The following is a 72,089-nucleotide window of genomic DNA, read 5'->3' on the forward strand; positions in this document are numbered from 1 at the left end:
GTTTTGGCACAGTTGTTTGAGGGCTTTTCGAGCGAGGCTCTGGCATGTGTCTGGGAAGCGGTGTCCGATGAAGGTAATTTGGAAAGGAGGGTGGTTTGGGTAGTTCCGGCTTTCTCCCAAGTAGACTGCCATAGAGCATTTTTCCATTCCATTTTCACGGTACTCCTTCCAGACATATTCGGGCTTCTTGCGGATCCCCAGGCGCAGTGCGCAGCTTCGAAGAAGGTGAGGAAAGCCTTCCTCCTCTGAGCAATAGGAAGTCCTAATCACCCAGGGGTTTTCCATCTGGTAGACGAACAGAAAGGTCTATTAATATCGGGGAAAAGGGGAAAGAGTGTTTCTTGAAGGTAAGAGGTGTTTTTCTTGTTAAGGCAACTTTTAAGGTCAGGGCTGTGGTCTACGGCCAGTCCTATAGGCTCTGATACCACCTGAAGCGTCCCGATCCTTTGGGACTCAAATGTGATACAATTACTAGTCCCAGGAGGCTAGTAATCATATTCATTACTTCAAATGGTTATAGAGTCTGAATAATGTTATTACAATACCGGGGATACAAGCTCGAAAGTGAGCCGAAAAACATAAAGCGCAGTGGAAGATAAAATAGCCCAGGCCACAGGCAGAACTGGGTGAAGACACGGCCCCATCAATCAAGCATAGCAGAAAAGAAGTCTTCAGCTGCTGAAAAACATAAATAAATCTGGGTGAATACACTAGGTATTCCGCAAGCCCACCCGGCTCCCGTAAAGAGAAAGTGACCTATATTGTACATGCTTATTATGGTGGAGTTGAAGTCACTCATACTTTTTCAGAGAAAGGCAGTACTCAATAGTGAGGGTTTTCCCAAAAACGATAGAAGTAACAACTTGCTTAACTACCACTGAGCTTCCCGCTCCCGTGGTACTACTTTCTTTCCAGAATATACACACACATTTCCCTGTTCCCAGTTGTAGTAGAAACACTAATTGTCATACCATACCAGACTCGTCCATTCCTGTGGACACGGACTATTCGAATAGGTTTAGACTCTGCGCAGAGGGGTACACTTTACCCACTAGTCCGGCTCTGCGATCTCATGGCCAATGAGATCCGAATCCGAAACTCTTTCCTTCCTTGTACGTCCGAACCTTAATGGTTATACCGGAAGGAGTCAGGCCACCACCATGTCCAAACCGGACAAAACATTCCCCTTCCTTATCCTCCCGGTGCTACCCCAGCCTTCATAACCCTGGGGTGGGACCGTACGAGTTCAGATTGAGTGGCTGCCCACACAGCCTCGAGTGGTTGTACTTTTTGAGAGTACAGGTAATGAAAGATGACAAACCGGTCCTTATATGAGAGGACGATCCTTCTGCTCGCGCCTAAACCAGCTGAGCCAACACCTTAGGCCCTCCCCTAAACCAGGGAGTCCCTGATCATCCCACTTCACTAGGTGATGAGGGTGAGTACCCTTCATCGCACTCTTTCTTTTGGAAAACATTTCACTTATACCCCTTTTTATTTGTCCCATATCTTTTAATCGAAGTAATAGTTAATGCGGGCTCTCTCATGCGTACCATGCAATTCGATTCCCCTCCCATAATCCAGGCATAGGCAGTGGTAGAGAGAAATAGGTAAATAATGCATCAAGGGAAGGATGGACTTGCCTTTGTCGAAGCTTTCCTGGCACAACAGGTTAATCTCGGAGGGGTCGGGTTCCTGCCCTTCTTCCGGAGCTAAGAGTTCCGGAGGATCGGATCCCTCTTCCGCTAATCAAACACAGATAAAAAAACAATACATCAAACATAGTGACCTTTGTGGGGTGTGCAAACTTTTATATTTTATTATTTTTGTGCCCTACTAATTTATTTAAACTATTTTTAGTGCATAAAATATCAGCATATAAGTATATATGAGAAAATGGGAAAAGAAATTGGAAAAAGAAAAGGAAAAGGATTTCCTTTCCCTGTGGGCCGGGGGGGGATTTTCGGCCCACTTGGGCGCGGGCGCTCGCGCGGGCGAGGCTGGCGGCCCAGCTGGCCCAGCTGTGCGGGGGAGACGGCGGGGACGGCGCGGAGGCGCGGGCCCACCAGCCAGGGAGAGGGGAGGGGGCTGACGGCGTTGGCGTTAACGGAGGGGGAGAGGGGCTCGACCGGGGTCGACCGGCGGTGGGGATCCGCGGCGGTTCTCCGCCGTCGGTCCGGTTTTGCGACGGGGAGGTGGTGGCGGAGCTTGGGTGGTAGATGAGGATTACAGGGGCGGGGCGAATTTCGCCTGCGGGGGCCTAGGGCGGCCGGTCCGCGGCACGGTGGCGGGTGTCCGCGGCGGCTTCGCCGCCGGTGAGTTTTCCGGCCGAATTAGAGTGGGGGAGGTGGCGTGTCGTGATCGTGGGAGTGTGGCGGAACTCTTGGCACTATTTAATTGAACTGAAGGTCGCCAGGGAGGGAGAGGGGAGCTTACCGGAGCGGTGGAGGGAAGCACGGCGGCGCTGCTAGCTCGATTGAGCTCGGGGAGGAGTGGAGGAGATGGTCGTGGCTGGTGTGGAGGGCTCGGGCTCGGCTGTCCCTTTTATAGGCGCCCGGTAGGGGGAGAGGGATGGAGGGGACGGCGAGCTCCGACGAGCTTCCATGATGGCGGTCATGGAGCAAACGGCGACGAGACGACTCGGGCAGGCTGAGGATGAGGGGACGGCTCGGGCACAGAGGCGGGTCGGTCGCGGAAGTCGGGGCGAGCATTAATGGCGAGGCGACGGGGCGTGCAGCGCTCGGCGGCGAGCGCGCCGGTGAGGCATGGGCGAGAGAGATGGAGCTGACGAGTGGGGTCGGCTGCCAGTGAGAGGTCCGCGTGAGAGAGAGAGGGGCGGGGCACTGACGGGCGGGGTCGGGCTGTCAGCGGCGGGAGTGGCGCGCGGCTTGGGCCGCCTGGGCCGGAAGGAGAGGGGAGGGAGGCGGGCGCGCGCGAGGCGGGCGCGCGCGAGGCGGGCTGAAAGGAGGCCCAGCCGAGGGAGGGAAAGGTTTTTCCTTTTTCTTTTTCTGATTTCCATTTCTCTCCCTTTTTCTTTTCTACTTTTGTGTCATTTTGTTTCTTTTCCTCTTAACAAAAATTCTCTAGATGATCTTGATGATAACTATGGCCTATGTGAGGTGCTCAAATAATTTTAAGTATATGCAAATGATAGGGTGACCTAGGGGGTAGGGTTAGGGAGAAGAATAAAACCAAAGGGGGGGAGTAGGGGGGTTAGAGTTTCAAACCTGGGTTGGGATTTTGGGATGTTACAATGAGCTCTTGGAAATGTGAACTATGTGCCTTGGTATGTCTCTTGGGCTCCCACACCTCCAAATGGCTAGTTGGGTGAAGTATATATAGGCCCCAACTCAAATATAACTGTTGGAAAGCAGTTCTACAGCTTTCTGCGGCGCACCGGACAGGTGCACCGGACTATCCGATGGTGCACCGGACATGCCACGTGTACTAGCCGTTGAAGATAGCCGTTGAAGCTTCCGAAGATGGCGCACCGGACCGCCCATGCTCGCTTGTCGTATTTTGCCCATAACTTTTAGCTCTGAACTCCGATTTCGATGATCTTGTACTTTTTGGAAATCTTATGATATTCTCTATATCCTAGAGTTGAAGTCATGTCAGTTTGAACAAATTTGGCACACCGGACAGTCCAGTGTGCACCAGACATCCCATATGCTGTTGTAGTTTTTTCAACAATTACGACTTCGTATTGTGGGCATAACTTTTAGCTCCGAACTCCGATTTTGATGATCTTGGACTTTTTGGAAAGCTTATAAAATTATCTACATCTCAGAATTGAATCCATGTCAGTTTGAGTAGATTTTATTTGTGAAACACTTCCAATTCAGTCAGCCCTTCCTCTCAACTTTGTCAACTTCACTTTTGTTTTGTAGCTTTGTATCTCACTTCTACTTCTTGATGTGTTGGACTCTTAGCATGTATAAAGTGTCTTCAATATGACTTTGTAATGTCTTCTATGGGTCTTATAATGTCTTCTTTAAGGCGTTGCATCCTCAGAGCCTCAGTCCAATCCACTTTGCATCTAGTGAACTACAACACACAAACACTTGGGAAATACATTAGTCCACAGGTTATGTTGATCATCAAACACCAAAACCTATTGAGCTAAATGGCCTGGGGTCCATTTTCCTTACAATCTCCCCCTTTTGGTGATTGATGACAACACAACCAAAGCAAGCAAATATAACAAACATTTGAATGAAAATATACAATCTACTTGCTAGGAAGCATGATTGTCCCCATAGAGTGAGATTATGGACTTAAGCCTCCCCCTAACTCCATAATTCACTTACTTCCTATTTTAGACCAAACAACCAAAAACACTTCAAGGATGAATTTTTTTAATTTGGTGGTGTTTGGTGTTTGATAACATTTTCATTGCTTTGGTCCCTACAACTTCTCCCCCTTTGGCATCAACCACCGAAAAGGAAGACATTAAAAACATATAGGAAGCAAATAAGACTTGCCCTCATAAAGGATTTGTCAATTAATACCAATTGTAGCACCAAATTGTTACTCCCCCTAAATGAGTGTTCTCCTTTAGAAAGAATTTTATCCCCATTTAGAGACGAAGAAAAACTCCCCCTGACAGAGATCTTCTACTTAGGAAAAAGCATGTGAGAAATGGAGGTGCAAGACATGATTTGAATAGACTAACTTTCCTTATGCATAGGTAACAAAATATGAGTCAACAATATATGCATTTATAGCAGCATGGGAAGTATAAGATATGAAATATAATCTAACCAAATATCGGAGAAGACATGAAAATGAAGCTAAATGTAATCTCAGAGTTACCAATTGAAAATCAATGGAGGACCATTTGAAGACAAATGGTAGGCTTGTGAGACATAAGAATTCTTACAGATGAGACTACTACATGAAATAGACTTGAAAAAGGTATTACTCTCAAAGTCTTAGATTATAGAGTAACCTCCCCTTGAAAGTGTGCATACAAGTTTTGAATACTTGTAGGAGACATGCACTTTGATTTGATATCAAGTGGGGCAAAATTATCTATAATCTAAGCTTTGGCACATATAAGTTAAATGATACCAATTGTAAGATATAAGTTTCTGAAGCATTAGTGTCATTTACTTAGGGATGTTGAATAAGTTATGTGTCGTGCTTAATTAAACATTTTAGACCATGTAGGTTTGCTCAAGATTATGAATTGAACACAAGCAATCCTACCATGTGATTTACCTAGTATGCATACATTGTTAATCTCAAATAAGTACACAATGAAATACTAGGCATGAAAGGTAAAACTAGATACAAGAAAATAGATACGCATATATAAAAACAAGAAATACAACGATTCTAGTTACCTTAGTCATGGGTGGGGAAATTTGGGTCCAACATATTTACTAACCCACTTGGCAATAAACTTGATCCAAAATGATGTATCCCATGATATACATCCCTAATTTGCCAAGTCTCCAAATTTCTCGTGGTCCTTCGGACTACTCATTTCCCTTTCGGGATCCAAACCTTCTTGGTGCTTTTCATGGTTGAAATTATTTCTTTTGGCACCCAGATGTGTTTGGCCCCCTTTCCTTTGTTGGCTTGCTTTTTGGCCTTGATTGCTATCACCTTCCCATTCTTTTTCTTCTTGATCAAATATGGTGTAGCAGCCTTTTTGTCCACCTTTTTGATGTAGGTGTTGGAGATTTTGCTGCTTGTTGGCTTTTGCTTGAGCTTTTGCTTATCCCCGGTCATTGCCTTGCATTTGAAAGACTTATGACCTTCCATGTGGCATAGCCTACAAATCACGGTTTCTCCCTCCATAGGCTTGTTCACTCCCGCAGTGGTGTTATCCTGTGGAGGTCAGATTTGTTTGGCTTTGCCTTTCTTATCATACAAAACCTTGCCGAGGCGAGCCACTTCTTGCCTTAATTGCTCATTTTCCTTTGCAACCTCATTTGAACATGTTTCTACAACAATATTCTCAACAAGACTTGGTTGCAGGAGTTAGAATCATCAATTAAATCAAAGAAAAAAGTAGAAGCATCCTTTTTAATAATTTCAGGAATTTCAACTAAAGATGCTCGTGGGGCGCTAGCAATGTTTTCTAGCTTAGTAGTTAGCTCATTGTTGTGTATGCTAAGAATTTCCATTTTCTCTAGAAAATTTTCAATAGCTTCTTGAGAGCTAGCTAACTTAGCCTTAAGTTTTTCATTGTTTTTAATAAGGCCATCATCGGTAGCTGTGGATGTAGCACTAGACTCTAATTGCTCAATTTTAGTTGATAGCTCACAATTCAAATTTGCAAAAGCTTCAAATTTTTCTAGCAAACCATTATAGTCATTTTGAGAGCTAATCAACTTACTTTTCAAGGTTTTAAGTTGGGCCTTTTTCTTAGTGCAAACATCCTGAAAAAATTTAATGGCTTCCTCAAGCTCATCTACGGAGGGCTTTCCCTCACCTTCATCATCACTACTACTTTCATCACTAGAGGATGCAATGCTCATTTTACCTCTTGCCATAAGGCATTTGTGTGATGACCGTGATGAGCGTGATGAGGATCGGTGGTTGCGCGTCCTTGGAGGTTCATCTTCGCTTGAAGAATCATCCCAAGTTTTGACACTTGTTAGCGCCTTGCCTTTGCTCCTCTTCTTTTTGGGTTCGGCCATAGTTGGACAGTTGTCCCTGAAGTGGCCCTTCTCCCCGCATGCGAAGCATCCTCTCTTTCTTTGCTTTTTCCTGTCAATGCTAAAGATAAGATCCTCTACCTGCAGGGGCACACCCATTAGATTAATCTTGTGGATCATCCCCATAACCTTTCCGACGCGTCAGATTGTTTCTTCGTCCTCATGATGTTGATGGTTGATCATATTCACCATCATCACTTTCTTTTTCTTCCTCTTCTTCACTTGAGGAACTTAGAGTGGGAGCCTTCTTTTTACCCTTCCTTTCATCACATGCAAAAGCATATGGCCTTGAAGAAGTTGGCTCCTCTCCCCGACACATTTTTCGCGACATCTCAAAAGCCGTGATTTTCCCAATCACAGTGGTCGGGGTCATTATACTCAAGTCCTCCATGTTATGAAGGATGGTGATGATGCTCCCATATCTTTGTTGTGGTAGCAGGGAGATAATCTTCCTTACAATGTCCGCATCACCTAGCTTATTAATGCCAATAGAATTGAGCTCATTGATGATTAGATTTAAACGAGAATACATATCTCTAACAACTCATTTTCTTTCATAGCAAAAGAATTATACTCATTTAAGACTAGGCAATGTTTTTGCTCACAGACATTTTATGTGCCGTCATGGAGCTCCTACAATTTTAGCCAAAACCCATTAGCAGTTTTCAATGTAAATACTTGATTAAAAATATCCATGCTAAGATATTCATACAAGCAATTTTTGGCTCTAGCATTTAAATGAATTTTTTTCCTCACTTGTGGTGGGTTTCTTGGGATTCTTGGGGAGTTTCATCCCGTCACGAGTAACTCTCCAAACACCTAGATCAACGGCATCTATGTAACAAGCCATCCTAGCACTATAATATGGGAAGTTAGTGCCATCGAAGTGTGGTGGCCTATGGGTATCCATCCCTTCCTCTAAAAAGTGTCGGCTCTTTTAGCGATGAAGCTAAAGCGTTTCAAATGAGCCAAACCAGGCTCTGATACCAATTGAAGGAAACAGGTGACGCCTAAGAGGGGGTGAATTAGGACTTCTAAAACTTTCACTAAACTAGGCCACAAATAAATCCCTAGAGAAAAACCTATGCAAATAATCAAACTACACTACAACTTTTTATGCCTTCTATGACGAATATACAATGACACTAAGCAAATTTGTCATAAATTAGTTCTGTTTATGACGTTTTCTATGAGATGATCTGATCTAGTGACAAAAAAATTCTTGCGTCATTAAAATCCATTAAAATCGTCATTGTTTGAAATGGATGCAACTTTGTGACGATATGTTATGACAATATACGTTGGTCATATGAGTAAATCATCATAACTCCCTTTTTTACTGAGAGCTCCGGGACCCTGACAATATTAGGCGACTTTGGTATTTTGTCATAGTTTTATAAATTATTTAATATGAAAAATAGTTCTCCCCACATTCTAAAATATAATTCATTTTTAATCATCATAACTCCCTTTTTTACTTTGAGCTCGGGGACCCTGACAATATTAGGCGACATTTGGTATTTTGTCATAGTTTTATAAATTATTTAATATGAAAAATAGTCCTCCCCACATTCTAAAATATAATTCATTTTCGATTAATTTTTTTCAATAATTAACTTTTTGAATGTAGTTTGTATACATGTATACGAATAAATTTGAACAAAAAGGCATTAGAAAGAAGTATATTTATCACTAGCCCCATTGATTACATGGCATGAGTTGGTTTAAAAGGTAATTTTAGACCGGCTAATATTTAGTTTACATGGCATTATTTTTTATGGCTCGCTACTTTCTGGTTAAAATTAGTAGGAAAAAGGAAGAAACACTTGCTAGTTACTGTTGCATTTGATAAAAAAAGAAATACTTGCTTTTTTGCACTTTTAATTTGTAAAAAAATAATGCAAACTTCTGGATCGAACCTGAGATCTAATAGTTCCCTTCATTCATCTCTTCCACTAGACCATTTGAGTGGCTACGAATAAAATAGCATCTCTTTATATACATATACATTTGAACCGCAAAATAAAATAAAAGTGATGGACTCGAACTCAACCTCTGCAGGTCCGATTAGATCCAAAGCCCCGACTGCTTCTGTTGGCTGCGGCGCCGGTGCCGACGTCGGTGGGAGACCTGTACATCTACTACACTGGGAGGTCTCCTACATCTCAGCGCAGCCCCTTGGCGTTAACAGAAGGTGTTGCCCGTCCCTCCCCTCTCATCCCTTGCATTCCTACAACAGCGGCTCGACCTTGACATCGGCGGTTGCAATAGGCGATTGACATCAATGGCTAGTGATAATATTATTTATTTTATGTCTTGGTTTCATTCAATGTCATAGAAAAGTAATCACTTGTCAATTCATTGTTTTTGTCCATGATGCTACATAATAGTAATCGCTGGGACTTAAATTAGATTTCTGATCATGTGCGCCAAGATTAATTCAACAAACTCATGGTAATTCCTGCTTCAAGATGTATTTTGGATACTTTTGTCCTTCCAAATTTGTTATCCTCCATTTAAGTAAAACATATACATGATACCTCATTGCTCTGCTGCGTTGCACTAATGTTGTTTTAGAGTCTGAGGATGCCTTGGTGGCTATGGTATGTCATAGGGTTTGTTGATAATTAGTATTTGTATAGTTAAATATATTCATAATTGTTTATTTTTGCAAACAGTGTTAATGAGTAATAGTTGAGTTATTGAGAGTGAGATAATCTAATAAACGTTGTATCATTTAAATGTATGGCAGATGGACAGGTCTTGGATCAATACTAGGCTTTTCAGCAAGCGATATCTAGCCGGGGTGGATGAGTTCATGAAGTTTGTAGAAGAGCGATTTACTGAAACTGAGTAGATCCTATGTCCATGTAGAAAGTGCTTGAATCAACTTTATAAAAATAAATCACAAGTAGAGGATCACTTATATATTAATGGTATGGCGAGCACATACACAACATGGATACATCATGGGGAGCCACTATTGAATGCCAGATTAAATGAAAATGTTGACCATATAGATGAACAACATAGCTTCAATGAGGATGCTTGTATGAATGAGTTTGAACAAGATAACCTTGATGATAGATTACTGGAAATGGTGCATGAGTTGTTCACATCTGAAGAAGGTGCACAAAAGTCTATGTTTGCAGTTGTTTTAGACGAGATGAAGCAGACGATTCACCCAGGTTCACCATTCACAAAATTTTCTTTTGTGGTTAGGTTACTTCATATCAAGTCATTTTATCGGATAAGCAATGTGGCGTTCACTGGAATTTTGAAGTTGTTATCATTGTCATTCCCACAATGTTGCCTTCCGGCATCTTATAATGAAGCAAAGAAACTTATTCGTGTATTGGGACTTGGATATGAGTCAATCCATGTGTGTCCAAATAATTGTGTTTTGTTTCAGAAGGATTATGCAGAAAAAGATGAATGCCCAGTGTGTGGAGAATCTAGATGGAAAGATGGTGAAGGTAAAAGTAAGAGTCCTCGGAAGGTACTGCGACATTTTCTGTTGATTCCTAGGTTGAAAAGAATGTTTTCCTCAAAAAAAATATCTGAGGATGCACAATGGCACAAGTTGAAGAGGAAAGTTGTGGAAAATGAGCTTAACCATCCAGCGGATGGTAAGGCATGGAAGGACTTTGATAAGCAACACAATTGGTTTGCAGAAGATCCAAGGAATATCAGGCTTGGTCTTGCAACAGATGGTTTCAATCCATTTGGGAAAATGAGCTCTTCTTATAGTATGTGGCCTGTTTTTGTTATCCCTTACAACTTTCCTCCATGGGTATGTGTCGAGCAATCAAACTTCATGATGTGTCTACTCATCCCAGGCAAAGAATGCCCCGGAAAGGATTTTGATGTCTTTTTAGAGCCACTAATTGACGAGTTTCTAGATCTCTGGTTAGGCGTCAATACTATTGATGCAAGAGTTGGTAAAGAGTTCATTCTACATGTTGCAGTGCTATGGTGCATCCATGATTATCCAGCTCTGAGCACGTTGTCAGGTAGAGTCACCAGAGGGTATTATGCATGTTTGCATTGCGACAAAAATCCCTGCTCTAGAAGAATACGGAATAAGATGCTATATAGAGCATCGACGATTCCTTGGAAAGGACCATCCATGGAGAAAGAAGAAAGACTTTGATGGGAAAGTTGAAACTTGTGACAAGCCAGAGGCATTTAGTGAAGCTGAGTTGAAGCAGCAGTTGGACAGGGTCAAGGATGTTAGACCAGGAAAGCATCCTCAAAACAAGAAGAGAAAGCGGTATGCAAATGATGGCCAATGTTGGAAGAAAAGGTCATGTTTGTGGGATTTGCCTTACTGGGTAGGTTTGAAACTGCGGCATAACCTTGATGTGATGCACATCGAAAAAAATATATGTGAGTCAATTCTTGGTACATTATTAGGTATTCCCGGGAAATCAAAGGATAGTGTTAATGCTAGGCTTGATATGGAAGACATGGGTATAAGAAAATCTTTGCACTTGAAGCGTGATGGAGATTCATATAACGCTCCTCCTGCTCCATACACAATGGATAAAAAACTGAAGCTTGCTTTCTATGACTTTATAAGAAGTGTAAAGTTTCCAGATGGATATGCTTCGAACCTAGCAACATGCATTACTACTGATGGATGCAACCTCCAAGGGTTAAAAACTCATGATTGCCATATAATATTGCAACGGATTTTACCTGCCGCTCTACGAGGAATCATGGATAATGACATGTACATAGCAATTGCTGAACTAGGTAACTTCTTTCAGCAATTATGTGCTAGGACATTAAAGTTAAGTGTTTTGCATAGAATGAAATCTGAAATCCCAATTGTTCTATGCAAGCTTGAAAAAATATTTCCTCCTGCATTTTTTGATGTCATGGTCCACTTAACTGTCCATTTAGCTGATGAAGCTATCCTGAGAGGACCAGTGCAATATGGTTGGATGTACCCAGTCGAAAGACGGTTATATACTTTGAAGCATTCTGTGAGGAACATGGCACGACCTGAAGGCTCAATTGTTGAAGCATATGTTGCTGATGAATGCTTGATTGCTTGTTCGCGGTATTTTGATGATCTCGACACACGGCATAATCGGGAGGCAGGAACAGAGAGCGTGTTGATATGAGCAAGGGTGATTTATCTTAGTGCTAGAATGTGCAAACTAGGTTTTGTCTTAGTGTTGCTATCTCTATCGCAATGGCTAAGTTTCAATCTACACTATATAAGTATAAAGACAAGATTGAAACTTAAATTCTTAATATAAATGCGGAAGCTTAAAAAGCAAGGTAGAGATGCAAACTCTCGTGGATGACACCGGTATTTTTACCGAGGTATCCGGAACCACGCATGGTCCCGACTAATCCTCGTTGGTGCCCCTATGCAAAGGGAAGCCCACACGAGGGCCAAGCACCTCGGTCGAGTAACTCCGTAGAGAGCCACGAGCCTTCTCCACGCGCAAGTGGTTCTCCGCTTTCGACTCCTCTCGGACGCTCCCTGCCGTCTCCACTATCGAGCTTCCGACCAAAAACGTCGCGGGCCTCATTCCCTCTGGTACACCATGGTGGCCGTGACATAAACGCGGTTGTCACGGTCTCGCAAGACCCTCGCCCCACTCGGTACAATTACAACGGCTCGCGCAAGAGCCGAGGGGTTGTGTGGTTTATCTAAACTCACTCAACTAACTAGGATTCACCTAGAGCAAGTGCTAGAGCAGTCTAACTAACCTAAGCACTTCGCAAAGCACCTACGCTAATCACCGAGTGATTCTATTAAGCACTTGGGTGTATGAGCTCTTGGAAATGTGAACTATGTGCCTTGGTATGTCTCTTGGGCTCCCACACCTCCAAATGGTCGGTTGGGTGAAGTATATATAGGCCACAACTCAAATATAGCCGTTGGAAAGCAGTTCTACAGCTTTCTGCAGCGCACCAGACAGGTGCACCGGTCTGTCCACTGGTGCACCGGATATGCCACACATACTAGCCGTTGAAGATAGCCGTTGGAGCTTCCGAAGATGGCACACCGGACATGGCGCACCAGACGGTCCGGTGTACATCGGACAACCCATGCTCGCTTGTCGTATTTTGCCCATAACTTTTAGCTCTGAACTCCGATTTCAATGATCTTATAATTTTTGGAAATCTTATGAAATTCTCTACATCCCAGAGTTGAAGCCATATCAGTTTGAGCAAATTTGCCACACCGTACAGTCCAGTGTGCACCAGACATCCCATATGCTGTTGCAGCTTTTTCAGCAATTACGACTTCATATTGTGGGCATAACTTTTAGCTCCGAACTCCGATTTTGATGATCTTGGACTTTTTGGAAAGCTTATAAAATTATGTACATCTCAGAGTTGAAGCCATGTCAGTTTCAGTAGATTTGATTTTGTGAAACACTTCCAATTCAGTCAGCCCTTCCTCTCAACTTTGTCAACTTCACTTTTGTTTTGTAGCTTTGTATCTCACTTCTACTTCTTGATGTGTTGGACTCTTAGCATGTATAAAGTGTCTTCAATATGACTTTTTAATGTCTTCTATGGGTCTTATAATGTCTTCTTTGAGGCGTTGCATCCTTAGAGCCTCAGTCCAATCCACTTCGCATCCTGTGAACTACAACACACAAACACTTGGGAAATACATTAGTCCACAGGTTATGTTGATCATCAAACACCAAAACCTATTAAGCTAAATGGTTCGGGTCCATTTTCCTTACAATAACAACTATCGAGAGTCCGAATAAATGAGTCTGGACAGGAGTTGCGAGACAAGATTGACTTTCGAATTTGCCTTTGCTGTGAGAAATAAAAGTTTTAACAGGCTCCAAATTTAGATGTTCTTGAGATTGAATAATTCCAAATTTGGTGAAACATTCATGAATAACTTTATGAATGGAGATAGATGCGATCGAGAAATAGAAATTCTCACTGAGCATCCGAGATTAGGATAAATCTCCCGACATAATACGAAATAGATACCTGGGGTGTCACAAGAAGTTGAACCTGAAGAACCCGAAAACCAGGAAGAGGTGTTGGTGGAAGGTGACAAAGCTAGTGAAGAAGGCAATGAGCAACAAGATTAGAATATTTTTTAGGAAATAGTATTTGTAAGACCTAAATGAGGCCTTAGATAGTAGCTAGTTCTTAATTATTTTAGGAATAGTAATATGGTCTATTTGACCCTATGTTTTAATAACAAAGTTATGCATCATGCTGAGATTCTTGATTGTGCATATGTTTTGAGACAAGATTGGGATACATCTTTTTTCTTACTAATCTCGAGGATGAGATTATTTTTAAGGAGTAGAATTTGTAACATCCAAAATTCTACTTTAGAATTTATAACATTAATAATTAAAAATGTCCCAAAATGAATATATCGTCTAAATAAAAGACTAAAATAAAATATACTTAGAAATTAAATTAGACATGGATTGGCTTATATATATATATATGTTGGTCACTTGTTCTCAAATGTTGTGAATCAAGAACAAGGCAACACAATTGTTAAAGATTAAAGACCTTCGTCCTTCAAAGCATTATCTCCTTTCGGATATAACGATCTTCGGGCGAAGGTCATGAAGGACACACCTTCATCATTCATGAGAATGGGAGTTCATAGAGACAATATATGTTATTCATTCATTCATCCATATATTTATTTCATGATAAACATATGAACATTAATAGAATTTATATTACATTGATACCTTCGACTTACTTGAAGGTGTTGATGCGAGAGCGATTATAATCCAGCGTGAACAGTACAGGGGTACTGTTCATCAATTTATAGACAACCACAATGGTCCGTACGCTATTACATTTATGCCCTCAATGATTACGTACAGAGTTTATAAAATGTCACAAGGGTAACATCACCATTTTTATTTAATAACTTGAGCAACATTTTCTCCTTGCATTGTCTTATTGCTTTGTCGTGACGAAGCCTACTTGATGAAGCATGCCTCGTTGTACTTCCCTTTCATTATGCCAAAGCCACATTGTCTACCCGCTTCACCGTGATGAAGCTTGTCAGACAAAGTTTGCTTCGCTCCTCTTGTGTTATTCCGAAGCTTTTCTGATTATGAAGCTCCTGTAATATTCAGTAGTACTCTAAAAGCAAATGGTTAGTCGTGTTTTTGAGGACCTTCGGAAGAGGAAGGCCCCCCACCACAATATAGAAGAATTATGAGTTAAACTCTTCTTTTGGATAAAATAATTGGAGATATTTTCTAGATAGGTTGAGATAAAACTATCCTTGAGTATAAAATTATGTAACAACAGTTGTGTCCTTAAAACATATGATTTAGATATATAATAACAAGAAGATTTCTCATGTGTGTTAAAACAAGTGGGATATTCCTTTCATTAACTATGTAGTTTAAAATATTAATGAATAAATAAATACATTACAAATAAATGAAATATTTCTGCAAAAACAAGTTGAAACCCTGGTCTGAGCATTTTCGAAATTTGAGGTAAACTTGAATCAAATTCCAATTTGAAATAGAAAAGAAAAAGAAAAGGAAATCACCTGTATTGGGCCACTAGAACCGAATTCGGCCCACTCCCTATTTACCGTGCGACCCACCTTCACACGGTCAGCTGGCATTAAGCGCCGACGGGCGGGACCCGTCTGTCAGTCTCCCTCCGCGCGCGCCTCCATTTGTGAAGTCGCTGTCGTGTGGGCCCATGCACCTGAGCGGTCCTCCGTGCCACTTTCGGTCTGACCCCTTGTTAGGCTCCATTCTGTTCCCCGTCTTCGACGGCAACAGATGTCGAGCTCCTCACGCGGCGCCCACTGTTGCCGCCAATTTGTTGCACCGCCCGGTTACTGACCTCCTCAGCGGACTCGCCCCTTCCCTATAAAAGCATGGCTGCATGATTCCCTGGCATCGCGCCATTGTGACCTGAGCACCGAGAGAGAGAGAGAAAAGAACTTCGACGGGGATCTTCGGCTACATCGCCGGTCTGGCCGTATTCAGTGGGCAGGGATCATCGCCGGCACACACCACATGTTTACATGGCCTACCGGGGAGGAGGGCGGGACTCGCCGAGAATTCGTCACCGAACTTGGGGCGCCGCCATGGATCCGCTCGACGTCGTGGTCACAAAGTTCGGTGCCATTTCTGCTGGTAAGGAACTCTCCCACTAGTTCGCATGGATCTTCTCTTCGCATAGCATTAATCGAGTGAAGATTCGTGCATTGGGGGCATGGTTTTGCGTCTCGCTGGTGATGGCGCCGCCACAGGGAGGTCCCTGCGTCGCCCATGATGGCCGGTGTATGGGGGTTGCACGTCAGCCATCGGATACACGGTTGGTGGGCGAGATTAGAGTTGGAATAATGATTTGTGTTCATTAGATCTGAACCGTCGGGTGGCGATCCGACCGTCCTGATTGGATACGGGCGCGAGCGTTTCTGGGACCATTGATCCGGGATCCTATGGCTCACCAGTTCACATAGGATAGGATATAATCTGGGCATGATCACGTAGCCCAGATTAGATCATACCCCTTCACCGTGCACTTTTTACATAAGAGCCCCTACCTTTTTGATTTATCAACCCAGTCCACGACAATATAAAGAACATTACATATCAGTCCTGCTTTTCACGAGTTAGACCCTGAGCTCTCTGGTATTTATGCCCGAAGTCCAAATAAAACTCAGGCTTAATAAAATAAACTAGAAAATGAATTTTAAAATGGAAATTAAATCCTAATTTTTTTCTAAATTCATAACTTCTCCATTTTTACTCCTTTTTATCCATTCCAGTTGCATTAATCTCATATTAATATTGTTTACCATCTAGTAACCTTATATTACTATGAAATCTATGGTCAAAGTCATGTACTTAATTTGTTTTATATTAAACACCTAAACCTTCGGAAAATCATAACTTTATAACTGTAACTCTGAATTTAGTGATTCTTGAACCTGCGCTCTCGTAGCATCTAGAATATTCTTATGCTATTTGTGCTCATGTTTGGTGTATTGTTATTTTTATGTACCTCATTCTATTTGTATGTATTGCTACGAGTAGGAGCGAGGTTTCGAGTCCCCCGAAGACCAACTTGGTACCTAGGATCTCAAGTCTAAGGCAAGTTGTGTCCTTGATCACTTTTTTCATTACCTAATAATGTTCATGTTAATCATTGTGACATGCTCAAGTTAATTTGATGGGACCTAATAGGTTTCCCTAGTATTGTTTATCCCACACCTTGCAAACAAATGAATTATGGGTAGATTTGCTATTGCTCTACCTGGTTTTGGGAAATTAATGTTATATTATGATCATGTTCCAATTTTGTTGTTGATTTAATTATTGTTCATGAAAAGACCATTGTGTTAATTGGAACATGAAGCTTAACTTGAAATAACAGTGCTACCACAAGGGTGGAATGGGACGCCCTTGGCCAAGTAATTAAGAAAGCTAGGGAGAAATTACCTTACCCAAAAGGGCAAGAGGGGAGGCATCACTGCAGAGTATAGGGAGGTTCTTGGGTCGAACTGTTGTAATGACATTTCAGACGAGGGATTCCTATGCTTCCTTCTTCTTGAAACCGTAGTGGGTTTTCTCGAATTAGTGGAACTTTAGAAAGGCCTCGTAGTGCTACCCTGCCTCGCTTCCTTGGTAGAGGTGTATGGGGTCCATACAACCCCATGGAAAATGGGTAACACGACTTGTGGGTAAAGATGTGCAACCTCTGCAGAGTGTAAAACTGGTATATCAGCCGTGCTCACAGTCATGAGCGGCTCGAACCCTCACATGATTAAATTATGGAATTAAACTTAATCTGTCATTTGCATTACATTGTGGGTGTTATTATTAATTGTGATCTCTTATTTATTTGAGTTGATATCTACTTATACTTAGTAACTGCTAATAAAATTTTGACCAACATTAAAAGCAATGCTCAGCTTTAACCATCCTCTTTGGTAAGCCTTACACTTCACATGAGCCCCATTATAAGTGAGCTCATGCACATTATTCCCCAGAACTGGTTGAGTGATGAACGTATGTGAGCTCACCCTTGATGTACTCACATCCTCCCCCAAGTCAAGAACAGGTACCACAGGATGAGGCGCATGAAGGATGCTGTGATAAGTTTGTGAGTGGTCTAGGCCGTCGTCTCCCAGTCAACTATGGTTGCTGGATCGTTGTCTTCGTATGATGTAATTATTTAACTATTTTGTACAGAACTCAGTTATATATTAATGATGTGACATTCATTTTTGTACCATGAGTCATCATATGTGTGAGACTTGATCCTAACACACATTTGATTTGTGCCCAGGTTTGCCCCTTAAATCTAAGTGTGACACTAAGTAGTGACTGGCTTCGTCTGAAACCCTTGGAAGCTTGTGATCAGCATATCTTTCAACTTCTGCCAAGATGTTATTGTCCCTGGCCAAAGGGAGGAGTACCAAGTCTGAGCGAGACTCCTTACTGCTATGATGAAGGACTTGGCCATGACAGTTGTGTTGCCTCCATAAGATGATATCATTGCTTCGTAGCTCATAAGGAATTGCTTCGAATCGGAGTGACCATCGTACATGGGAAACTGAGGTGGCTTGTACGAAGGTGTCCATGGTACAACCTGCAGCTCTGTAGCTAAAGGTGAAGCATCACGTAAGCAAAATTGTCATGGTTAAAAGCTTCGTACCACATGTCTTCGTGGTTTGGGCCTTTGTGTCGAAGATCTCTTTGGTGTTGCCGATACTCTTGGTGCTCAGTGTCATGCGTAATATTTCACATTTCTTTAGCTGCTTCGTCGATCTTCTTTTGCAATTCGGACAACCAAAGAATCTTTTCTTTCCTTTTATCCACCTATTGATGGATGGCTTCGAGGTTGCTGATTTTCTGATCCAGCTCTTCATCTTGTGGAGTTGGGCTGGCAGCTTTCCTTTTCTGGCTTCAGGCTTCTCTTAAGAGAATTCCATCTTGATTGGTGTCTGCATGTTGATGGATGGCTTCGGGCACCGTTGTCTTCTTCGGCGGCATGACGAAGGTGGTCATAAATGAGTTCACCAGAGGTGGGCACCAATGTTGGTCACTTGTCCTCAATTGCTATACACAGTTGAAAAAAGGCAACAAATGTTAAGAAGATAATTAACCTTCGTATTCAAATGGTTAGCCCTTCGAGATAACCCCTTCGAAGACAAAAATTAAAGTTTAGTCATGTGAATCACACGAAAGTATAAAGTTGAATGTGTAATAGAAATAAAGAAGTTGAACGTATCAACTCATCTCAGGTGTTTCGACTCTTTGTTTCTTCCTTCATATAAGATATGTTTTACAATCGTACCTTCGGCTCCATGATGCAAGATAGAGCGAAGGTGCTTCAGAGGACGAATTACACATAGTGATTATCTAGCCTCCAAAAAGGTATTTTATGTAGGGCACTTTTCATCTATATATAGGTGAACGTACAACTACTTATGAAATTACAAATATGTCTGTAAGACCAGTACGTATGATTTACAAATGATGTGAGGGAAATATTGTCTTCTGCCTTTAGCATTTTGGATGGCACCTTCTCCTGGCTTCGTTGATCTTCTATCTTTGTCTCCTTGTGTTGTTATGACAAAGCTTAACATCTTTATCTTTCTTTACGTCCTTCTCCAGAGGTGTTTTGTCGCCGAAACTCCTGTGACACTTAACGACATGTTGGCAACCAACAGTTAAATGTGTTTTTTGAGGACCTTTGAAAGACGAAGGCCCCCAACACAATCAAGTGAAGATTTCTCATCTCTCTACTCCTAAACTTGGTTTTATTTACTCTAACCCATATTATAGACCAAGTTTGTGTTGTTTAGAGCAAAATTTGCAGGATCACCTATTCACCCCCCCCCCCTTCTAGGTGATCTTAGTGTGTAAGATTTGTGGGCATGCTTGTAATTTAATGTGAAGTTGTACATCTTCCCTATAAATAAGTGAATAGTGTCATGCATAAGTTTACCTTTCGAGGGCCTTTAAGCTTTGTATCTCTTAGCCTTCAAAGTATCTTCAAGTTACCTCTCATGTAAGGCCAAAGGTACATTAGTATATTTATTTTATAAGCAGAAGAATGGAATGAAAAATGCTAAGGCATAAGAGAAGAGTAACACACTCACTTAGTTCTTTATTACATTCCTACACATTTTAACTTCGTCGACACTCTTTATTTGCATCTCTCCCATAAATTATCTCTTCAGAGGAGAGATAATTGAATGGAGAAGGTTTTAATCCTCTAACTTGTGTAACCTTGTTTTTGATACCATATAGAAATCAAAAGCAAGCGACAAACACCTAGATGACAAGAAGGTTATGGTCAGGGGCATCTACAAAGATGTTGCAAGCATAAGTGTGAGAGCAGATCTAATAGAATAAGTAAGTAGAGAATAGAAAAAATAATGTCTTAGCAGGGTAATATATATAGGAGTATAACATAGAATTAGTCAAGATGACTAATTTTTTTAAGCAGCATCAAGGTTGAGGTAGAATTAGTCAAAACGACCAATGCTACTCTAGGTCAGCGGTCCTACAGTCAGCATGGCTTTGATACCACTTATGTCACACCCGGTTTCAGAAGGCAAACCGAATGCGAACCATGTATGTGCCAGGATCAGGACTCACGTACACAGTAATTACATAAATGAACACCATTACATAGTGCTCAAATAATAACATAGAGTATTAACTTATTACAACCAGATGTCGAAGACATCAACATAGTCATTGACTTAACAAGTATCAAAGTGCTAATACGAAACGTAATAAAGGCTTAGGCCCCCCACAGGTAGCTGACTGGGGGATTGCGCTAATCTAAGTCTATAACTCCTCAAAGTCCTGGAACTCCTAAAAGTCCGCCTCATTACCTTCGTCTTCTCCTGAGCATTGGTTGCAGTGGGGACAACCTGATGTTTTGTGTTAAAGTAAGGTTGAGTACACATAAACGTACTCAGCAAGTGCCCCGTTTGGCTGAAGTGGACTAGCTTTATGTGGAGTTAGACTATCTGCATGTTTCTTTTACATTGTCAAGTTTCAGTCATTAATATAAGCCAAGTTTTATCGTAAATCCCAAGTTATTATTCCAAAGGATTCCTCCACGTGGAGGAAATACCAAAATCTAAAATTGGAATCATCATTATCAGAACCATCATCGTAAGTTGTAACCATTGTATCTCTAATAAAAGGAGCTCCCAAGGCCGCTCTTAACCGTGAGCACAACTGATATATCAGTTTCAAACCATCTATAGAGGTCGCACACTTTACCCATGAGCCGTGATTCCCTTTCTAGCCTGGGCTTGCAAGACCCGATATCCACTTCTAAAGTGAATGGCTAGGGACTCACTGCATAGCCTTTACAAAGGTTCCCCTAAGGAATAGATGTTCATTAGGTTTCAATGATCGTACAAACACAGTAGCTCTCCCTAAGGGGGTGACTAACAAAACCAAAACGAATGAACCCCAGCATCTAGCCTTAGCAGACCAAGCACTATGCCCTGCCCCACATTGATGGCACGACAGTGAAGCAAACTACACATTAAGTTCCTCTAAATAATTAGCTACGGATGTCCCATTCCACCCTAATGGTTGCACTATTTTTCTGGGTGGTTATCCAATGAATTGGTCCTTATGGAGAAGCACTCGGTACAAAGCTCAAGCTTCCTAGGTGAAGTACATGGGAAACCACCCAAGCCTCCACGGAATCGTGATATTATTCAAAGTATAAAGCAACATATCATAAGATGACTCATCATTTTCATTGATTAAAGTAGACCACTAGCATAAAAGCTAACAATAATAGCCCAGCCCAAAAGGTAATCAATGACAAGGTAAATAGAAAGCTAGTCAATCCTTAGATTTGAATCAAGTTATGCGGGAATGTGAATTGTCATATGAATAGGAGACTTGTCTTTACCAAACTGTTGTTGTTCAGGGTCATCAACTGCAGCTCCTTTGGACTCCACAAACGGACCATTATCTATGTGATTGGAAACATGCATTCAACATACTTGAAACAGAAAGGAACAATAAACCATACAAGAGAATATATCGTTAAACCATGCAACACAACATAGAGCTCGCATCTGCGGTCATGCGAGAAAAAGAAACATGGAAATCAGAGCTACGGTTGAAAAGTTATAACTCTTGGAAGATTCATGTGATTAAACACAAAGAACTATATTTCTAAGTTGATTTTAATTAGTGTAAACCGTTTCAGGATGATATTTCAGTTAATTATCCAATTTAAATTTAATCCAAATTATAATTTGACTAGAAATCATATTTTAAATTAGACAAATTATGTGTATAAACTGTTACACATGATTCGTAACATCGGGTTAATTAATTCTAGAAACGACGCGCCATACGAGAATCACTAATAGATGTCGTGTTTATTCTAAGCAAGTTGTTAAATTAAAACATTTGAGTGGACATTAATTATATTAACATGTGGAAAACTGAGGGACATAAGGTTAATAGTATGATGAATTGTGGAAAACTTGTTTGGGTAAGTTAGAATATGCTGCCGCAGCAAGTCCTTTTTTGCTTTTTGTATGGTGATTTGGCAAGTCTTCGTTATGTGGCCTTTGTTTTCTCCACAGAAGACACAATATAGTTTACGGAGCTTTATGTTTTGGTTCAAGCGACCTCTAAAGCTTTGACCCCCTCTTCCTGCTTTTCAAGCTAGTGGGTGGAAACTGCCTAATGAAGGTTGTTGTCCTACTGATGGCTGAGATAAATCTTGAGGTTGAGTGTGTTGTTCTTGAGATTGACCCAACTTATATTTGTGTTGGCTTGAGTTTTGGATATTTCGCACATGTCTAGGGTAAAATATTCATGCAAAGCCCCTGGTCGCCTCCGTATACTTTTGTGCTTCTTGTCGATGCTGTTGAAAGTCATTATCCGTCTTGATGTACTCATTAATCTTTTACAGTAGCTTCTCTAGAGAGTGTGGTGGTTTACTTGCAAAATACTATGCTATGGGGCCTAGGTGAAGCCCTTTGATCATTGCTTCAATGACAATGTCATCTGGTACACTTCACACCTGGGCTCCAAGCCGAAGAAATCTTTAGACATAGGCTTGAAGATACTCATCATGGTCTTGCGCACATTAGAACAAAGCTTTAGTAGTAATTGGCTTTGTTCGAAAACCCTGGAAGCCAATGAGAAGAAGGTCCTTGAGCTTCTACCATGATGAGATAGATCCTGGCCTAAGGGAGGAATACCATGTTTGCACCATGTTTTTGACTGCCATGACAAATGATTTGGCCATTACGAATGAGTTGCCCCCATACAAAGATATGGTGGCTTCATAGCTCATCAGGTATTGTTTGGGTCCGACAAGACATCATACACCGAAAGTTGTGGTGGTCTATACAATGGTTCTCATGGTCTGGCCTGTAAATCTACTACTAAAGGAGAAGTGTTATCATACAAAAAGTGTCATTGTTGTGAGCTTCGGGTTGGGTATTTCTCACGTTATGGTAGTATGGCTCTTATGGTTGCTCATCCTGTTGTCTCATGTGGCACAATTCTTCTGATGCTTCATCAATTTATCATTGCAATTAGGAGACCAAAATCGTCTTATCTTTCCGCTTCTCTACTAGCTTCGAGATTATGGATTTCTTGGTCGAGGTCGTCATGTGGTGGAGGATCTATGACATTTCACTTGCCTTTTGTATGACCATTGCCTGTAAGAGGATATGTGTCTTCAAGTTGATTTTGATCTTTTGGGAAAAGTACAGAGCAGGCGGTTGTGTTTCTCTTTAGAGGCATGATGAAGAGTTATTCCTTGTCGTGAGTTCATCGGAGGTGGATGACAATATTGGTCACCTGTTCAGATTCCTGAAGAGAACCAAAACAGGGCTAATCCACTCTCAAAGAAGGAAGAGATAGAGGAAGAAGGTTCAAATATGCATAAGTAAATAACACGCCATTAGAAAAAGATAGGATAGCACCTAATGCAAGTTCATTTCTTTTATTGCTTTCCACTGATTACAGATGATTACAAGTGCACCTTCAGAATGCTCCAAGGCAATCAAAGGTGTTTTCGCTTCAAAGCTTTGGATACGGAGCAATTCGAACTTACATTAGTGTGTGAATTGTCCAAAAGATATCCCTGTGCATGGGCACTGTACTCCTACTTATAGGGACAACATCACGTACAACTGCGTATGAAATTACATTTATGGCCTTGAGCCCTATACATGTAAACTACAAAGCTTGATAAGGGTATCACCTTCTTTTTTCCATCGGGGTTTGTGTTGCGTACGCTTCCAGAGTCTTCCTTTGTCTGCCTAGTTAAATACTTCGTGCCTTGTTCAAATTACGACGCTGAAGCTCTTAGCTGCATCTTATATTTATGGATGTCACCGAGACAAAGATTATCTTATCATTCTAAAATACACTCAGAGATAATTATTATTGTATTGCTTTGAGAACCTTCAGCAATTGACCCTCATGCTATCTGCAGCAACTTACTCATTTGTATTCTTATATTCAAACTATACTCTGTGAACAATATAGTGTACAATGCAAAATAATGTTTGTGTGACCATATGATTAAACTGTTGGACACACGCTCTCACCATGCCCGATGTCTTAGTCTCTTGTGCAAGTTCCCGTTATTTATCTAAAATGAGTTTTTATGATTTACTAAATATTTATATAAGTTATTTTCATAAAAGTAAAAAGATTAACAGACTGGTGGGTGGTCTGTAGGGTTGAAAACGGACGGAAAAAATCCCGTCCCGATCCGTACCGTTTTCTACATTTGACCCGACCGTTCCCGTATTTACGGAAAAATATGGAAACGGTAGAGGACTTATTCCGTCCGTTTTTGCGAGATCCCGTTTTTTTCCGGATTGAACCTATATTTATTCCGTATTTGATGAATATGGGACGAGCCTAATATGCATTAGTATATAAATTAAATCCTCGTGTATTTAGGTGACAAATTATAGCACAATTGGCCATTGTAACTACCGGCTCTTTTCAAATGACAAGTGATCTAAAGTCTTAAACAACATCAGATGTAGCTAAATGTACACATTTAGCAACCAAACAACAAAAGAATGTTGCCTCTCTATATCTATTTGTTTTATGTTATTGTTCTGCCAATCAATCACTAGTCAAACATCAATAATATTTCTATTTGTATTAAATTATGAGTTTCCGTTAATATTTTCGTTTCTGTTTGTTTTCGCAATTCCGTTTATCCTGCTTCCGTTTTCGTTCTCGACTATTCCGGACCCGATCCCGTTTCCGATGATAAAATACGGATACGGAAACGGGAGAATGGGTTTTCCGTCCGTTTTCATCCCGAGTGGTCTGTCATGGTCGTCAGCATCGCACCGCGGCGCCGGACCTTTTTAACACACGTGTAGTAGTTGTATAAAGAATTCTTGGCTATGAGGAGAACGCGTTGGTGGGACAAGGCAACGGCCTATTCGGATTTTGCTACTGCTTTCCTCGCTAATGCGTCGTGGTGGATAACAGGGACAAGTAGGTAATTAATGTATTCTTACTGCAATTACGAGTAGTAGTATAATTACAGCGTACCTGTGCGGGTAATCACAGTGGCACCGAAACCACCAAATCTGGACGCACACATGTGGTCAAACACAACTCGTGGTGGTCAACCATCCGTCGGCCATGTGTGAACCTACGAAATCGCGCGAACAGTCGGGTCTCAGTTTAATATAATATTAAACTCGCATCCAATTTGCTCCCGAATTCTCTTCCATTCCATTTATCCATATACATATTCAATACGTAATTCTTTTATGTCTCAATACTCGAAGTAATGAACTAACACAAATAAAATACTGTTGTACGTACCTCTAAATTGTGTTTGATTAGATGTACAAGTAAAGGTAAAAGAGAACAGCCAGTTTTTATAGTGTTTAGATAGGAGTCACGTAAAGACAAAATAAACACCGTATACATCAAACCAGAACACATAAGTGAATCGTCGACCAGACTCGTTCCACCGTCTGGTCTAGATGAAGCGAACTTGTAGATGGAAACCATCCTGCTCTGCTCCTGCTCCTGCTCCTGCACTGCTGTAGTAGTGTAGTACAAATTTGCCGTACGGACAAAGGAAACGAACAAACAAGCACGCCCGAATCGGGTTTCCCTGGACGAATGCATTGCACCTCGTTTGTGCGAGGTCACTTACTGTAGGCAAGACGGCGGAGGCGGAGCTGACTTTCGGTCGACAAAGTGCCGTGGAAATTCCCAGAGCCGGACACGTGTCCACGCGCCGCATATATATATACATATGTATGCGCACATGGTGGCGACGAGACGAGGGACGCACAGGCCATACATACTACATTCATGTGCTGCGCGCCCAAGGTGGCGAACGCGGAGGGACGAGGGCCCTGTCGTTGCTGCGCCGGCGGTGAGGAGGACGACGAGGACGGCCAGCAGCCGGCAGCGGCGTGGCGAATGCTATCGGGGTACGAGCGGAGCCGGGAGGCGTCCATGATGGTCGACGCGCTGGCCACGGTCGTCGCTGGCGGGGCAACGCCGCCGGCAACGGCCGGTGCCCGTCAGCAGCAGGTATCGCCTGAGGGCCAGTGGTGGAGCGACTACTACGCCGGAGATGTAACGCCGCCGCCCTCTCTTCCTGCACCGGCCGCTCACGGTAACCGACAGTCGATGCAATGCACGCTCCCTCGTTTAGCTACCTGGATCCCGTAACCCTCTGTCCTTGTGCATCTTTGTTCCTATTGTCTCGCTCCGAACAGAGCAGAGCCGCAGCTCATCCTTAGCGACCGTTCCCGTTCGTGCACCACGCGTACTTTGCTCAGCCCTTGCCGTCGCTCTGTCCCATCTTCTTTCCTTCTCTTTATTTACGTAGTCGGTAGTCCGTATGCTTGCTTGAGTTGCTTCTTCTTGTCATGGCATCAGCAGTGGAGTGAGTATACTGCATGCTGAAAAGGTGGAGTACTGCACACTTACCACCCGTCACGGACGCTCACATCCATGACAACTCTGTTTGGACTTCGGCAAGGCTCTCGATCTCTTCGGTGTCGTGACCACGGTAATACAAAAGAGCCAGAATCGTCCTTGAAAACAAACAGCCCTACTGATCTGACTCCAGAGAAACCATTCGAGACAAACCAAACATGGCTTCCAATGACTTCTAGAAATGCATCTACTGTGTACGGTGCTGCGTGACCCTTTATTTGTTTTCCTTCTTCCTTTACCTAGCCTCTGTTCCTCGTGAACTTGTTCAGCCTCTCTTCACACGTTTGCCACGAGTACAAGATACATGGACGAATGTGCTTTCCCACCACTACCAACCCAAAGCATGTCACTGTTGATTGCACTCGCACACTTCTAATGAGTTATTAATACCAAAGCTCTGGCTTCTCGTACATGACAACTTAGAATAATAGCACCACTGTGTCACTGCTGCATTGGGAAAGAAAAGAGAGGACACGCTCTAAAAGCGTTCTTAATGGATGAAATAGCTAGATTCACTCTCTTGTCTACGTGAATAGAAAATATGGAAAAAAAAATAGCTAGCGAGTAAATAGATAGAATATTTCACGTATTTTAAACTATCATTTGTCAACATACAATACAAGTGGATCAGATATATAAAACGGTATTAAAGTGGAGTTTCGGAGTTCGGCTCCCACAGGCAGCGAAAATCGCATGCGAGTTTCATCGCATATAGGGAAATCCTGCGCGCCACGTTTAGTATGAGGCTTAGTTTGAAACTGTTCCATTGCTTTAGTATTAATAAACAGAGACGGATCCAGACACTCCAAATTCCGTTGCTTTAGTATGAGGCTTAGTTTGAAACTGTTCCATTGAGCACCACGTTTAATTCAAACAACAAACTCCACCGCGCGCTCTTAACAGTTCATTCAGACCCATCATCCACACTTCAATTGAACAGAAATGCAAAATATTCATGATCTTGTCCCATAAAAAAACGGAGTTACAAGAGTGATTGTTTTGTTTCTACTCCGTATAATTTAAATTAGCTTCGTTTGTGTGTTGTCAAGCGTGATCTTTGAGCAATGTCAGTAGTGAATACTAGTAACTAATCGCGATATTCTTGCTCCTCTGTTCTCCGTCAGCAGAGCACGGAGCGGCACGGATTCCCGCGACGGCGGCGTCACCCAGCTCTAGCTCGCAGCCCCCCTCGCCGTCCTCCACCGGCTCCGGCACGCCGCGGAGGCGGTACCGCGGTGTGCGGCAGCGGCCGTGGGGTAAGTGGGCGGCGGAGATCCGGGATCCTCACAAGGCGGCGCGCGTGTGGCTAGGCACCTTCGACACCGCGGAGGCCGCCGCCCGGGCGTACGACGTGGCGGCGCTCAGGTTCCGCGGCAGCCGCGCTAAGCTCAACTTCCCGGAGTCCGCCACGCTCGCGGCGCCACCGTCGGCGGCCGCGGTTCCTCCTCCTCCGTCGCCGCCGCCGCAGAGGCCCGAGGCGCTGCTCGAGTCGCAGGCGCTGGCGCTGGCGGGTGGCCAGGAGTACTCAGAGTACGCCAGGTTCCTGCAGTGCCCCGCCGATCCACCGCGACTCTACGACCAGGCGCCTGCGGCGACCGTGCCCTCCGCGGCGTCCGGATCGGCGTCTTCGTCGTTCCCGGTGCTCTTCAGATTCGGCGGAGGAGGTGAGAGCAGCGGCGTGGCGAGCAGTCAGTGGTGGACGCAGGGCAGCCGCTCCGTGAGCCAAGAAGGAGCCGGCTCCCCGCCGGCGAGCTGGGCGGACTCTGCTTGGTGGCCGGCGCCTCCGCGGGACCCGCCACGGTGACGTCCCTGACTCCCTGTCAGGCTTGTCTCTGCAAGCCAATCCTGCAGTCTGCACCGAGCGAGTCCGGATTGCCAGTTCGTTGGCACGTGTACCGATTCTTTTTTTTTTTGTTTCCTGCAAAAAACAAAAAAAAAGCTTTCTTTGAGAGGATGTATCGAAATTCGTATTGTTGGATTCTTTCTTCTTTGAGATGCTTGGCTTCTTATTAATTGCTTTGTTGGTGCGATTTTGAATAGTTGACAAAAGCTTACAATTGCTAGAACAAGAGGATTTAGGAATCCTGAACTCTTGAGTTTCTGAAGCACAGAAAGAACGGACATGCTGCCGAAAACCAGTGCCACACCCACACGAACTGCTGGATCAGAATTCAGAAGCTAGCTCTCGTCGGCGTCGGCATCGGCATCGGCGTCGGCGTCGTTCGAACAGGGAAATTAATATCGGTGCACAGTCAACGCGCTGCGGTTATGACAGGAACACCGCCGGACAGTACATGTCATTATTTGACCACGGTGCTATAGTAAGCGCCCCACGCATATACTCCGTATGATCAACTGCATTGGTGGTCGCGCCGTGGCGGGCGCCCGGCGCCGGCTCAACTCGCTCTCGCAGCGTATGTACGAGGAAGCTGCGGTGTGAACCTTAGGGCCTGATTGGTTGCCCGCATATAGGCCAACCAGGCTCACAGTATGCGGTCGTAGTGTGTTTGGTTGTAGGTTGCATCCACGTAACCAGGCGCGTGCTACTTTGTCGCTTGTTTGGTTTACCGCATATGCATCAGCGCCTGTGTCTCGCGATGCAAAAAAGAAGCTCGGGCCAGGCTCTGGAGATGCGACCAAAATCTGCGCATCTGTGGAGCCAGGCTCACGCGATGCACAGCCAGGCTGCCGCGGACCTGACTCGCTCGGCCATACTGCCTAGATACGGCAACCAATCAGGCCCTTAGCCGCCGGAACAACCTGTCCCTGTTGGTCCACGAGATGTAGGGTCGTCGTCTGTGTCGAAAACGAAACGGACGCGGCGCTGCAATGCATATCGGGTTTTGGCTACCGGTGGTAAGAGAAAGCGAGTCCCTCACTTTGGTTTGGGCATTAAGACTTAGGGGATGTTTGGTTTCTAGGGACTAATGTTTAGTCCTTAGATTTTATTCCATTTTAGTTCTAAAATTGCCAAATATAGAAACTAAAATTTTATTTTAGTTTCCATATTTAGCAATTTATACACTAAAAAGGAATAAAATGAAGGGACTAAACATTAGTCCCTAGAAACCAAACACCCCCTTAAGAGAGCACCTATCGCTGTCTGTGGTCTTTTGTCTATCATGTGTTTGGTCACGACAGACCATTTGATAGGATGGTCAAATGGACCATTGTTTAATTTGAGGATGATCACTTTTTTTTGAGGGATTTTTTTTTGTTAGATGGATGGTATGTGAGCGTAAGAGGTGTTTGCTTCTAAGGAGTAAAGTGTAGCACATGTCACATCGGATGTTCAAATGCCTATTATAGATATTAAATATAGTTTAATTATATAACTAAAAACAAAACGGCGAGACAAATTTTTTAATCCTAATTAATCTATTATTAGTAAAAGTTTACTGTAGCATCACATGAGCGAATCATGGAATAATTAGGTTTAATCGGTTCATCTTATTGCTTAGTTTTTATCTGCGTAATTTTTTTATTAACTTATAAACATCTGATGTAATAGGTACTAAACTTAAGCGTCGGAAAACAAACCATCCCTGATAAATGTGCATACGCGGGCATATGAGGAGCCACGTCCCTCGGGAGATGGACTCGACTACCTAAAATTAGAGATAGCTTAAGACCACATCAGTTAGGAATATTTTCCGTGGGAATAGTCTTGTCCTAACCCTGGTTCTAAACCAAACAATCTCATCTGAGGGATCGTCACATCTTGTCTAATTCTGTCATTGCACCTAAATACACTCTTAGTGTACTACATACTACTTGCAACGGCAACACCAGGTCGATGATGAGGAGCAGGGTGCACTCCATCTCTATTTGGGTTCTAGGACGAGTAATGGCTCAAGGTCGGGTATAGCGGCCTAAGAGGCTAGAAGAGGCCCAGCTCAAGTTTTCTAGAAAGGAAATAGGTGAAAGAAAAGGAGAGGGACGAGCCTTTTTTTTTGGAAAGAAAGAATCATGCTATGCAGTATATGTTGGAGAATCTTGAATCTAACAGCTTCTCGGAAGAGGAGACGTGGCTTGCTATTTTTGAATTCTTTTCGAATAAACTCTAACGGCGGCTTTCTCGATTTAGTTTTTCTTGGCTAAAATCTCAGTTGCTATAAAAAAAAGTTTAAAGATATGATCCAAGCTTCCATAAAATAGGGACTGATTACTTGCTTAGATGAGGCCTAATCAAAGATGCAAGTTCTCTTGAATGGGACGGAGTCAGAAAAAAATTAGGAGGAACTAAACTAAACTGCTACAGTATAAGAGCCCTCTATATTATACATATTGTGTATATTTTAAATTTAAGGGGACAGAGCTAATTTTTTTTAGATGGGACTGAAGTAAAACAATATGGTATAGAAGGCCCTTCTACATTGTATGTGTACACTAAAAATCTTAAGGAAGGCTCTTGTGGTGCTATATGGGCTCAGCAATGGTAGGGAGGGCTCAAGCGCCGCTTGCCGCTCCGTTGTCTTCGTCCCTAGGGCTCCATGGGCTTGGGAGCAGTTGGGGGAGGGGCTTGAGCCCTGCTCGCTCTTTCTCTATACCTCCATCCCTGCTCTTGATTTGTAGCTTGTATAGTGATTTAGGCTTGACCTATATAATATACGAGATTTTCTCGAGCTAGGTTCAAGGGGTGCGAAGAAAAGAGGTGTTTCTCTAGAGCGAGACACTGCTGCCATTAATATTTTATAATAATGTATTAACAGTGTTTATTAAATAATTTAAATTTATTTAAAAGTGAATTAAGGTGTGAGGCTTGATATGATAAATTATAGACTATAAGAACATCATCACATGAAATTACAATAAGCTTTAATAGTTTTTGGGCTCATAGTGCAAGTATTCGTACACAAAACCAAATAACATTTCTAACGAGCAAGGCTAAAGACATGTAGATAACCAAACATAGAGATGTGCTCTCATCTAGGCCAATTAGAGCCAAACTCTCTAGATGCGAGCCAACAAGACCATGCATGCAACACATTGACGAAAATAATGGACACTTATTTTTGGTGACTAACACAAGGTCGTTGAAAATAATGCTGCTATTTTTGGTGTTTGCCTATGGGCCTTTGAAACTTATTATGTCCACTGAAAATGTCAGTTTTTCTATAGTATGAAGAAGCAATAGTGGGCGAGGATTTGCTTGGGACAATATCATGTGACGCTTCTGTTGGGGGAATGCCCTGGCCGAAGGTCCTCAAACTAATGATTTTTATTTGTTCTCACATTTGTTTTAGGATTAGTTTAGTAAGCTTTATCTATGGGAACTCCGTAGTATAAATGAAGCAACAACTTCATCATCAAGGAAGAAGTAATGACTCCTGGACCAGCGGTACTTACTTCTGGCAGCTCTCTAGGATCATATATCGTCCCTACAGACCAACATGGTTCTTTTGGGCGCACTTTGTCCTCACTCATACGCACCCGAGAAAACTTCCCGGTCGGTCACCCATCCCAAATTGCTCCAAGTCAAACACGCTTAACTTGGAGGTTCTTTAAAGATAGTCTTCCGAAAAAGAAGATACACCTTGTTGGTATGAGTACACTATTAATTCTACTAAACATTGGGCTAGGATATCCGATCCCAGGGGCCAGGATATCACAATAGATTTGTAATACCCAAAATTGTATACAAGGAATATATAGTGGTCTTCTTATTTTTGTATGCCATGTATTCATCATAACAAGAATGCACCTATACTTAAGAATGATTAACCAAAACAAATGATAAAAAATAGATTGTGCATCATGCTGAAGCTTGATTTTGTGTGCACTTTGTGATGGTAGAAAAATAGAGTAAAAAGAAGTATGTCAATACCCAAATTGGAATTTAAATTCTAAAAGAAAAGAGAAGAAAATGGTTACAAATAAGGTAAAATATATATATATATATATATATATATATATATATATATTAATTAAATTCGGATTATGTGGTATTTGAATTTAAGCATTTGACCTTAGTTTGAACCTCACAACAAATAGGAAATTCAAACTTGAAATTTAAAATTTGAAATGAAAGTAAATAAAGAAGGAAAACTGAAACAAATAAATAAAAAGGAAAAGTCAGGTTGCCATACCCACCTGGGGCGGATTCACCTGTGCGGCCCAGTTCCCCTCTGCACTCGGCCCATGTGACTCTTACCGCTCGTCCCCACCTGCCAGCCACATCTCGCGCGACCCCTCCGCGGTAACATGCGCCGACACCCCATCCCCACACTGTCAGCCAGACATGCGCATTTCGCTTGGAGTCGGCTCCCTGCCAGTGGGCCCCACGTCACCCGGTCGTCTCCGCATAGCCGAGGTTGTTGAGAACAACCCGCTCCCTGCCTCGAATTTCGTCGACCGAATCTCCGGGGGCGGAGTGGGCATCTGGGGCATAAAGGCTTCAGGCCTTTGCGAGATTCCCCACTTCTCTTACCTCCTTCTCCCATCGCGGCCGCAACACCCACTGAACCACAGTGCGCTATACCCACCGTAGACCAGGCCGCTGCGGCTACGTCTCGAGCTCACTATCGCCGGAGTGGGCATCCGCCGCCGCTGGGCAGGACCCCCATCCTGCGTGGATCGTGCGCGGGCTGCTAATTGGACTCAGAAGGTCAGGGTTGGCGGCAACTTCTCGCCGTGGTGCTAGCGCCGCCGTCTGACCGCCAAATGCCGAGGTTGGCAACCTCTACGTGCACGAACTCCGGTAAAATTCCCTTTCGTATGTTCGCTTTCACCTTCCATTCGAAACGGTGTGGGTCTCGCGTACATTCGGTCAATAGTTGGCCGGTTTGGTAGAACGCCGGCGAGGGGACCGCCTTGGTCGCGTCCACGCCGTCACGCCCGGTTGCAGAAGGAGGTGGATGATCTGCGGCCGTTGGATCTCAGAATGATGGACGAGATTAGAATCCTAGGTACCGATTTGATACATTAAAGCGTGATCGTCAGTTCAGATCGGACGGTTCGGATGGGAAGTGGGCGTGATCGGATCTTAGCCCCGGATCTCGCATCCGACGGTCAAGGGTGAGAGTGGGTGAGTAGCGCGCTTGGATCTAATCCGGGCGCTTGATTCCCGATCGGACGGCTGAAATATGAGGGTACCCCTTCGGCTCTGGATTTTTGCTAAAGAGACCTTCAAATTAAATGAAATTAACCCGCTGTCCATGCTAGGGACTCTCTGAGTCTTAGAAATATTTGCACCGTAGCCCCTGCACTTCTCAGTATTTGAGTCCCAATCCAGAGAGTATTGAAAATCAGAAATTAGTAGCAGAAATTAATTTTAATGTATAAATAAATGTTAGAACTTGTTTAATTTGTAGAAAATTTATGCTAAGTCCAAATTAATCCATTCCACTTTCTATAATTTTATAATATTATTGTTTATCACCTAGAGTCTCTGTTTTGACATGAAAACAGTAGTAAAATTTATTTCGCCTTTAATCAAATATCAAGCACATTAAACCTTTGTAAATTCATAACTTAAAATCCATAATTCCAAAATTAATGATTCCTGTTCCTAGAATCTTATTTTAATGTGTACATTATTATCATGTATTTTGTTTACATGTTTGGTGTGATGTTAAATTTCCCTTTATACTATGTATGTTTGCATTGATGCGAGTAGACGAGCAAGTCACTGAGGATCCTGGTGCCCAGCAGATAGAAGTTGCTGAGCAGGAGCTCGTGGAAGGCAAGTTGTGTCCTTGATCACTTTCTTTTTACCCAGTCATGTTCTTATTAATCATAATGATCTGCATAGGTTAATTTTGATGGGATCCAATAGGTTACCCTAGTTTTGGCTATCTTTATACCTTGTTTTACCACTGAATATTTTTGGGTAGTATATGCTATTGCTTATTGTGGTTTTGGGTATGGAGATATACATCATTCATTGTTACACTTTTGTTATCAGTTATTATTTACTGTTCATAATAAGATCATTATATTAGTGGGAACATGGAGAACCACCCGGAAAAACAGTGCTACCACAAGGGTGGTATGGGACGCCCTTGGCTGATTAACTAGGAAAGCTAGTGGATGACTGCCTTATCCGAAAAGGGCAAGGGCAGTAGGGGAGTGGTCAGTGTAGGGAGGTCCTTGGGTTGATTTTGCTACGATGGCGGTCAGGCGAGGGATTCCTGCACTGGAGCTTCTTAGAAACTGTAGCGGGTTTTCTAAAGCTAGTGGAACTTTGTAAAGGCCTCATAGTGGTACCCTGCCTTGCTTCCTTGGTAGAGGTGTATGGGGTCCGATCAACGTGCTCACGGTCATGAGCGGCTCGGACACTCACATGATTAATTTATATAATTAAATTCAATTGTCATTTGCATTGCATTAGGATTATTTTATTATTACTTTTATTTATTATTTCTAAGGTTCGGTATTTACTTATACTTAGAAATTGCTATTAAAATGTTGACCAACTTATAAAAGCAATGCTCAGCTGCAACCTTTATTTTATTAATCAGTCTTACACTTCACATGAACTCCCACCTTTGGTGAGTTTATGCACATTATTCCCCACAACTTGTTGAGCGATGAACATGTGTGAGCTCACACTTGTTGTCTCACACCCCCCCAGGAGAAGAACATGTGGTCGAAGAGGAGCCGCCTAACACTGAGGCTTTCGACTTGATCTAGGTGGCGTTTCCCAGTCAGCTTTGTGGCGCCAGGGAATAATATTTAGTTCGCTTTATTTTATTATTTATTTTTGTAAGACTTCCGCTATGTAATAAGTACATTTATGATATTTATGGCATTTATCTCTATGCACTCTGTTATTATATGTGTTGTCTTCTCTGGCGCATATATGAGATGCACCCGGCTTTGTCCCTTACCGGGTGTGACAGAAGTGGTATCAGAGGAATGTTGACTGTAGGACGAAACCTAGATAGAAATGGACAAAACCTTTACCTACTTACCTTACTCTGATTCATTCCATACTTACCTTATCTTGATCATGTCTCACCTTTTGCTGTCATACTCTGATTACTCTTATCTTTTCCACTCTAAGACAAGATGGGTTTCACACCTTGGAATCCTACATTTATGACCTTTTTAAGAGATAGGGAACCTAAGACGAAATTAAAACTATTTTCTCTATTTTAAAATGTTGGTTGATTGTTCTGATGATAAATGTTTGATTTGCTTCTTTTATTGATTGAAATATTATAGATGGACATCTTAGCATGTACCACCATAAGGTAATGAAATAGCTTTAGTAGGTAAAACACCAAACTGCTTAGCTAATAAATGCCCCAAAGTAACATGATTCGTAATTACCTGCCTTATCTACTATTCTTTCTTACCATATGTTTCTAACTCAGATGGTCAATACCAGGATGGGTGGTGGAATTGATCTACCTAACAATCGACGCACTTGGAGGATATTTAGACAACCACAGCAACAACAACCTGAGATGGATCCTCCACAGCCTCCACCAGCTAGAGTTGACCCTGCTGTTGCAGCACAGATGAGAATAATGCAACAGATGGCAGACACCATGGCGGATATGCAAGCGCAGATGCGGCAGGAACGCCAGGAGATGCGCTAAGAGCGAGAGGATATATGCCAGGAAATGCGCCAAGACTGTCAGCCAGACATGCGCATTTTGCTTGGAGTCGGCTCCCTGCCAGTGGGTCCCACGTCACCCGGTCGTCTCCTCGTAGCCGGGGTTGTTGAGAACAACCCGCTCCCTGCCGCAAATTTCGCCAGCCGAATCTCCGGGGGTGGAGTGGGCATCTGAGGCATAAAGGCTTCAGGCCTTCGCGGGATTCCCCACTTCTCTTACCTCCTTCTCCCATCGCGGCCGCAACACCCACTGAACCACCGTGTGTTATACCCATCGTAGACCAGGCCGCCGCGGCTACGTCCCGAGCTCACTGTCGTTAGTGCTCGCGAAAGGGGTTGGGCAGGACCCCCATCCTGTGTGGATCGTGCGTGGGTTGTTAATTGGACTCGGAAGGTCAGGGTTAGCGGCAATTTCTCGCCATGGTGCTAGCGCCGTCGTCTGACCGCCAAGTGTCGAGGTCGGCAACCTCTGCGTGCATGAACTCCGGTAAAATTCCCTTTCGTATGTTCGCTTTCACCTTCCATTCGAAACGGTGTGGGTCTCGCGTAGGTTCGGTCAGTAGTTGGCCGGTTTGGTAGAACGCCGGCGAGGGGACCGCCTTGGTCGCGTCCACGCCGCCACGCCCGGTTGCGGAAGGAGGTAGATGATCCACGATCATTGGATCTAAGAATGATGGACAAGATTAGAATCCTAGGTACCGATTCGATACATTAAAGCGTGATCGTCAGTTCAGATCGAACGGTTCGGATGGGAAGTGGGCGTGATCGGATCTTAGTCGCGGATCTCGCATCCGACGGTTAAGGGTGAGCGTGGGTGAGTAGCGTTCTTAGATCTAATCCGGGCGCTTGATTCCCGATCAGACGGCTGAAATATGAGGGTACCCCTTCAGCTCTGGATTTTTGCTAAAGAGACCTTTAAATTAAATGAAATTAACATATCGTCCACGTGAGGGACTCTCTGAATCTTAGAAATATTTGCACCGTAGCCCCTGCACTTCTCAGTATTGGAGGCCCAATCTAGAGAGTATTGAAAATCAGAAATTAATAGCATAAATTAATTTTTAATGTATAAATAAATGTTAGAACTTGTTTAATTTGTAGAAAATTCATGCTAAGTCCAAATTAATCCATTCCACTTTCTATAATTTTATAATATTATTGTTTATCACCTAGAGTCTCTGTTTTGACATGAAAACAATAGTAAAATTTATTTCTCCTTTAATCAAATATCAAGCACATTAAACCTTTGGAAATTCATAACTTAAAATCCATAATTCCAAAAATTAATTATTCATGTTCCTAGGATCTTATTTTAATGTGTACATTATTATCATGTATTTTGTTTACATGTTTGGTGTGATGTTAATTTTCCATTTATACTATGTATGTTTGTATTGATGCGAGTAGACGAGCAAGTCACAGAGGATCCTGGTGCCCAGCAGATAGAAGTTGCTGAGCAGGAGCTCGTGGAAGACAAGTTGTGCCCTTGATCACTTCCTTTTTACCCAGTCATGTTCTTATTAATCATAATGATCTGCATAGGTTAATTTTGATGGGATCCAATAGGTTACCCTAGTTTTGGCTATCTTTATACCTTGTTTTACCACTGAATATTTTTGGGTAGTATATGCTATTGCTTATTGTGGTTTTGTGTATGGAGATATACATCACTCATTGTTACACTTTTGTTATCATTTATTATTTATTGTTCATGATAAGATCATTATGTTAATGTGTAACACCCCACTAATCCCACACAATGGATGTTACCAAATACCCTTCCCACAAAACTTATGCAACACAAGAAAAGAAGTAGAGAAAGAAAGTATTGCAAAATCTGGTAGCTCCTCCCTTGAAAGAAGCATAACAAGGGGAACATAGAGTTTATATAGGATATAAAGGAAAGCTAATTCACATAGTATAATAAAAATGCAAAGATAGTAATGAACATTCATGACCAAATAAAAAGATAGGTAACTCAGTCCACCCCAAAAATCTGTTTAACTACCAAGAAAGGCTAAAACATATTAATCACTCAGATTAGACCCTCCTTGTTTAACATCATTATTAAGCAGTGATTCCTTTATTTAAAGGTGTAGTGGTCGTGCTGCTACATCCCTTCTTTTCCCAAAGCAAAGATAATGTGCCTGCATCAGACAATGCAAGAGTGAGATGACACATCTCAGCAAGTAAAAAGAGCAAACAACAACTGGACAATGTAAAGAAACCGTGCTTAAACAACCACGTAGTTCACAACTTCCTTCTTGAATAGTAATTTGCAGCAAGTAAACATGTAACCAATTACTTAGTTACAAGATGAAGCACAAGGTAAAGATCTACACTATCCACATCCACATAATAGGTTCCACATTTCACCCTTGAATGCACATGGCTACAGATGCAGTAATGACTTCTGACTTCATACCTCTAAGGATATGAAGTTGCATCATACCCCTTCTCGGGCAACATATGATGCTCATTGCACCGGTACCATCGGACCATAAGATCGCGACGAAACTTCCATGCAATGGATGATGAATGCATTATGCATGTCAACAACATGAGTCCTTCCCAAATAAAATATGCTAGACATATATTTCCACCCATTCCACATAATAAACCACATGGGTAACATGATCAAACCACAACCTCAACATATGTAATCAATAAAACATGAATATCTTCAAATTATGGTACCCAATTAGGAATATGAATACGAACACAAATGGCACAAACATAATCAAGTATAAGACTCTTTAATCAACAGAAGGAATAACCATCACTGTTTTACTTGCATTCACCGGAAGTTTGGGCAAATCACTAAGTACGATCCGGAAGTCCACCACTTGCTTTTGACACATAACTTAGTGCACCAATTTCATATAATAACGCTCATAAACGATGTCGCACCTACGCACAATCTCAAACCCCGCCACGGTAACAACTCTCCCCACACCCACCAAACTGCAGCGGCACTGCTTAACAATTTCATAACTTTAAAATTATGACAGCAGTGGTAACAAACAAAAACTCCAGAGGCATCTATATAAAATTCCACACAAGTTTTGTATACAATTTATAATTAAATTCCAACATCTAATTAGCCCAAAACAGTCCACAAGATCAACCCTGCAATCTGTTTTTTTTTCTTTTGGGCAGCGACATACCCGGATTCAAACAGCGATATCTTTTAAAATATAATTATGAATCGAGCGCATAAGTACTCGTTAGAAAGGTATGACAAAGTTCTACATGATTCTCATATTGATTACCACTAATTTCCTACGAAAAATCCCCAGAAACTGCTACTACTACTACTGTTGTTCGCCCACCTGCAGAAATCTGTTTTTTGGACAGCAACATACCCGGATTCAAACAGCGATATCTTTTAAAATATAATTCTGAATCGAGCGCATAAGTACCCGTTGGAAAGGTATGACAAATCTCTACATGATTCTCCCACTGTTCCCCATTAATTTCCCACGAAAAATTCCTAGAAATCCCTAGAACTACTGCTGTTCGCTCACCTACAAAATTTCTAGACAGCACCTCTACCGATTCGCATAGATAAACATATAATCGATTGGATTGCAGCACAATTAAACAAGATACAAACACAAAAATCACCTTGAATCCTCCCCCTTTCCTCTCTTCTTCTTCCCTCCACCAAAAACCACCGGGAGACTTGCACCAACGCGACGTAGATCCGAGCGGGAAAGGAATGGCACCTTGGAGAGAAGGGCTTGAGGAGGGGCGGCTAGGGTTTGATGGGGGAGAGGTGGGTGGCAGCTGCAAATGGGTGGAGGAGCGAGAGGGGGTGGCGTCCAAGGCTAGAGAGAGAGAGGATTAGGGGAGGGTGGCTAGGGTTAAGGGGAGGCTAATGGGCCGGATCGAGATTCATGGTCCAACTCGCCCACGCGACAGCTCCCAACCCCGTCGCAAGCGTCTAACCAAAGAAATTCTACTGTCTTACTGGTGAATGTTTTCCACAAATTCTAAATCCCCAAAGTGCATCACCAGAATGAGAAAATAAATTAAAAAAAGAATAACCTCCAACTCCTCTTCTTTGCAAACCGGGTATCACACTCTACCCCCCTTAAAAAGAATTCGACCTCGAATTCTGACGCTTCTATTGGAACGACAAAAGGAAAGATTAATGAATCAACAACACTTACCCACAACGAAAAGTTCCAGATATTTCTGCCGCATCAGCTCCTCAAGTTCCCACTTAGCCTCACGCTCAGACTGATTAGTCCATAAGACCTTGACATACTTAATTGATCTCTTCCTCAAAACACGCTCTGAGGATTCCAAGATACGCACTAGACGACACTCCAAAGTCAGATCCTGCTGCACAGCAATTGGTTCCATCTCAATCTGATGGTCCGGATCCCGAAAGAACTTCCTCAACATAGAGACATGAAATACCGGGTGTACCCCTGCCATGGAATCCGGTAGTTGCAAGCGATAAGCCAGGCTGCCCACTTGGGCCAAGATAGTGAACGGTCCAATGTATCTCGAGCTGAGTTTTCCGGAGACACCGAACCGAACAACTCCTTTAGTAGGTGATACCCTGAGGAGGAATTGGTCACCCACTGCAAATTCCAAGTCCCGCCTCCTCACATCAGCATAACTCTTCTGATGGCTCTGAGCGGCCAAAATATTCTGACGAATTTCCCGAACCTTCTCAGAAGTCTGCTGAACCCAATCAGGACCAACCAGGGATCTCTCTCCCAAAGTCTCACAGCACAGAGAGGAGATACACCGCCTGCCATATAAAGCCTCAAAAGGTGTCATCTTGATGCTAGCCTGGTAGCTGTTGTTATAAGCAAACTCCACCAATGCAAGATGATCCTCCCAGCTACCCTTCCATGACAGAACACAAGCACGCAACATATCTTCCAAGGTTTGGATCGTTCGCTCCGACTGACCATCAGTCTAAGGGTGAAACGCGACACTAAGCGAAAGCTTGGTACCCAACGCACTGTGAAGGCTCTCCCAAAATTTGGATACAAATTTGGAGTCTCGATCAGAAACAATGGACTTAGGCACCCCGTGGAGCCTAATTACTTCCTTCATATACAAGGGAACCAATTCTGAAGCTGAATTGGTGGTCTTCATGGGAATAAAGTGCGCAGACTTAGTCAAGTGATCCACTACCACCCAAATAGCATTCCTGCCCCGAGGAGAACGAGGTAAGCCCACCACAAAATCCATGGTGATATGCTCCCACTTCCACTCTGGAATTTCCAATGGCTTCAGCAAACCTGCGGGCCTCTTATGCTCGGCCTTCACGCGCTGACATACTTCACAGGCGACCACATACTTAGAAACATCAACCTTCATCCGCTTCCACCAGAAGTTTTGCTTCAGATCTCGGTACATTTTGGTTTCGCCAGGGTGAACAGTGTAAGGTGTTTTATGAGCTTATCTCAAGATCTCCATCTTCACCTCTGATTTCTGAGGCACACAAAGGCGACCCCTGAAACGAACCAAATCATTCTCATCAATGGAGAACTCTCGGGGTTTACCATCGCCAACCCTCTTTCGAGCTTCCTGCAATAAACGATCCTGCTGCTGAGCCGCACGCACTCTCTCCATGAGGGAGGATTGAATAAGCATCCGAGTCTCCTCACTAGTGGTGCCAGCATAGCACAAAGCGATCCCCAAATGGTCTAGATCAGCGATCAAAGGCAAGGCCACTTTTGGAACCCCGGACCTGCTAAGGGCATCAACCACCACATTTGCCTTCCCCGGATGATAATGAATGGACAAATCATAATCTTTAATCAATTCGAGCCACCGACGCTGCCTCAAATTCAGCTTCTTCTGAGTGAAAATATACTTGAGACTTTTATGATTGGTGTAAATGTCACAAGCCTCGCCATAAAGATAATGCATCCACGACTTTAGAGCAAAAACCACCGCGGCGAATTCAAGATCATGAGTTGGATAATTCCCCTCATGCTTCCTCAACTGCCTTGAGCCATAAGCAATCACTCTGCCTTCCTGCATCAACACACAACCAAGACCAATTCGTGAAGCATCCGTATAAACTGTGAAACGCTTAACGCTCTCATGCAAAGCTAGGATAAGGGCGTCCACCAACTTGTTCTTCAATGTCTAATAACTGACCTCGCAATCGCTGGACCAGACGAAGAGAACACCCTTCTCCAAGAGTCTAGTCAAAGGCTTAGCAATGCTGGAAAAATTTGGTACGAAGCGCCGATAATATCCAGCGAGCCCCAAGAAACTTCGGATTTCAGAGACACTAGAGGGTCTCTTCCACTCCACCACAGTCGTAACATTCTTGGGATCCACCGCAATGCCCTGCTGATTAATCACATGCCCCAGGAAAGCCACTTCGGATAGCCAAAAGGCACACTTCTTCAACTTGCCATAGAACTGATTCTTCCTAAGGGCACCCAGAATGAGACAGAGATGCTGCTCATGCTCAGCCTCAGTCTTTGAATAAATCAGAATATCATCCAGGAACACGACTACAAAGTCGTCCAAGAACTCATGCAACATCCTATTCATTGCTTCCATAAAAGCAACAGGGGCATTAGTTAAGCCAATAGACATGACTATGAACTCATAATGCCCATACCTAGTGCAAAAAGCGGTCTTCTCAATATCCTCCTCATGGATCCTCAATTGATGGTAACCAGAGTTCAAATCAATTTTGGAGAACATCTGGGCACCCCTCAACTGTTCAAAGAGTACCTCAATACGGGGTAGCGGATATTTATTCTTGATTGTCACTTGATTCAAAGCGTGATAATCCACACATAGCCTCTTGCTTTTATCCTTCTTCTCAACAAACAATACTGGGGAAGCCCATGGAGAGCTGCTAGGCCTAATGAAACCCTTAGCCAATAGATCATCCAATTGCTGCTTCAATTCAACCTGCTCCTTTGGGGCCATCCGATACGGGGCTTTATGAATACACTGTGTACCCGGGATCAGCTTGATCTCAAAAGCTGCATCGCGCTCCGGAGGAATGCCTGGAAGCTCTGCCGGAAACATGTCGGCAAAGTCACACACCACCCGGATGTCCTGCACTCGCAAGGCAGCCTCACCCTCCACCACCATGGAGAAAAAGATTCCTGACTTCCTTGACCGGCGATTCGGAAGCAATTGCGCCAACAAGGATAACGTGAACTTTGGGGAGCTTCCCAAGAATACCACCTCCCTACCCGACGGCGCCCGCAATAACACTGTCTTCCAAAAACAGGATATAATTGTGCGATACTGAGATAACCAATCCATACCCAAGATAACATCGAAAGCCCCCAAGAAAATTACAACAAGATTGGCCGAAAAGACCTCATCATCAAGGATGACGGAACACCCCTAACAAACTGAGCAGCTACTAATGGAGCCATTAGCAGAACTAACCAAAATTGGGTGACCCAACCTCTGCACCGAAAGACCAGCCCGCGGCACAAAATTCTTCGAAACAAATGAATAGCTAGCGCCAGAGTCAAAAAGAGCATGGGCCACAAACGAATCAACTGAAATCGTACCTATCACCACATCTCCTTGCTCTCTGCCATCCGTAGCGGGTAGCACATAAGCTACGGAAATACTCGCAGAAGAGAAAGCTCCCGGAGTGAAATTAACAGAAGAACCCCACTGAGCCGTCGGGTGAGGAAGACGCGGAGCTCCAAACTGAGACGACATAGGAGTAGTCGGTGCAGGAGTAGGCGCAACCAGATATTGAGGAAAACCCTACATCGGCATGAACTGAGAAGTCCTAGGCACATAAAACTGCCGCGGAGGAAGTGGAACTAAAAATTGCTGCTCAGTGCTTGACATCATGTTGACAGTGCCCTGAGAAGAGGAGGAAGTCACTGGCTCCCATCTGAGCTTCCCATTGGGATTCCTCCTACACACCACATCCTTGTGGTCTTGACTGCAGATTGAACACCTGCCATTCCACTGGCACTCTGCACGGCGATGCGCATCACCACAACAGAAACATACCAGCCCTAGCCCGGTTTAGGAACAGCCCGAAACCTCTGAGTACTTCCTCCCGAAGTACCTGAGTCAGAAGATTTGCCACGGTAGGAATGGTGGCATGATGCTGAGACTTGCCCCTCTTGTGGGCTGGACCTCCAGTGTTGCCCCTCCTCACGTCCTGGCCACGAGGCTGATCAACACCCGAAGACTTTTGCGACTCCATGGTATACTAGTGTTGCATCTCCACACCCAGTGTCTGCTCCACTGTAGTACGGAAGTCCACCAACGGAAAGGCTCCCAAGGCATGCCTGATAGAAGGTTTCAGACCCTGACGGAACTGGCTCGCCTTCTCCATCTCATTATAAGCCACATGAGGGACAAAACGGACCATCTTGTTGAAGCCCACTTCATACTCTGTGATAGACTTCTTCTCTTGCTTGTAGGACTGCAAATCAATCTTCATTTTCTCCAGGAAGGTGACCAGGTAGAACCTCCTCTCAAACTGCCTGATAAAACATCCCAGGACAGGACTCCTGGTGAAGAGGAGTGAGCTACCTGCACGCCCCTCCACCAAATCTGAGCTTCTCCCTTCAGCAGCTGTGTGCCAAAGCGAACACGATCACCATACACAATCTCGAAGACATTCATCTTATCCTCCACGTAAGTTAGCCAATCCGCCGCCTCAACCGGAGTACCATTGCCATCAAAAGTATCCAACTTCATGCCCATCCACTACATCAGAGAAAGACCACTGATTGGAAGAGGCACCTCGGCCCCACCACCTGGAGAAGCACCCGCAGGGACAGCGCCCCCGGGCACTCCTCCACCACCAGCACCCTGAGCAACACCTGCAGGGGCAACATGAATAGCTTGCCTCAGAATGGCCAACTCCTGCTGCATGGCCTGCATCGCGGCTAACATTGCCGCCGGACTCATCGAGTCCCCACTAGGAACTTGCGGACTGCTCCGAGCCCTAAGAGGCGGCATAGCTGCAGCCACAGGGGTGAGAATAATAAGTAAATAAGATTGGCATAACACCTCTTCAGATTGTCAAACTAGCACAGACAATAACATAACATATCAATAGTAAAGCAGAAAACCCATCCTACATGTGGAGTGTGTCAATTTATTATTATTCCACTTGCTAGGACCTACAACCTATTGCTTTGATACCAACTGTAACACCCCACTGATCCCACACAATGGATGTTACCAAATACCCTTCCCACAAAACTTATGCAACACAAGAAAAGAAGTAGAGAAAGAAAGTATTGCAAAATCCGGCAGCACCTCCCTTGAAAGAAGCATAACAAGGGGAACATAGAGTTTATACAGGATATAAAGGAAAGCTAATTCACATAGTATAATAAAAATGCAAAGGTAGTAATGAACATTCATGACCAAATAAAAAGATAGGTAACTCAGTCCACCCCAAAAATCTGTTTAACTACCAAGAATGGCTAAAACATATTAATCTCTCAGATTAGACCCTCCCTGTTTAACATCATTATTAAGCAGTGGTTCCTTTATTTAAAGGTGTAGTGGTCGTGTTGCTACATCCCTTCTTTTCCCAAAGCAAAGATAATGTGCCTGCATCAGACAATGCAAGAGTGAGATGACACATCTCTGCAAGTAAAAAGAGCAAACAACAACTGGACAATGTAAAGAAATCGTGCTTAAACAACCACGTAGTTCACAACTTCCTTCTTAAATAGTAATTTGCAGCAAGTAAACATGTAACCAATTACTTAGTTACAAGATGAAGCACAAGGTAAAGATCTACACTATCCACATCCACATAATAGGTTCCACACTTCACCCCTGAATGCACATGGCTACAGATGCAGTAATGACTTCTGCCTTCATACCTCTAAGAATATGAAGTTGCATCATACCCCTTCTCGGGAAACATATGATGCTCATTGTACCGGTATAGTCGGACCATAAGATCGCGATGAAACTTCCATGCAATGGATGATGAATGCATTATGCATGTCAACAACATGAGTCCTTCCCAAATAAAATGTGCTAGACATATACTTCCACCCATTCCACATAATAAACCACATGAGTAACATGATCAAACCACAATCTCAACATATGTAATCAATAAAACATGAATATCTTCAAACGATGGTACCCAATTAGGAATATGAATACGAACACAAATGGCACAAACATAATCAAGTATAAGACTCTTTAATCGACAGCCGGAATAACCATCACTGTTTTACTTGCCTTCACCGGAAGTTTGGGCAAATCCCTAAGTACAATCTGGAAGTCCACCACCTGCTTTTGACACACAACTTAGTGCACCAATTTCACATAATAACGCTCATAAACGACGCCGCACCTACGCACAATCTCAAACCCCGCCGCGGGTAACAACTCTCCCCACACCCACCAAACTGCAGCGGCGCTGCTTAACAATTTCATAACTTTAAAATTATGATAGCAGTGGTAACAAAACAAAAAATCCAGAGGCATCTACATAAAATTCCCCACAAGTTTTGTATACAACTTATAATTAAATTCTAATATCTAATTAGCCCAACACAGTCCACAAGATCAACCCTCCAATCTGTTTTTTTTCTTTTGTGCAGCGACATACCCGGATTCAAACAGCGATATCTTTTAAAATATAATTCCGAATCGAGTGCATAAGTAATCGTTGGAAAGGTATGACAAAGCTCTACATGATTCTCATATTGATTACCACTAATTTCCTACGAAAAATCCCCAGAAACTGCTACTACTACTGTTGTTCGCCCACCTGCAGAAATCTGTTTTTTGGACAGCAACATACTCGGATTCAAACAGCGATATCTTTTAAAATATAATTCGGAATCGAGCGCATAAGTACCCGTTAAAATGGTATGACAAAGCTCTACATGATTCTCCCACTGATCCCCACTAATTTCCCACGAAAAATTCCCAGAAATCCCTAGAACTACTGTTGTTCGCCCACCTACAAAATTTCTGGAGAGCACCTCTACCGATTCGCATAGATAAACATATAATTGATTGGATTGCATAATTAAACAAGATACAAACACGAAAATCATCTTGAATCCTTCCCCTTCCCTCCCTTCTTCTTCCCTCCACCAAAAACCACCGGGAGACTTGCACCAACGCGACGTAGATCCGAGCGGGAAAGGAATGGCACCTTGGAGAGAAGGGCTTGAGGAGGGACGGCTAGGGTTTGATGGGGGAGAGGTGGGTGGCGGCAGCAAATGGGTGGATGAGTGAGAGGGGGTGGCGTCCAAGGCTAGAGAGAGAGGATTAGGGGAGGGCGGCTAGGGTTAAGGGGAGGCTAATGGGCCGGATCGAGATTCATGGCCCAACTCGCCCACGCAACAGCTCCCGACCCCGTCGCAAGCGTCTAACCAAAGAAATTCTACTATGTTACTGGTGAATGTTTCACAAATTCCAAATCCCCAAAGCGCATCACCCGAATGAGAAAAAAACATGTTGGGTACCGTAATTAGGTGTAATACCTACTTTGTAATTGGTTAGAAATAATATCAATAGAGAAGCAATTTCTCTTTATGTGAGTTGACCTTTATGCATCATCACATGTGAACACTCTATGTAAAAACAAATGATTAATAACATAAAAGCCTCTAAAATATGTATCATGTTGGTTTTCATTGTTGTGTGCATCTTGTAACCACATAATAAATCAGATGAAAAGAAATATATTAAAACTCCCAAGGGAAAATTTGGAATATAAAAGAAATTATAGAAGTTAGAAAAAGAGAACATATATAAAGATTTAAGGTAAAAACAATGTATATATAAATATATCTCCAAATTTACACTGTTCATGGCATAATATAAAATTGAGGATAAAATTTTCCACAAGAATGGAAATTTAAATTTGAAAGGAGTTGAATTTGAAAAGGAGAAAAAGGGGAAACATAAAGTAAAAAGAATAAAGGAAAAAGACTGCCTGGGCCAGACTATCTCCAATTCGGCCCATCTTGTTACCTCTTACGCGCGGCCCACTCCTTCAGCCGTGTCCGCGCTTCGCGGCACCCGGGGCCCGCTGGCCATTCTCACACCGCATCGCGCGTCCCGTGTATAGCTGCCTCGTGGGACCCGGTTGTCAGCCGCGGTGTGCGTACTCCGCAGCCCACATCTCCGTTCCTGTGAATCGCGCACGCGCTCCTCTGTGTCACTGATGGTGGCCCCCGCATGTCATATCCATCCTCATCCCCTCCGCGACTGCCTACCACCTCCGCATCCGCCGCGCCGAATCTACCGGGTCCGCGCCACGTTTTCCGTTAGGGACCCAGGTCTATATGGGGGGGGGAGAGGACCCGGCCACGTCGCAAAGACACCCTCGTGCTCTCCCCTCGTTCACCACTTCTAGCCGCCAGTAGAGAGGCCGGATTAGGGAGAGAGAGAGCCGCCACAGCCGATATTCGACCCCGTCACCTTAGAAGCCTTGGGAGAGGAGGCCGTGAAGCTTCGCCATCACCAGGAAGACGCCCCAGCAGAATCGAGCGTGTTTGATCACCGGGGCAGCTCCGAATTGCTCGCCGTCGTCGTCGCCTTGCCACTGTCCCGCCATTCCTCCACGACTAGCGCTCTACGCAACGATTACTCCGGTATGATGGCTCATACAGGTTCCTTATTGTTCCCGTAACACGTAGAAGCGAGCGGATTAGACGTTAGAGCTCTGGCACACCGGATTTGAACTTCGCCGGCGAGGTTCGCCGCGTACTGTGGGCGGCGCCGCCGTTCGCTGCGTCGGATTGGGGGGGGAGCCTCTGCCGTTGATCCGCTAACACACGGCTAGGATTAGATCTTGGCATACCCTTTCGCCTCGGTCGATCGGGACCGTCGATCTGGATCGTACGGGCAGTGTTAGGTTTAGGGTAATAAAACCTGCATCGTGGATCTCTGATCGCACGGTCTGAAATGCGTACCGTTTCGTTGTTGAAATGTTTTAATCTGGGCCGCGGAATCTATTCTGGACGGCTCAGATTCACCGATACCCCTTCGCGGGTCAAAGTTATAAAAGAACCCCCCACTTTTTAGCAAATCAACCCGCCATCCTTACGCAGCTGTTCCCTGTGTCTGCGGATTCTTACTCCGTAGCCCCTGCGTTTTCCATTTATTGAGGCCCAGTGCAGGATATAATAAAATCAGGAAAAATGATTTATAAATGGGTTTTTAATATGAAAATAATTGCTAGAACTTCAATAATCCATAGAAAATTCATTTTAGCTCCAAATTGAACCATTCCAGTTTCTAAAATTTTGTAATAATATTCTTTATCATTTGGTGTCTCTGTTTTGACATGAACTCTGTTAGAAAATTTATTTATCATTTAATCCTATCTTAATCACATTAAACCTTAGGAAATTCATAACTTGAAAGCTATAACTCCAAATTTAGTGATTCCAGTTCCTAGGATTGCACTTTAATGTGTATATCTTTACTGTATATTTTATTTACATGTTTGGTGTGATGTTGATTTTGGCTATACTATGTATGTATTGGGTTGATGCGAATAGACGAGCAAGCCACTGTGGAAACTGAGGTTCAACAAGTAGAGATAGCTGAGCAGGAGCTCGTGGAAGGCAAGTTGTGCCCTTGATCACTTACTTTCCCAGCCATGTTCTTATTAATTTTAATGATCTGCATAGGATAATTTTGATGGGAGCCTTTATGTTACCCCAGTTTTGATTACCTCTATACCTTGTTCACCCCTGAAATATTTTTGGGTAGTACTTGCTATTGCTTTATGTGGATTGGGTATGGAGATACACTATTCATGATTATGCTGTTATTAACTTGTTATTATTATTGTTCATGTTAAGATCATTAAATTAATGGGAACATGGAGAACCACCCGGGAAAACAGTGCTACCACAAGGGTTTAATGGGACGCCCTTGGCTGACTAACTAGGAAAGCTAGTGGAAGACTACCTTACCCGAAAGGGGCAAGGGCAGTAGGGGAGAGGTCAGTGCGGGGAGGTCCCTGGTTGATTTTGCTGCGATGGCTGTCAGCCAGGAACCCTGTACTGGATCTTCCTATAAACTGTAGCGGGTTTTCGGAAGCTAGTGGAACTTTGTAAAGGCCTCGTAGTGGATCCCTAGCCATTCACCTCGGTAGTGTCTAAGGGCCTTGCAAACCCAGGCGACATGGGATACACGACTTGTGGGTAAAGATGCGCAACCTCTGCAGAGTGTAAAACTAGTATACTAGCCGTGCTCACGGTCAAGAGCGGCTCGGACCCTCACATGATTAATTATGGAACTTAAATTCAATTTGACATTTGCATCGCATTTGGGATTATTTTACTATTACTGTTCTTTATTATTATTAAGGTTTGGTATTTACTTACACTTAGTAATTGCTAATAAAATTTTGACCAACTTATAAAAGCAATGCTCAGCCTCAACCTCTATTTCATTGATCAGCCTTACACTACATGAACTCCCACCTTTGGTGAGTTCATGCCACATTATTCCCCACGACTTGTTGAGCTATGAACGTATGTGAGCTCACTCTTGCTGTCTCACACCCCCCCCCACAGGAGAAGAGCAGGTGGTCGAAGAGGAGCCGCCTAACACTGAGGAGTTCGATCTGATCTAGGTGGCGTGTCTCGGTCGACATTGGCGCCGACGATCCTTAGTTCGTTTTATATTTATCTTTATTTTGTAATAAGACTTCCGCTATGTAATAAGTACTCTGATGTTTTATGACATTTATCTCTATACACTCTGTTATTATATATGTTGTCTTTTTGGCGCATGTATGAGATGCACCCGGCTTTGTTCCTTAAAACCGGGTGTTACAGAAGTGGTATCAGAGGAAATGTTGACTGTAGGACGAAACCTAGATAGAAATGGACAAAACCCTTATCTACTTATCTTACTCTGATTCATTCCATACTTACCTTATCTTGATCCTATCTCACCTTCTAATGTTCTACTCTGATCATTCTTACCTTTTCTACTCTGAGACAAGATGGATTTCAAACCTTGGAATCCCTACCCCTATGACATTCTTAAGAGTTAGGGAACCCGAAACAAAAGTTAAAACTATTTTCTTAAAAAAAATGTGTTGGTTGATTGTGCTGATGCTAAATGTCTGATTTGCTTCTTTGATTGATTGAATTATTATAGATGGACATCTTAGCATGTACCAACATAAGGTATTGAATTAGCTATAGTAGGTGAAATATTAATCTGCTTAGCTAATAAATCCCCCAAAGTAACACGATTGTAATTACTGCCTTGCCTACTGCTCTTTCTTACCATATGTATCTAACTCAGATGGTCAATACCAGGAGGGGTGGTGGAATTGATTTGCCTCCTAACCGACACACTCGAAGAATTTATAGACAACCTCAGCCGCAGCCTGCAGAGATGAATCCTCCTAATCCTCCACCAGGCGGAGTTGACCCACTGGTTGCTGCTCAGATGGCGGTGATGCAGCAAATGGCGGACACTATGGCTGATATGCGTGCCCAGATGCAGCAAGAACGCCAAGAGATGCGTCAGGAAAGAGAAGACATACGCCAGGAGTTGCGCCAGGAGAGAGATGAGATACGCCAAGAAAGGAGGGCGCAACAACAGCAACTGCAGCAACAAATGCAACAGCAGCAACAACAGCAACAAGTGCCACTGCCTCCACCACCACCACCGGTTCCACCTCGTGATAAGCACCGGGAGTTTATGAGTCATAAGCCACCGACCTTCGCCAGTTCTCCAGATCCACTTGATACAGATGATTGGCTGAAAGCAATTGAAAAGATGCTCAACATTGCACAATGCACTGACCGAGAGAAGGTTTTATATGCTTCTGGACGTCTGACGGGTCCTGCTGCTGACTGGTGGGATTCTTATACTGCTGCCCATGATGCTGCTGATACTATTACCTGGGCAGAGTTCAGTACGCAGTTTAGGAACTACCATATTCCAGCTGGGATGATAAAGATCAAGAAGAAGGAATTTCTGTCGCTGAAGCAAGGAAGTATGTCAGTCAGCGAGTACCGCGACAAGTTTATTCAGTTATCCAGATATGCCCCTGAAGAAGTTGCTGAAGACGAGAGGAAGCAGGAGCATTTCATTGAAGGACTTAATGGACCCTTGCAGTATGCTCTAGTGGCACACACATTTCCATCATTTCAGAGACTGTTGGATAAGGCTCTTGCTATTGAACACAAGCGTGTTCAACTGGGCGATTTGAAGAGGAAGGCTATCTCACAGGGACAGGGTAGCAGCAGTGTTCGTCCTTGCTACAGTTCACCACAGGGTACACCGACTCGACCCGGAGGACCACGCCCAGTTCAGCAATCACCACTGAGGACTCCACCTCCTCGACAGGCTACTCCCACGGGCACCCCGACAAAGTTTGCAGGACAGAGTCCGGGCACTCAATGTTTCAAGTGTGGGAAGATTGGTCATTATGCAAATGTCTGCCCACAGAGGATTGCTACTACTCCAGCTCAGAACAAGCAACAGACCCCTAGCAAGGGATATTCTATAGCCAGGGTGAATCAAGTCAGCGTTGATGATACTCCTGATGGTGGGGACCTCGTAATTGGTATGTTTTATGTTAATACAATTCCTGCAACCATATTATTTGATTCTGGTGCTACACATTCATTCATGTCTGCTCGATATGCCAACACAAATGAAATACCACTGCTAAATATGAGAAAACCCATGATAGTAATTACACCTAAAGGGCCTGTTGAGGCGAATCAAATGACACGTAGATTGACATTAACCATTATGGGTAGAGATTTTGGAGCTACTGCTATAATATTAGAGTCAAGCAGTATAGATCTGATCCTTGGTATGTCGTGGCTAAGAAAGGCAAAGGCCGTTATAGCATGTGGTAGAGGTACCATAGAACTTACTACCACTAAAGGAGAAAGATTTCAAGTTAATATTGCAGTAACCTCCTCATCCATGCGTGCAATGTTCTTTATGCCTGAGGAGTTTGTTGGTGATAACATCCGGGTGGTTAGAGATTTTCCGGATGTCTTTCCAGAGGAGTTACCAGGGATGCCACCTGATAGAGAAGTTGAGTTTGTTATTGATCTCTTACCTGGAACCGCCCCTATTTCTAAACGGCCATATAGAATGTCCGTAGAGGAGTTGAAGGAACTGAAGAAGCAGTTGACGGAGTTACAAGAGGCCGGTTACATTCGTCCGAGTTCCTCACCTTGGGGAGCGCCGGTTTTATTTGTGCAGAAGAAGGATGGATCACAAAGAATGTGTGTGGATTATAGATCTCTTAATGATGTTACAGTGAAGAACAAGTACCCGTTGCCCCGTATTGAGGATTTATTTGATCAGATGAGAGGAGCCAGGGTATTCTCGAAGATTGATCTCCGATCGGGTTACCATCAGATGAGGATTAGACCATCGGATATTCCCAAGACGGCTTTCTCAACTCGATATGGATTATATGAGTTTACTGTTATGTCATTTGGATTAACCAATGCACCAGCTTATTTCATGAATTTGATGAACAAAGTGTTTATGGAGTATTTGGACAGATTCGTCGTGGTGTTTATCGACGATATTCTTATCTATTCTAAGAATGAAAGTGATCATGAACAACATCTAAGGTTGGTGCTACAGAAGTTACGAGATAATCAACTCTATGCTAAGTTCAGCAAGTGCGAGTTTTGGATTGACAAGGTGCCATTCCTTGGTCATATTATTTCTAATGGAGGAATAGCAGTGGATCCTGCTAAAGTGAAGGAGATAATGGAGTGGAGAGTGCCCACTACAGTTACTGAGATTCGGAGTTTCTTGGGACTCGCAGGATATTATCGGAGATTTATTGAAGGATTTTCTAAGATTGCTAAGCCCATGACATCGCTTTTGGAGAAAGGAAGAGAATTCAAGTGGGATGAGAAGTGCCAAGGGAGCTTTGATCAATTGAAGGAGAGATTGATGTCTCCACCAGTATTGATTATGCCAGATCTGCAGAAGGGATTTGACATTTACTGTGATGCATGTGGCCAAGGACTTGGATGTGTGCTTATGCAAGATGGTCATGTGATTGCCTATGCATCTCGTCAGTTGAGGAAGCATGAATTGAACTACCCCACCCATGACTTAGAGTTGGCTGCCGTTGTGCATGCACTTAAGATTTGGAGACACTACATTATGGGAACTAAGTGCCAAGTATACACGGACCATAAGAGTTTGAAGTATATATTCACTCAGAAGGATCTCAACCTGAGGCAACGCCGTTGGTTGGAGCTCATTAAGGATTATGACTTGGAGATTCACTATCACCCAGGCAAGGCGAATTTGGTTGCAGATGCCTTGAGTCGGAAGGAGCATGTTCACTCCGCTTTCGTTGTCCAGCTACCTGATGAATTAGCAAAGGATTTTGAGAGGCTCAACCTGGGAATTGTTACACATACGGAAGGAGTTACTATTGAATTGGAACCTACCTTGGAGCAAGAAATTCGTAAAGGTCAGGTTGGTGATGCCAAAATCCAGGAGATCAAGGATCTGATAACAGAGGGTAGAGGCCCAGAGTTCACAGAGGATGAGCAAGGCACGATTTGGTTCAAGAATCGGATCTGTGTTCCCGACATTGAAAGTCTTCGGGAAACTATATTGAAGGAGGCACATGATTCAGTTTATTCTATCCATCCTGGGAGTACTAAGATGTATCAGGATTTGAAGCAAAAGTATTGGTGGTATGGACTAAAGAGAGATGTGGCTGCACATGTGGCTATGTGCGATGTATGCCAAAGAGTTAAAGCTGAACACCAGAGGCCAGCCGGATTATTGCACCCACTGAAGATACCCGAGTGGAAATGGGAGGAAATTGGTATGGATTTTATTGTTGGACTACCCCGCACTCCAGCAGGATATGACTCTATTTGGGTAATTGTGGACAGATTGACAAAAGTGGCTCATTTTATACCGGTGAGGACTAATTACACGGGAGCCAAGCTAGCAGAATTGTATATGACTCGGATAGTTTGTTTACATGGAGTACCTAAAAAGATCGTGTCTGATCGAGGATCACAGTTTACTTCTCGGTTTTGGAAGAAGTTGCATGAGAGCTTGGATACAAAGTTGAATTTTAGTTCAGCCTACCATCCCCAGACTGATGGACAGACAGAGAGGACTAATCAAGTGCTGGAGGATATGTTAAGAGCTTGTGCTCTCAAGCATGGTGGCAGTTGGGAGAAGAGCTTACCATATGCTGAGTTTTCTTATAATAATAGCTACCAAGCCAGTTTGAAGATGTCACCGTTTGAGGCTCTATATGGCAGAAGATGCAGGACACCACTGTATTGGGATCAAACTGGTGAAAGACAGTTCTTTGGGCCTGAACTTATTCAAGAGGCAGAAGAACAAGTTCGAATGATAAGAGAAAATTTGAGGATTGCACAATCCAGGCAAAAGAGCTATGCTGATAATAGGAGAAGGCTACTGGAGTTTAAGGAGGGTGATCATGTCTATTTGAAGGTGTCACCACTCCGGGGTATGAGGAGATTTAAAGTTAAAGGAAAGCTGTCCCCTCGCTTTATTGGACCCTTCTTGATCTTAAAGCGAGTGGGTGAAGTTGCATATCAACTGGAGTTACCCGATCATCTGTCAGATGTACATGACGTATTCCATGTGTCTCAGCTGAAGAAGTGCCTTAGGGTACCTGAGGAGCAGTTACCACTGGAGGACCTCAGTGTTCAAGATGATCTGACTTATGCTGAGTACCCAATCAAGATTTTGGACACTTTGACTCGAGTTACAAGAAATAAGGTGATAAAGATGTGCAAAGTGCAATGGAGCCACCACAGTGAAGATGAAGCAACTTGGGAAAGAGAAGAAGAGCTTCGCATAGATTTTCCCCACCTTTTCCCTAGATCTTCTTAAATCTCGAGGACGAGATTCTTTTTAAGGGGGGTAGGATTTGTAATACCTACTTTGTAATTGGTTAGAAATAATATCAATAGAGAAGCAATTTCTCTTTATGTGAGTTGACCTTTATGCATCATCACATGTGAACACTCTATGTAAAAACAAATGATTAATAACATAAAAGCCACTAAAATATGTATCATGTTGGTTTTCATTGTTGTGTGCATCTTGTAACCACATAATAAATCAGATGAAAAGAAATATATTAAAACTCCCAAGGGAAAATTTGGAATATAAAAGAAATTATAGAAGTTAGAAAAAGAGAACATATATAAAGATTTAAGGTAAAAACAATGTATATATAAATATATCTCCAAATTTACACTGTTCATGGCATAATATAAAATTGAGGATAAAATTTTCCACAAGAATGGAAATTTAAATTTGAAAGGAGTTGAATTTGAAAAGGAGAAAAAGGGGAAACATAAAGTAAAAAGAATAAAGGAAAAAGACTGCCTGGGCCAGACTATCTCCAATTCGGCCCATCTTGTTACCTCTTACGCGCGGCCCACTCCTTCAGCCGTGTCCGCGCTTCGCGGCACCCGGGGCCCGCTGGCCATTCTCACACCGCATCGCGCGTCCCGTGTATAGCTGCCTCGTGGGACCCGGTTGTCAGCCGCGGTGTGCGTACTCCGCAGCCCACATCTCCGTTCCTGTGAATCGCGCACGCGCTCCTCTGTGTCACTGATGGTGGCCCCCGCATGTCATATCCATCCTCATCCCCTCCGCGACTGCCTACCACCTCCGCATCCGCCGCGCCGAATCTACCGGGTCCGCGCCACGTTTTCCGTTAGGGACCCAGGTCTATATGGGGGGGGAGAGGACCCGGCCACGTCGCAAAGACACCCTCGTGCTCTCCCCTCGTTCACCACTTCTAGCCGCCAGTAGAGAGGCCGGATTAGGGAGAGAGAGAGCCGCCACAGCCGATATTCGACCCCGTCACCTTAGAAGCCTTGGGAGAGGAGGCCGTGAAGCTTCGCCATCACCAGGAAGACGCCCCAGCAGAATCGAGCGTGTTTGATCACCGGGGCAGCTCCGAATTGCTCGCCGTCGTCGTCGCCTTGCCACTGTCCCGCCATTCCTCCACGACTAGCGCTCTACGCAACGATTACTCCGGTATGATGGCTCATACAGGTTCCTTATTGTTCCCGTAACACGTAGAAGCGAGCGGATTAGACGTTAGAGCTCTGGCACACCGGATTTGAACTTCGCCGGCGAGGTTCGCCGCGTACTGTGGGCGGCGCCGCCGTTCGCTGCGTCGGATTGGGGGGGGGAGCCTCTGCCGTTGATCCGCTAACACACGGCTAGGATTAGATCTTGGCATACCCTTTCGCCTCGGTCGATCGGGACCGTCGATCTGGATCGTACGGGCAGTGTTAGGTTTAGGGTAATAAAACCTGCATCGTGGATCTCTGATCGCACGGTCTGAAATGCGTACCGTTTCGTTGTTGAAATGTTTTAATCTGGGCCGCAGAATCTATTCTGGACGGCTCAGATTCACCGATACCCCTTCGCGGGTCAAAGTTATAAAAGAACCCCCCACTTTTTAGCAAATCAACCCGCCATCCTTACGCAGCTGTTCCCTGTGTCTGCGGATTCTTACTCCGTAGCCCCTGCGTTTTCCATTTATTGAGGCCCAGTGCAGGATATAATAAAATCAGGAAAAATGATTTATAAATGGGTTTTTAATATGAAAATAATTGCTAGAACTTCAATAATCCATAGAAAATTCATTTTAGCTCCAAATTGAACCATTCCAGTTTCTAAAATTTTGTAATAATATTCTTTATCATTTGGTGTCTCTGTTTTGACATGAACTCTGTTAGAAAATTTATTTATCATTTAATCCTATCTTAATCACATTAAACCTTAGGAAATTCATAACTTGAAAGCTATAACTCCAAATTTAGTGATTCCAGTTCCTAGGATTGCACTTTAATGTGTATATCTTTACTGTATATTTTATTTACATGTTTGGTGTGATGTTGATTTTGGCTATACTATGTATGTATTGGGTTGATGCGAATAGACGAGCAAGCCACTGTGGAAACTGAGGTTCAACAAGTAGAGATAGCTGAGCAGGAGCTCGTGGAAGGCAAGTTGTGCCCTTGATCACTTACTTTCCCAGCCATGTTCTTATTAATTTTAATGATCTGCATAGGATAATTTTGATGGGAGCCTTTATGTTACCCCAGTTTTGATTACCTCTATACCTTGTTCACCCCTGAAATATTTTTGGGTAGTACTTGCTATTGCTTTATGTGGATTGGGTATGGAGATACACTATTCATGATTATGCTGTTATTAACTTGTTATTATTATTGTTCATGTTAAGATCATTAAATTAATGGGAACATGGAGAACCACCCGGGAAAACAGTGCTACCACAAGGGTTTAATGGGACGCCCTTGGCTGACTAACTAGGAAAGCTAGTGGAAGACTACCTTACCCGAAAGGGGCAAGGGCAGTAGGGGAGAGGTCAGTGCGGGGAGGTCCCTGGTTGATTTTGCTGCGATGGCTGTCAGCCAGGAACCCTGTACTGGATCTTCCTATAAACTGTAGCGGGTTTTCGGAAGCTAGTGGAACTTTGTAAAGGCCTCGTAGTGGATCCCTAGCCATTCACCTCGGTAGTGTCTAAGGGCCTTGCAAACCCAGGCGACATGGGATACACGACTTGTGGGTAAAGATGCGCAACCTCTGCAGAGTGTAAAACTAGTATACTAGCCGTGCTCACGGTCAAGAGCGGCTCGGACCCTCACATGATTAATTATGGAACTTAAATTCAATTTGACATTTGCATCGCATTTGGGATTATTTTACTATTACTGTTCTTTATTATTATTAAGGTTTGGTATTTACTTACACTTAGTAATTGCTAATAAAATTTTGACCAACTTATAAAAGCAATGCTCAGCCTCAACCTCTATTTCATTGATCAGCCTTACACTACATGAACTCCCACCTTTGGTGAGTTCATGCCACATTATTCCCCACGACTTGTTGAGCTATGAACGTATGTGAGCTCACTCTTGCTGTCTCACACCCCCCCCCCCACAGGAGAAGAGCAGGTGGTCGAAGAGGAGCCGCCTAACACTGAGGAGTTCGATCTGATCTAGGTGGCGTGTCTCGGTCGACATTGGCGCCGACGATCCTTAGTTCGTTTTATATTTATCTTTATTTTGTAATAAGACTTCCGCTATGTAATAAGTACTCTGATGTTTTATGACATTTATCTCTATACACTCTGTTATTATATATGTTGTCTTTTTGGCGCATGTATGAGATGCACCCGGCTTTGTTCCTTAAAACCGGGTGTTACATTAGGGGTACCCCCAACAGTCCTACACACGACTGGTAACCACCATCAACACAAGCTGCAGAGACTGATGGGCACGATTCAGGTCAAGGCTTCGTCTACTCAAGGCACGCGATCTCGTCTCGCCCGAGCCCAGCCTCGGGCGGAAACAGAAGTCCCAGACGAATTCACGCCTCGCCCGAGGGCCTCCTCAAGCAACGGGCGCACCCTCGACTCGCCCGAAGCCCAGCTCGGGCAGGCTTCGTAGTGAAGCAACCTTGGCCAAATCGCCTCACCAACCGACCATATCGCAGGCGCATTCAATGCGAGGATCGCCTGACACCTTATCCTGACACACGTGCCTCAGTCGGCAAGGTCGAAGTGACCGCAGTCACTTCGCCCTTCCACTGACCGACCTAGCAGGAAAACAGCGCTGCTCGCCCCTCTCCGACTGTTGTGCCACCCGCCAGGGTGAGGTTGACAACAGCTAAGATCAGCCTCAGGCGCAACAGGAAGCTCCGCCTCACCCGACCTTGGGCCTCGGCCTCAGGAGGAGGTCTCCGCCTCGCCCGACCCCAGGGCTCGGCCCCCGCCTCGGCCTCGGAAGGTGGTCTCCGCCTCGCCCGACCCCAGGGCTCGGCCTCAACCTCGACCTCAGGAGGAATCGCGTCCTCGCTCGACCTCGGCCTCTGCCTCAGGAGGAATCTCCGCCTCGCCCAACCTTGGGCTCGGACCGACCACGCCACAGGGGATACATCATTACCCTACCCCTAGCTAGCTCAGGCTACGGGGGAACAAGACCGGCGTCCCATCCAGGCTCGCCCCGGTAACAAGTAATGATGGCTCCCCGCGTGCGTCCATGACGACGGCGGTTCTCAGCCCCCTACGGAAGCAAGGAAATGTAAGCAAGGTCCCAGCAGCCCCGACAACTATGCTTCTACAGGGCTCAAGCGCTCCTCCGACGGCCACGATACCGCGTACACAGGGCCCTAGCACCTCTTCGACAGCCACGTTGGCATGTACACAGGGCTCTGGCACCTCTCTGCCGGACACGTTAGCGCATAGCTACACCCCCATTGTACACCAGGACCCTCTCCTTGCATCTATAAAAGAAAGGACCAGGGCCCTCATGCGGGGGGGTCGCGCAGGAGGACGGGCTGACGAACAAGCTCACTCCCTCTCCCTCGCGAGCGCTTGTAACCCCTACTACAAGCGCATCCCCCTGGCGCAGGATAACACGAGCCGCGTTTTCCCCCCTTGTGTTCCATCTCACGCCAACCCATCTGGGTTGGGACACGCAGCGACAATTTTACTCGTCGGTCCAGGGACCCCCGGGGTCAAAACGCCGACAGTTGGCGCGCCAGGTAGGGGCCTGCTGCGTGTTGACGAACAACTTCTCGTTGAGTTCCAGATGGGTAGTCTCCAGCAACCTCTTCAGCTCGAGACGCTGCTCCATTTCGGGAGTCTCGAGTTCATGTCCCTCGACGGCAACTACGACATGGTACTCCTTCCCCCGCAGCACGGCAGCGGCAACGACGGCCGCCGGCTCGACCGGCGGCGGTGGACTCGACGACGTCTTCCCCCGTGGCGGAAGAGCAGCATTTGGGTTTGTCCCGTCGCCTTCCTCGCCGCAGGAGGAGGAGGCGGGGCAATCGTGGCCAGGCAGGAGGCAGCACCTCATCGGCTGTCGAGCGAGTCGACGACGCTGGCACCCCAGCGGGGGACATGTCGGGCGTTGTCCTCGCGCCTGAGACGACGACGAGTGTCGTTTCCCCGCAACGTGCCAACCCCAAGCGAACAGATGACGCCAGCACACTCGCGGAGGGCTTGCTGGGCGTTAGCCTTGTACCTGAGATAACGGTGCAGTCCGTCCCCGACGTGACTTCGTCACCGTCCATCAATCGAGAGGTACCGTCCGTTTTCCACCCTGTGACTTTTAGATTCAGCTTCGATCCACCAAGCGACCCCGCTTCGGTGAGCGCTTTCATAAAGGCATATCATAGCCTTCCGGGGTACCATATGTGGCCAACCTGGGACCGACTGACGGCCGTCTCGACCTATGGGCCCCCGGGTTCCGAGGAAGAAGACGAGCTCGACTCTGGTTGGGATTTCTCCGGGCTCGATAATCCCAGTGCCATGTGAGACTTCATGACCGCATGTGACTACTGCCTCTCCGATTGCTCCGATGATGGCCACAGCCTTGACGACGAGGGTTGTGGCCCAAGTCGCGAATGTTTCCACGTCGATCTAGGGGGGTCACGACGAAGGCAACCACCTTGGTATGCCGGAGGATGACGATCCCCCTGGGCATGTGCCTTGCATTGACATCTTGCGGGAGCTAGCTGTGGTCCCAGTCCCTGCGGGGGGTCAGGACACACAGCTCGAGCAAATCCGCGAGATGCAGGCCAAGCTCGACGAGGAAGCAGGACAACTTGTGCAGCTCCGGCAAAACATCGAGCAGGAGTGGGCAGGCCGAGCGCTCGCTGGAGAAGCGCGTCATCAGGCCCGGGACGTTTAGCGCTGAATCGCTGACGATGACAGGGCAAGGCTGCCCCCAGCCTCCGGTGGGGTCGGCCAGAATCTGGCTGTAGCGGCAATACTACTCCGAGCAATGGCGGAGCCATCCACCACCGAGGGACGGCGTATCCAAGGAGAACTCAAGAATCTCCTGGAGGACGCCGCGGTCCAACGGGCCGAGAGCTCTGCCTCTCGAAGGCAAGGGTGCCCCCAGAGCATCGCGCAGCGACTTCCCGATTCATGCGGGAAGCCTCAGTCCACACCGGGCGCACGCGAGACGCAACGCCTGCGGCCCCGGGTCACCTCGGCAACGAGCACCACCGCCGCGACCATCGAGCCCGCCTCGACGAGAAGGTGTGCCGAGGCTACCACCCCAGGCGGGGGGATGCTACAACAGCGAAGAGGATCGGAGCCCCTCGCCCGAACCACCAGGTCTGCAAGCCTTCAGCCGGGCCATACGACGGGTGCCGTTCCCGACCCGGTTCCGAGCCCCGACTACTATCACCAAGTACTCGGGGGAAACGAGGCCGGAACTGTGGCTTGCGGACTATCAGCTGGCCTGCCAGCTGGGTGGAACAGACGATGACAACCTCATCATCCGCAACCTCCCCCTGTTCCTCTTCGACGCCGCCCGAGCCTGGCTGGAGCATCTGCCTCCTGCACAGATCTCCAACTGGGACGACCTGGTCAAAGCCTTCGCTGGAAACTTCCAGGGCACATACGTGCGCCCTGGGAACTCTTGGGATCTCCGAAGCTATCGCCAGCAGCCAGGGGAATCCCTGCGAGACTACATCCGGCGGTTTTTGAAGCAGCGCACCGAGCTGCCCAACATCACCGACTCGGATGTCATCGGGGCATTCCTCGCCGGCACCACTTGTCGCGACCTGGTGAGCAAACTGGGTCGCAAGACTCCCACCAAGGCGAGCGAGTTGATGGACATTGCCACCAAGTTCGCCTCTGGTCAGGAGGCGGTCGAAGCCATCTTCCGGAAGGACAAGCAACCTTTGGGACGCCAGCAGGAAGACGTCCCCGAGGCGTCCGCCCAGCGCGACACAAAGAAGAAGGCGAAAAAGAAGTCGCAAGCGAAGCGCGACGCCGCCGAGGCAGATCTCGTTGCCACTGTCGAGCACAGGAACCCTCGGAAGCCTCCCGGAGGGGCCAACCTGTTCGACAAGATGCTCAAGAAGTCGTGCCCCTATCACCAGGGTCCCGTCAAGCACACCCTTGAGGAATGTGTCATGCTTCGGCGCTACTTACATAAGGCCGGGTCCCCGGCGGAAGGTGGCAAAGGCCAAGACAACGACAAGAAGGAGGGTGACAAGGCAGAGGAGTTCCTCGAGGTCCACGGCTGTTTCATGATCTACAGTGGGCGAGTGGTGAACGCCTCGGCTCGGCACCGCAAGTAGGAGCGTCGGGAGGTCTGCTCGATAAAGGTGGCGGCGCCAGTCTACCTGGACTGGTCCAACAAGCCCATCACCTTTGACCAAGGCGACCACCCCGACTGCGTGCCAAGCCCAGGAAAGTACCCGCTCGTCGTCGATCCCGTCATCGGCAACACCAGGCTCACCAAGGTCCTCATGGACGGAGGCAGCAGCCTCAACATCATCTACGCCAAGACCCTCGGGCTCTTGGAGATCGATCTGTCCACGATCCAGGCCGGTGCGGCGCCCTTTCACGGGATCATCCTCGGGAGGCGCGTCCTGCCCCTTGGACAACTCGATCTGCCCGTCTGCTTCGGAACTCCCTCCAACTTCCGAAAGGAAACCCTCACGTTCGAGGTGGTCGGGTTCCGAGGAACCTACCACGCGGTGCTGGGGAGACCGTGCTACGCCAAGTTCATGGTTGTCCCCAACTACACCTACCTCAAGCTCAAGATGTCGGGCCCCAACGGGGTCATCACCGTCGGATCCACGTACCGACACGCGTACGAATGCGACGTGGAGTGCGCGGAGTACGCTGAGGCCCTCGCCGAGTCCGAGGCCCTCATTGCCGACCTGGAGTGCCTCTCCAAGGAGGTGCCCGATGCGAAGCGCCACGCCGGCAACTTCGAGCCAGCAGAGGCGGTTAAGTCCGTCCCTCTCGACCCCAGCAACGACGCCTGCAAGCAAGTTCGGATCGGCTCCGAGCTCGACCCCAAATAGGAAGCATTGCTCGTTGACTTTCTCCGCGCAAACGCCGAAGTTTTTGCGTGGAGTCCCTCGGACATGTTGGGTGTTGGGGACTTGTTCTCAAATGCTAAGAGTTAAGAACAAGGCAACATAAAAAGTGTTAAATATTATAGTCCTTCGTCCTTCAAGACATTATGTCCCTTCGGATATAATGAATTCCGGACGAAGGTTGTGAAGGAAAAAACCTTCGTAAGCACCATAAATGATAAGAAAGAATTCATATACAAAATACGAAGAATAATATAAACATTATTATTAACTTATTTTTATTTGCATTACCATATTCAGAATAACAAATTATAAATATACCTTCGGTTCGAAGGAAAGTAAAGATACAAGCGTGATGCACAAAGCGAATGCCAAGTCAGCTTGAACAGTACGGGAATACTGTTCATCTATTTATAGGCAAGGGACACAGCCCATGTACAATTACATCCATGCCCTTTACATTTGCTGATAACTCTATAGTAATTCTTTGAGGTCTAATTTGCCTTTTCATCTTTAAGTCAGTTCCCCTTTTCTGCTATCATGTCGAAGCTTTCCTTCGCACAGCTTCGTGATCATCTAGACCTTCGCCATAATCATCTTTCGTCTCGTTCAGGCTTCGTCCTGACTGTGCTCTTGTATACTCATAATCCGATTCTGAAGACACCTGCTCACATGCTTCACTTGGAAAACATTGTCAAATCATGTTTTTGAGGACCTTCGGAAGCCAAAGGCCCCCAACAGTAGCCCCTCGCAATATTAATTTGCTAGAATGATAAATTCTTATTGCGACATGGACGAAGGCCTTAAGCCGAAGGTCCGAAAAAACACCTTCCCTTTGCTAGAATAGCAACAGTCATTGACAAGCGGGACCCTCCAGTTTTCAACGCACTAGGTGTATAAATAAGAGCTCACCACGAGTTTATTTGGCACGCTTTCTTGCCATCTGCTCTTGCTCACTCGACTTTTAGCCTGTGTGCAACAACACTTGCTTGGCTTTTTAAATTTTTAAGCTTCGGCTTCGAGAGCTCTTTCTCAGTATTTTCGAAGATGTCTGAAGATAAGAAAGTTGTTGCTGAATCAAAGCTGAGCCTTTCTGAGGAGATGCATCTCGGCTTTCTTCAATCAATGGCAAAGACAAATACAGAGAAGATTACCAGGGAGATTTCAGAGGGTTTATCTGAAGACACTGGCGACAGTGACAACTATGATGTGGATAGTGGTGGTGAAGATTCCGAAGATCGACCTTGGCGACCAAGCCATGCGGTTTTTGGGAAATCAAGTATTAAACAAAGCCATCTTGCCAATATGAGGGGTAGATATTTTCAGGACTTGTCTATTGTGAGGGCTGACGAAGGAGAGAAAACTTGTCCAACTCCCGAGGAGAATGAATTCGTGATATTCCGAAGCTTCTTAAAGGCTGGACTGTGGTTTCCTTTAAGCAGTTTTGTCGTGGAAATACTGAAGATATTTGAAATCTGCCTTCATCAAATTACCCCCGAAGCAATCATAAGGATGGGCATCTTCGTCTGGGACGTGAAGAGCCAAGGTTTAGAACCAAATGCAAAAAGTTTCTGCAACATACTTGAACTATTGTATGAGACAAAACCCTGGGGTAAAGAGCAGTATCACAACAATTTTGGCTGCTACAGCTTCGGCGCCCGGTCTGGGTCAAGCTGTCCTGTGCCAACCTTTCGAAAGAGGTGGCCCGGCGACTGGATGACAGAATGGTTTTATGTGAAGAATGGCATGAAAACACGGGAAGATATTAAAGATATCATTATGCGCCCTATCTGGCAACGCTTCGGCCTCCAGAGGCCGAAGGTGGAAATGGATGAAGCAGCCGAAGAATGCCAGAGAGCCTTCGGCGCAGTTTGCTCTTTTATTGGGACAAGGGATTTGGTGCAAGAACACATTGCCTTCAGAGTATGGCCACTTGCAGATAAATGGGAAATGCCGAAGGAAACCGTCAGGGAACCTGACGAAGGTGGACTAGTCAGTCTAAAATACACATTCAAATACGGAGATAAGTTCGTTGAGCCAGATGATGACTGGTTGAAAAGTATTGAGGCCATAAGCGATGAACTGCTTGGACCATACTCGAAGGCCGAAAACACTACACTGTCAGCGGCCTTCGGAGGCCGAAAGAAGAAAAGACTCAACCGAGTATTTGATGCAATTGGGTTTGTGTACCCCGACTATCGTTATCCAACGTGGGGTCAAAAAAGAAAGAGTACATCTTCTGCGAAAGAAGTTGCTTCAGCCGCTCCTAGCGAGCCGGTGCCGAAGAGGAAAAGGATAAAGGTTCTCACACACCGACCACGCTATATTGAGCCGGCCACAGTGCCTGAGTTTGTCGGTGAGACCTCTTCGGCCACCGAAGCTAAAGAGCCAACTCCCCTGCCGAATGTTGAAGATCCAATCATAATGCTGGAAATGAAGAAGATAGAAGAACCAAAGGCTACAGAAACAAGGACATATGAAATTTTAAGTCCTTTAGCAAAAATTGAAGCACCAAAGAGCCAAAAGGGTCCAGCAATGACCCCCAAAAGAAAAAGGATGGTTAATGTGCTGGATGTTTTGGAGACAATAAAGTCTTCAAGCACGACTCCGAAGAAAATTGTTGAAACTTCCGAAGTGCATATTGAAGCCTTTGGTGCCGAAGCTTCAAAGCACCAATCTGAGACTGAAGCTGGGCCTTCAGAGCCCACCAAGGTGAAATCCTTGGAAGCCGAAGAAACATAAATAGCAGAACAAATTTTGGCTGAAGAAACTGGCACTGCCGCCCCCGAAGCATCTTCCGAAGCCTTCGATTATATTTTTCGACATGCTTCGAGGAAAAAGTTGACTGAAAAAGAAAAGCAAGAGGCCCAGTTTTATGCCCAAAAGCTGAAATATCCAAAGGGGGCATTGATATTCAACGGTAGCGGAGAAGAAGACTTCTTGTATTGTCTCCCTGACAGCAAGGAGATTTCTGTCTGTCGGGAGATGAGCAAGAGCTTCGGATTCCCAATATTAGAAAACGGGCTCTCGGTGTTATCAAAAGACGAGCTAGCCGACAGCTTGGCGTACAATAGCTTAAAGGTGCAAAAATGAGGTCTTTGTATTATTTCTTGAAATCAAAATTTTTCATTTGTTTAAACTTATCGAAACCAAACTTTTTGTAGGGCCTTATACTTAGCAATGCCCTCAGGGCTCAAAAAGATGCTGAAGACGAAGGGTGTGTTATGGCCCTGAGCAACCTTCGTTCCGAAGTAATTGAACTAAGGAACGAAGGTCTCGAAAAAGATAAAATATTATATTCATTGATAAATAGAATAAAATAAGACGAAGCTACTTTTAAAGCTCAAGCTGAGGCTCAGAAGCGTGAAATTGAATATCTTCGAAAACAGCTAGCCAGAGCTAAAGAGGAGCGCACACTTGAAGAAACAAAACAAGAAATCAGTGAACAGTGGGCAAACCATTTGGAGAAAAATATTGAAGAGCTTCGTGCATCTAAGAAAAGATGCTATGAAAAATCTATGGAATGTGTTAAGACAATAAAAACCAGCTTCGCCAGCGTTGGCGCATTCTCAAGTGAGGAGAACTTCATAAGGGGTGACCCTGAAGGCCCAATTGGATGGATCAGCCACGAAGCTGAAGCTTTTGAAGAAATTTTAAATAGTCGAGGAGACATATGTGCCTTTTCGGGTGCCAGGGGGATTGCTACCATTTTGGAGAGGAAAGGTTGTGACCATGTAAAATTCTTAGCACAATGAAGATGTAAAAGACCCCTCGGCCGAAGCGAGCCTGGTTGGTGGAAAATTTTTCACCAACATCTGGGACAATGGTGGTCGAGAAATGGCCCAGGAAATTATACGAAAAAGCGAGAAAGGCATTCATGACGCTAGGAAAGTAGCAGAGGCCACTGAAAAAAGTGCGGATCCCGGAGAGCAATTAGGTATTAACTAGTGGTTTCTGGCTCTTTGTTGTAATTTTTTATTTCAGACTTGTTTATGGTTTGTAATAGTAATATAGTCGTATCTTCTCCCTTAGAACCTGCCGAGCCATCTGTGGACCCCCACGCGAAGGGGGACGACGAAATTAGGAAAATGGCCGAAGCCATCATGGATAAAGTTGTTGATCAGCTACTAAACGAAGCTGCAGAAGTAGTTCTAAGGGAAGATTAAATGTTGTTGTAAAAACATTTAGAATATAATGCTTTGTTGAGAAACATGTGTAATATTTTGTAACTTTGAATATAATATATTGGCTATTTATGGTTCTATTTTTTACGATGCATGAAACTTCATATACATACCGTTTTTGAGCCTTTGGCGAAAAAACACCTTCCCTTCTTTTCATGCTTCATAAATAATATCCGTGTTCTCATAAAGTCAGTAACCAATCCTCGTAAAATCAATAATCAATAGATCTTTTCATTTCAGAATTTGACGAAGGTATAATTCCTCGATAGCTATTTTTGTGCCCTGTCACTATTTCCTCGAAACAATCTTCGAATATCAATACTGAGACCCCCTTCTTGTGTTGTTGATGCAATATGATGTATGATGTTATGTTGTGCAAATGATGTAATGATGTGATGTTATGCAAAATGATATTTGCCGAAGATCGACATTTTTCCAATGCAAGCCTCCCTTAGGAGCTTCTTCGCCTTTTACTTCAGCGGAATCAGCGTTTATTTTTCGCTGTAAGCCTCCCTTAGGAGCTTCTTCGCCTTTTACTTTCAGCGGAATCAGCGTTTATTTTTCGCTGTAAGCCTCCCTTAGGAGCTTCTTCGCCTTTTACTTTCAGCGGAATCAGCGTTTATTTTTCGCTGTAAGCTCTGCATTCCCTTCGGAACGACTTTTGAGCAGAAAACTTACACTGCGCTCCCTTAGGAACGACTTTTTGCTACTTTGAAGAAATTACACTGCGTTCCTTAGAACAAATTTTTGATAATTCGAAGGTCCTCCTTGCCACCATAAATTCTTATGCTTCGGCAACTTAAGCCTATGGAGAAGATATATTTTCATTATGGTAAAAAACGAAACTGTTACAAGAGATTGAAAACGATAAAAAGCACTTAAACCTCCCATAATTGTTCCTTATTAAAAAGAAAATAATACTGAATGCGAAAAGCTGCTGTCGGGGTAGGATATTTGTCAGTAAATATGCTTCGACTCTGGCACAGTGCTATTGACTGTGCGAGCTTCGGACTCTTCTCTGAAGTCCCGTTGGAGGTGAGTGTGCTGACTCCCTTCTGGCTGCTGGCCTCGTTGCGTTGGTGGTGGCGGTGGAGGCTGTTGCCAAGATGCTTGGGGTTGGCTTGCCGAAGCAACAGAAGCTGTAGGGTGGTTGCCTACATATTCTGGGATGTAAGGCGAATGGTACGAAGCAGTATGCATGACTTGCTTCGGCTGACTCTGTTGCGCTGCAGCTTCTGCTATCTCCTTTTGCTTTTGGATGGTAACATGGCACATCCTGGTGGTATGGCCCTTGTCCTCACCACAGAATAGACAGTAAATTTTCCTTGGCTGATCCCCAAATCTTCCTCCGAAGCCCCTGGCGCCTCTGCCCCTTGGCGCTGGCGGCCGGAAAGAGCTTTGTTGCTGCCCCGAAGCTTGCGAGGAGTACTGTGGCCTTTGCTGTTGACTCCCTCTATCATCACTCTGAGTAGAGTTGTGAATTGACCTGACGTGCCTTGGGTGGAATCTTCCTCTGAAGCCCCTGGTCATTTCAGAGAACCTGTATGCTTCCTCCCTTCTTTGGCGGAAGTCATTGTCAGCTCGAATATACTCGCCCATCTTCTGGAGCAGCTTCTCCAAAGTTTGAGGAGGCTTCCTGGCAAAGTATTGGGCTGAAGGTCCCGGCCGAAGCCCCTTAATCATGGCCTCAATGACAATTTCATTGGGCACTGTTGGTGCCTGTGCCCTCAGACGCAGGAACCTTCGGACATACGCCTGAAGGTATTCTTCGTGGTCCTGGGTGCACTGGAATAAAGCTTGAGCAGTGACCGGCTTCGTTTGAAACCCTTGGAAGCTGGTTATCAGCATGTCCTTCAGCTTTTGCCATGAGGTGATTATTCCTGGCCGAAGAGAGGAGTACCAGGTTTGTGCAACACTCTTTACAGCCATGACGAAAGACTTTGCCATGACTGCAGTATTGCCACCATACGAAGATATGGTTGCTTCATAACTCATCAAGAATTGCTTCGGGTCTGAATGGCCGTCGTACATGGGGAGCTGGGGTGGCTTGTAAGACTGGGGCCAAGGTGTAGCCTGCAGTTCTGTTGACAGAGGAGAAGTATCATCAAAAGCAAAATTTCCATGATGGAAATCTTCATACCAGTCGTCCTCGTTGTAGAAGCCTTCCTGATGAAGCTCTCTGTGCGGAGGCCTTTGGTTCTGGTCATCTTGAGCAAGATGACGAACTTCTTCAGAGGCTTCGTCTATCTGCCTTTGCAGGTCGGCTAGACGAGCCATCTTTTCCTTCTTCCGTTGGACCTACTGATGGATCATCTCCAAGTTTTGGATTTCTTGATCCAAGTCATCCTCCGGAGGCGTTGGACTGGTGGCCTTCCTCTTCTGGCTTCGGGCCTCCCTAAGAGAAAGGGCATCCTGATTGGGATCCAGCGGCTGCAGAGCGGCAACCCCTGTTGCTGAAGCTTTCTTCGGCGGCATGACGAAGGTGATGCTTGTCGAAGGTGTTCAAAACTCAAAAAATGGAAGTGAGTTCACCGGAGGTGGGCGCCAATGTTGGGGACTTGTTCTCAAATGCTAAGAGTTAAGAACAAGGCAACATAAAAAGTGTTAAATATTATAGTCCTTCGTCCTTCAAGACATTATGTCCCTTCGGATATAATGAATTCCGGACGAAGGTTGTGAAGGAAAAAACCTTCGTAAGCACCATAAATGATAAGAAAGAATTCATATACAAAATACGAAGAATAATATAAACATTATTATTAACTTATTTTTATTTGCATTACCATATTCAGAATAAAAAATTATAAATATACCTTCGGTTCGAAGGAAATTAAAGATACAAGCGTGATGCACAAAGCGAATGCCAAGTCAGCTTGAACAGTACGGGAATACTGTTCATCTATTTATAGGCAAGGGACACAGCCCATGTACAATTACATCCATGCCCTTTACATTTGCTGATAACTCTATAGTAATTCTTCGAGGTCTAATTTGCCTTTTCATCTTTAAGTCAGTTCCCCTTTTCTGCTATCATGCCAAAGCTTTCCTTCGCACAGCTTCGTGATCATCTAGACCTTCGTCATAATCATCTTTCGTCTCGTTCAGGCTTTGTCCTGATTGTGCTCTTGTATACTCATAATCCGATTCCGAAGATACCTGCTCACATGCTTCACTTGGAAAACATTGTCAAATCATGTTTTTGAGGACCTTCGGAAGCTGAAGGCCCCCAACACCGGGCATACCGAGGGATGTCGCCGAGCACTCGCTGGATATCCGAGCTGGGGCTCGACCCGTGAAGCAGCCTCTGCGCCGTTTCAAGCGCATAGCCATAGGCAAGGAGATCCACAAGCTGATGGCTGCAGGGTTCATCAAAGAGGTATTCCATCCTGAATGGTTAGCCAACCTTGTGCTTGTGAAAAAGAAAGGTGGGAAATGGAGGATGTGCGTAGACTACACTGGTCTAAACAAAGCATGTCCGAAGGTTCCCTACCCTCTGCCTCGCATCGATCAAATTGTGGATTCCACTGCTGGGTGTGAAACCCTGTCATTCCTTGACGCCTATTCAGGCTATTACCAAATCAAGATGAAAGAGTCCGACCAGCTCGCGACTTCTTTCATCACACCTTTTGGCATGTACTGCTATACTACTATGCCATTTGGCTTGAGGAATGCAGGTGCGACATACCAAACGTGCATGAACCACGTGTTCGGAGAGCACATCGGCCGAACGGTCGAGGCTTACGTCGATGACATCGTAGTCAAGACGAGGAAAGCCTCCGACCTCCTTTCTGACCTTGAAACGACATTCAAGTGTCTGAGAGCGAAGGGCGTGAAACTC

General features: G+C 44.7%; 1 protein-coding gene across 1 annotated transcript; it reads left to right on the forward strand.

The window, feature by feature from the left end:
- The first annotated feature begins 25,972 nt into the window (after nt 1-25,972).
- Nucleotides 25,973-28,604, forward strand: LOC100280929 (uncharacterized). The gene is made up of 2 exons (NM_001367151.1): nt 25,973-26,318; nt 27,772-28,604. The coding sequence occupies exons 1-2, from the start codon at nt 26,009-26,011 to the stop codon at nt 28,446-28,448; spliced, it is 987 nt and encodes a 328-aa protein (NP_001354080.1). The 5' UTR covers nt 25,973-26,008; the 3' UTR covers nt 28,449-28,604.
- Nucleotides 28,605-72,089: the final 43,485 nt, after the last annotated feature.

The sequence above is a fragment of the Zea mays genome, chromosome 4 (genome assembly GCF_902167145.1).
Source record: "Zea mays cultivar B73 chromosome 4, Zm-B73-REFERENCE-NAM-5.0, whole genome shotgun sequence".
Lineage (NCBI taxonomy): Eukaryota > Viridiplantae > Streptophyta > Magnoliopsida > Poales > Poaceae > Zea > Zea mays.

What these genes read in the sequence shown, in the direction of transcription:
- LOC100280929 (NM_001367151.1), top strand. Translation starts at nt 26,009, where the DNA reads ATGTGCTGCGCGCCCAAGGTGGCGAACGCGGAGGGACGAGGGCCCTGT. An exon ending in TCCTGCACCGGCCGCTCACG is followed by an intron (nt 26,319 to 27,771) that starts GTAACCGACAGT and finishes CTCCGTCAGCAG; the next exon opens with AGCACGGAGCGGCACGGATT.